Here is a 52,207-nt window from a genome sequence, read left to right as displayed (position 1 = left end):
CCGGGTGCTCCGGTTTCCCCCACAGTCCAAAGACATGCAGGTTAGGTTAACTGGTGACTCTAAATTGAGCGTAGGTGTGAATGTGAGTGTGAATGGTTGTCTGTGTCTATGTGTCAGCCCTGTGATGACCTGGCGACTTGTCCAGGGTGTACCCCGCCTTTTGCCCGTAGTCAGCTGGGATAGGCTCCAGCTTGCCTGCGACCCTGTAGAACAGGATAAAGCGGCTAGAGATAATGAGATGAGATGATAAATGTTATCATAGCATAAGTGATTATTTTTTGATCTAGGCTCACCTAAAGCAAAGAAAGAAAGCACAACTTTATTCATCACACACTTGTGAAATTTCCTCTCTGCATTTAACCTGTCTGAAGCAGTGAACACACACACAGACACACCCAGAGCAGTGGGCAGCCATGCTAACAGCACCCAGGAGTTCAGTGGCTCACTCAAGGGCACCTCAGCCCAAGGCCGTCCCATCTTTGGACTGTGGGGGAAACCGGAGCGAGAACACACAAACTCCACACAGAAAGGCCTTTCCTGGCCGCTGGGTTCAAACCCAGAACCTTCTTGCTGTCAGGCGACCGCGCTAACCGCTACACCACCATGCCACCAAGTGCAACATTTTAAGATGTTATGTGAGAAGAACCTTCCTTGAACCATCCATCCATTATCTGTAGCCGCTTCTCCTGTTCTACAGGGTCGCAGGCGAGCTGGATCCTATCCATAAGGTGTCTAAAGAAAAGGCTTTCTTGACTGCGTTCACTTCCCTCTTCAGTTTTTCTCTTTGTCTGTAGAATTTTAAGCACCTTAAAAGAACATGATCTACAGTATATCCTTTCTCACTCCACAAAGTTCACATTTTCCAGATGGATGTTGGTTTATAACGTATGAGCTGTTATTTAATCCAGTATGGCCTATTCTCAGTCTTGTAAACCAAACCTCCTCCTTGCTACTTGAGATATCTTTTTGTATATTATATAAGTGTCTACCTTTCTTCTCCTTATCCCATTCAGCTTGCCATATTATGTTAACTTTACAGTGCCTTGAAAAAGTATTCATACCCCTTGAACTTTTTCACATTTTTCCACCTTACAGCCACGAACTTAAAAGATTTTTATTGAGATTTTATGTGATAGACCAACACAGAGTAGCACATAATTGTGAAGTGAAACAAAAATAATAAATGGTCTTCAAAATTTTAAACAAATAAAAATCTGAAAAATGTGGTGTGCATTAGTATTCAGCCCCCTGTACTCTGATACCTCTAAATACAATCCAGTGCAATCAATTGCCTTCAGAAGTCATCACACACATGCAAACTCCTCACCTTTCGGCGAAATTCGCCGTTTTGGCCCCAAAATAGGTCACTTGTGTGAATCGTGTAGATCCGAAGAGTTTTTTTTTTTTTTTGGGGGGGGGGGGGGGGGGGGGGGTAGGCAGGCTACAACGCTATTGTTGCAAAACATTTCACTTACAAGGTTACAGCCAATCAAGATAAACAGTTACTAACACGCTTCTTTTCCATTGGAGTTCTGATCAGCTGGTGCACAACCCACTGCTGGTTGCCAGTCCTCGCTTACGAATATTCCACAGATTCAGACCGCAAAGCCACCTTTTTATAGAGAGATCTGGCAACCTCATCTCGCGACTGAATCTGAATACCAATGGAACAGTTTCCAGCGCGCTCGGGGGTGAATAACCATGGGCGGATCTACCGGGGTGGCATATGCCACTCTAAAAGAAAGCCTTGCCACCCCTGCTGCTACCCCAGTTGGCAGCGACGAATTCAAAGAAAAATTACGGCCAATTTGACATTTACGCGCGCGAATTTCCAATGTCCGACTGCGGCGAATGCAGCACGAGATACCGCCAGAGATTGGTTGTTTTGGAAAATTGAGAGGCGCGAAGCGAGGGAGCCAGGAGTCGCGAGGAAAGGAGACATGGGAGGAAAGGGGTAAAAGCTGATTAACTATCTATCAAAAAATGAAATTATAATGAATGAACAGTGCTAGTATAGTTGCGATGCTGATTTTGAGAGGATAAAAATCAGGTTGGAGAAGGTTATTTAGCTAACTATACATGTAAGGCAAAAAAAAAAGTGTGTTTCCGGTAACCCGACCGATCGAGAATTTCCGCGTCGAAATTGCCGACCGTAAAGTTTTTATTACAAATTTCCCTCGATATTTTAGTGTAAGCAGCGTTAGTTTGTCATAATTTTTTGTTTCAACGCATTCAAGTTGTGAAAGAAACGATAAAAAGTAAAATGTTTTGCCACTTCTATCAGCCTTCCTGGCTGTAATGCAAATTGCTTCCTCTTCAGTATACAAGTGCACTTCCATGGCAGGGAAAAACACTACATTTTGCCGCCTATGTAGTCCCCTATTTATACAAATAGGAGTCATTCAGGATTCAGCCATGTTTTTGCTCCGTGTTTTTGCTCGACCCAAGTTCTACAGTAGGCTCGGCGAGGCCGGCTGCTTTTAATGGAAGTAGCCGAGCCTAGGACGTTAAACCATATTTTCACGTTATTTCTTGATAAGGTGTTTTCACATTATCACATGAAAATATCATGAAATTACGTGTTATGTTATTACATGATAAATATATTGTAAAAACGTGATAACTCTGTTAACAATATCTTTTCACGTAATTTGAGTCTAAGCCATTTTTTTTTTTTTGAGTATGGCAGCAATACGCTTCCGCAGATCATAACTCGAACTCTTGCGATATTTTTTTTATTCGTTTAAAGATTTAAAACACTTATTTTATTATGATGTGTGGTATAAAGGATTCTGTGCCAAAATACTATTTTGTAAGATGTTTACTTGTGTTAATTTTTTCGAACAAAATAAAACAAATTAAGAAAAAAAATTTCCTACCTACCGACCTTATTTTAGTATTTCATGTTACCGGAAACACACTTTTTTTTTTTTTGGCCTAATGTTAGCTAGGTCTGACATTAGTTTTGTGTAAAGTCGGCCACAAAAGTTAATATTGATTCACCGTCTGTGAAGGAAAACATTGCTATTGGCTGAAGCTTATGATTCAAATATTGAGGATCTTAAACATGAGTTACATCAGACGAGGAGAGGACTAGACAGAAAAAAGGGGGAACAGGAGAGTCCTACCACTCTCATGGAGTTCACTGTTTTTGGACCCATACCAAGATGATGATGATGTTTTTTTTTAGTTGTTCAGGTTGTGTAAAATAGCGGTTGTCTTGCCTGTGAGCAGTGCATCCTGTGAACGAAGGTTTTCATCTCTCAGGCTCATAAAGACTTATTTGCGGTTGACTATGACAGAAAAGAGACTATCAAGTTTGGCTGTACTCAGCATTGAATCAAAGCGCACAAAAGCATTAGATCTTGATAAATTTGTGAAGCGTTTTGCTGAGCAACATGGAAATCGCCGCATTCAGCTGTTGTAGGCATGACAAGTTCATGTTATGCTCACTGGTGAGCCTTTACAAAGCGTGAGGAAAAAAACTATAAAATGTGACACTGGTGTAAATGGCTTAAATCATGCTGAACTTGAAGCAGTGTTGTTATTGTTGTTTTTTAGTGTCTGTTCTTTTGCATATACAGTATAAAACTGTCCAGAAACGGTATAGACCTCATCTGAGAATGTGTGTTCTTCGTGAACAATAAAGGCATGAGATTAAGTTTATCTGTATGAGTTTGTAAATGGCAGTCTGTGCCCTTTTGTAGTGTGTACATACTATTTGTTGTCAAACTGTGATTAAATTCAGTATATATACATGTCTGTAATACGTTGCCACCCCTCAAAAATTCCTGCCCCCCTCTTGCCACCCCATAAATATTTTTCTAGATCCGCCCCTGATTTCACATAGGTGATGTCTTTAAGAAAATTGACAGACAGGGATTGGCCAGGTGTGTCCTCTGGGGTAGGTCTGTTAGATAGCACAGGCAGTAATATATACCTTTTTGTAAATAGCCCACTGTGTTGTACACAGGGGTGAAAATTAACTTCACAAAATATCAAACTTTACCGGCCACTGACAAATAAATGGTACAATTTACCGGCCACTCAACAGTAACTTATTAAGACATGTTTATGGAAAGTTATTTTGTACTGTATTAAATTCAAGATGTCACTGGTTGCAATTTTTTTTGTAACGTAGACTACGAAATGTACTTTTGCGCGCGTGCCGTGTCCCCGTGCATCCTTCTCACCTTTTTCACCCCTGACCAGTTTGCATGCCTGCATCTAATTAGTTAATAGAGTCCTACTGTGTGTAATTTACTCTCAGCATAAATACACTTGTTCTGTGAAGGCCTCAGTGGTTTGTTAGAGAACACTGAAGAGCAAACAGCATCATGAAGACCAAAGAACTCACCAGACAGGTCAGGGATAAAGTTCTGGAGAAGTTTAAAGCAGGGTTAGGTTATAAACAAATATCCCAAGCTCTGAACATCTCAGGAAGCACTGTTCAATCCATCATTCAAAAATGGAAAAAGTATGGCACAACTGCAAACCTACCAAGACATGGCCGTCCACCTAAACTGACAGAGCGAGCAAGGAGAGCACTGGTCAGAGAAGCAGCCGAGAGGCCCATGATCACTCTGGAGGTGCTGCAGAAATCCACAGCTCAGGTGGGAGAATCTGTGCACAGGACAACCATAAGTCATACACTCCACAAATCTGGCCTTTTTGGAAGAGTGGCAAGAAGAAAGCCATTGTTGAAAGACAGGCATAAGAAGTCCCGTTTGCAGTTTGCCAGAAGCCATGTAGGGGACACAGCAAGCATGTGGAAGAAGGTGCTTTGGTCAGATGAGACCAAAGTTGAACTTTTTGGCCTAAATGCAAAGCGCTATGTGTGGCGGAAAACTAACACTGCTCATCACCCTGCACACACCATCCCCACTGTGAAACATGGTGGTGGCAGCATCATGCTATGGGGATGCTTCAGCAAGGCAAGGCAAGTTTATTTATATAGCATATTTCATACACAGTGGCAGTTCAATGTGCTTTACAGAAGTAAAAGCAAAACAGTAAGCAATAGAAAATAAAATTACATAAAATAAATGGGGAAGAAAAATAATAAGAATTAAACAATAGTAGAAGTAAAATAATAAAATGAAATAAAAGTTCAATTTAAAAAAAAACAAAAAAAAACCAGCAGAATAAAATAGAATAAAAGTTAAGTAAAATTTAAAACATGCAGAGACTGTAAAAGTAAAGAGTTTAAAACATGTAGAGATGGCAATGTTAATAATTTAGCAGAAAGCATCTGAAAACAGCTTGGTCTTTAACCTAGATTTGAAGCTGCCAACAGCAGGAGCATTTTTAATGTCCTCTGGCAGTTGGTTCCATAGCTGTACTGCATAGTAGCTAAAAGCTGCTTCACCACACTTTGTTTTAACAACAGGTTTTAACAGTAAATTTTGCTGCTGCGATCTGGTAGATCTGATTGGGTTAGGCCGCTGCAACATATCAGAGAGGTAATTGGGCCCTGTACCATTTAGAGATTTGTACACCAGCAGCAATGCTTTAAAGTCAATTCTGTAGCTTACTGGAAGCCAGTGAAGGGACCTTAGAATTGGAGTAATGTGCTCTGTTCTTTTTGTTCGTGTGAGAACCCTCGCTGCTGCATTTTGAACCAGCTGAAGTCGTTTGATGGTCTTTGTTGGCAGGCCTGTGAAAAGGCCATTGCAGTAATCAACCCTACTAGAGATGAAGGCATGGATAAGTTTTTCCAGATCATTTTTTGACATAAGTCCTCTTAGTTTGGAAATGTTTTTTCAGGTGATAAAATGCTGTTTTAGTGATTGCTTTCATGTGACTGTCAAAGTTTAGCTCTCTGTCAATGAAAACACCAAGATTTTTAACCATTTCTTTTGTTTTAATCCCCTTTGTGTCAAGAATAGTGGTAATCCTGAGTCTTTCATCTTTTTTTCCAAATAGAATTACTTCTGTTTTATCTGTGTTCAGCTGAAGAAAATTTTGTGACATCCAGTTGTTGGTTTGGTCGATACACTGGTAGAGACATTCAAGGGGGGCATAATCATTAGGTGATAGAGCAAAATAAATTTGGGTGTCATCTGCATAGCAGTGATACAAAATTTAATTGTTCTTGATAATTTGCCCAAGTGGGAGCATATAAAGGTTGAATAGTAATGGTCCAAGAATCGACCCCTGGGGGACACCACGGGTCAAGGACATTGATGTTGAGGAACAATTTCCCATGGTAACAAAGAAGCTTCTATCTTTTAAGTATGATTTTAACCAATTGATAACTTTCCAGTCAACCCAACCCAGTGTTCAAGTCGATATAGCAGTATGTTGTGATCAACAGTATCAAAAGCTGCACTGAGGTCCAGTAATACCAGGACCGATGTTTTGCCTGCATCAGTATTAAGACGTATGTCATTTATAACTTTAATCAGCGCTGTTTCAGTGCTATGATTGGCACGAAATCCTGACTGAAAGTTATCAAAACAGCTGTTTGATATCAAGAAGGCAGTTAATTGATTGAAGACAATTTTTTCAAGGATTTTCCCGATGAATGGTAGATTTGATATTGGCCTGTAGTTATTTAATACTGAAGCATCCAGATTATTCTTTTTAAGTAGGGGCTTTACAACGGCTTTTTTCAGGGACACAGGAACAATGCCAGTCTCTAGGGATGTATTTATGATTTGAAGCACATCTGTAATTATAAGATGAAGAACAGACTTAAAAAAGTTGGTGGGCAGAATGTCCAATTCAGATGTTGAGGAACTGAGATTTTGTACAGTTTTTTCAAGAGTCTCATAATCAATTAAACAAAATTCTGACATTGTGTTGAAGTTATCTGTCTGTGTCACTGGTGATTGCAGTTTTTCAATTATTTGCAACTGAGATATATTATGAGCAATATTCTGCCGTATTTTATCAATTTTACCTTTGAAGAAGGATGCAAACTCATTGCATTTATTAACTGAGAGAAGTTCAGGTGCTAATTGTGGTGGGGGATTAGTTAGCTTCTCTACTGTTGAAAATAGCACACGGGCATTGTTCATATTCCTGTTGATGATGTTGGAGAAGAAAGACTGTCTTGCTTTACGAATTTCATAATTATAATTACAAAGCATCTCTTTATGGATTTGATAATGGATGTGAAGTTTAGATTTGCGCCATTTTCTTTCAGTCTTTCTACATTCTCTCTTTAGCAGTTTAACAGCTGGGTATTGCTTCCATGGTGCTTTCTGCTTATCATTGACTCTTTTAATTTTGAATGGAGCAATATCATCCATAATTTGGGTCATATTTAAATAAAAAATTTCCAGTAAATCATCTACAGAGTCTGACATTTTGGTTGAGATCCGAGAGAGAGCTTGCTCAAAAAGAACACGTGTTGTCGTTTATGACTCTCCTACCCATAGTCGTTGAGCTGTTCTGAATGTGAGGAGACATACAAACATCAGAGAAAACACAAAAATGATCAGATAAGGCCAGGTCAACAACAGCAGTAGAAACAGTAAGACCCTTTGTGATAACGAGGTCAAGGGTATGACCCCGAGAGTGGGTCGGCCCCTGTACATGTTGTACTAGGTTGAAGTTGTCAATAAGTGCAAGTAGTTCTTTGGCATACGTGTTTTCAGGATTATCTACATGCAAGTTAAAATCCCCAGATATAATAAGACAGTCAAACTCTAAGCAAATGACTGACAACAGTTCACCAAACTCTTCCAGAAAAACTTTGGCTGAATGTCTCGGAGGCCTATAAATAGTTAATAATAATATGTTAGGAGAGCATGTAACAAGTGCACATAAGTGTTCAAAGGATGTAAAATCACCAAGTGAGGATTGTTTACATTGAAAAGAGACTTTGAATATATTTGCGATCCCTCCACCTTTCCCCTGTCGGGTAACATTCATAAAATTAAAATTTGGGGGAGTTGCTTCAATAAGGGTGGTAGCACTATTTGCTTGATCCAGCCAAGTTTCAGTTAGAAGCAAAAAATCAAGATTGTGTTTGCAGATAAGATCATTAATTAAAAATGACTTGTTTGAAAGTGATCTAACGTTCAGAAGAGCTAGCTTTACAGAAAGTCTAGAAATAATATCCGCTTGGGCATTCTGATATTGTTTTGAAACAGGAAGGAGACTAGACTAGTTTACCCCCTGGGTTAAATATGCTCTGTTTTCTATTTCTTATCAACACAGGAATAGAGAATGGCATAGACATACTGGGTCCCAGCTTGTTTTCAAAACTACACCCAATGCAGGGACCCCCAGCACATCATACAAGACTTTCTGTATGTTCCATTTGGTTTGACAGTGAAAGAATTGGAGATGTCATGTATCTTTTAGATGGTGAAAAAGATTGGTAGCCAGCTGAAAGTCCTGGGCGAACACAGTTCAGTCTGTTGGTTAATTTTTGATGAACTGGGTACACTGCTTGTCGCGACAGATTTGGGCTGGAAAAAGAGTGTAGCCATTGGCAGCAGTCTCTGCATACTATTAGGGAAATCCATGCAGGGGGGAGACGGAGATGGTACAATAAAATCAGAAGAGCGAGACTTTGGTGAGGTCTTTGTAAGTGTCTCCATGACTGTCTCTGAGGTGACTGTCTCCCTGATAGTCTCTGTGATACTTGCATGGGGTCGAGATGTGGATGATGCAGCCTTGACATGATTATCTTTAGTCAGGTCCTCAATCTGGATGGAATCGCATGATAAAATCGCATGCTCACATTCTCCGTGTGATTGTTGATGTCCTTGGCAGTCTGCCCCAGATGGTTCTTGGCAGTCTGCCCCAGATGGCTGTGTGTCCTTGGTGAAGACTTGCATAGATGATTGTTTTGGCTTTGCAGAGGTAACTAGGTCAGTCTGCGACATCTTATCAACTGTTTTCCTCAATGTTGGCTGAGAGAAAATTGCAAGTCTATAATGATCTGCTAAGACTTTGGTCCCAATCCAGCTGAGTTCAGTACTATTTGGCTTGAAGAATTCTCTGCGATTCCAGAAAAGGTTAAAATTGTCTATGAAGTTCATACCAGATGAAAAACAAGTTTTTCCAAGCCAGGTGTTAAGACTGAAGAGTCGAGTAAATGCAAAGCTTCCCCTTGCAGGGAGTGGGCCACTGATAAAAGATTGTATTCCAGTCTTATAGAGATCAGAAAAAAGTTTTCTGAAATCATCTTGGACAAACAGCTGTTCTCTGAAAACATCATTTGCTCCCACATGCACAACAATACGTTTGATAGTTTTACGCTCGGACATGAGCTTCAAAATGCTGTCTTTGGTGTCAGAGATGGATGCATTTGGAAGGCAGCAAATAATCATCCCATGTCCTTTTAAATGTCTTACAGTGGAATCACCAAGAACAAGAGTTGTGGGATCCAGTGGTGTTATGAGCTGCTTTTTGCCTCTTCCCACAGCCCTTCGGTTTTGGTGCGATCTCTTTTTACGATGTGTTTGTCCGCCTGAAAATTCCGCTTCCACATCCCTGAGGCATTCAAATTTGTTCTGAAGCCTTATGGGCTGTGGATTTTCCATAGGATTGTAAATCCTATTGTAATTTGTAGACCTAGCTCTATTTCTAATAGCATGGCTGTGGAGCATGGGTTGCATAGTATCAGAACGAGCTGGTGTTGAGGTAATTACTCTTCTGTTTTTATTTTTGGGCCTGCCACCCATCATGTGCCAGTTTTCTGTACTCACATTTTGCCCTGTTAGATCGATGAATTCATCCACTCGATCTGCAATGCCATCGGCCTGTCGGGGTGCATTCTCTGCATTCTCAGCCACTGTTTCTGTACTCCTTTCCTGAGATATCGCTCTTAATTCGTCCGTCTTTGGCAGAGCATCAATCTTTGATTCCAGGATAGAAATCCTCTGTTCTAGTTCTGTGCATTTTCTGCAGGATCTCCTGGATTTTTTGCCCCCTGGCATTTTGTTTTAAAAGCTAACTTATCTTATAAAGATGAAAAATAAAATGAAAAAAAAATAGTGGAAATTAAATTAAAATTAAAAGCTTATAAAGATGAAAAATAAAATGAAAAAATAGTGGAAATTAAATGAGAAAGTAAAGTAAAATAAAGATCAAGCAGGAGCAAAGCAAAGAAGCGTCCTACTCGCTTGAGTAGGAGGAGCAAAAAAAAAAAAAACAGGGAAGCTGGTCAGAGTTGATGGGAAGATGGATGGAGCTAAATATAGGGCAATCCTGGAAGAAAATCTGTTGGAGGCTGCAAAAGACTTGAGACTGGGAAGGAGATTCACCTTCCAGCAAGACAATGACCCTAAACATATAGCCAGAGCTACAATGGAATGGTTTAGATCAAAGAATATTCATGTGTTAGAATGGCCCAGTCAAAGTCCAGACCTAAATCCCATTGAGCATCTGTGGCAAGACTTGAAAATTGCTGTTCACAGACGCTCTCCATCCAATCTGGCTGAGCTTGAGCTATTTTGCAAAGAAGAATGGGCAAAAATTTCAGTGTCTAGATGTGCAAAGCTGGTAGAGACATACCACAAAAGACTTGCAGCTGTAATTGCAGCAAAAGGTGGCTCTACAAAGTATTGACGCAGGGGGTGTTAGGGTTTTGCTGGGATTCGAACCTGGTTCGTTGGTGGGATAATCCAGCAAACCCCCACTAGGCCACCAGGGGGATGACTCGAATGCAGAGGCGTGAGGCGGAAGTAGAAAAAGAATCAAAAGGTTTATTTAAACTATATACACTATATACAGGGCAAAACAAAAGACAAAAAAAAAACAAAGAGTATAATCCAAAAGAAAAGCAAAGTGCAAAAATTCAAAAGCTAAGAAGATCAAAAAACACAGTACAAAGGAAACTGGAGATAAACATAACAGCACAAAGACTCCGTGACAAGAGGACTGAACTCAGGGGTATAAATAGACAAACTAATTAAGGACACAGGTGAAGATAATTAGGCAATTAACACAAACACAAAACACAGGAACAGTGGCGGCCTCTAGAGGCCAAAATAAACACGACATGAAAAGGAAATAACAGCGGCCTCTAGAGGCCAAAACAGTCCTAGTCCTAACAGGACCCCCCCCTCTAGGAGCGTCTCCTGACGTTCCCAGGGCGATCCGGATGGGCCGAATGGAAGTCCCGACATAGTTCTTTATCAAGGACATCCCGAGCAGGAACCCAGCAGCGCTCCTCAGGACCATAGCCCTCCCAGTCCACCAGATATTGCAACCCGCCGCGGACCCGGCGGGAGTCAAGCAGGCGATTCACAGTGAACACAGTCTGCCCCTGGAAGATGCGGGGGGGTGGGGGGTTCCTAGGGGCAGGGGCATACGTAGACGTCAGTACGGGCCGTAACAGGGAAACATGGAAAGTGGGGTTGATCCTCAGAGTCCGGGGCAACTGGAGCCGGTAGGAGACAGGGTTCACCCTGCGCACCACCTTGAAGGGGCCAATGTAGCGAGGAGCAAGCTTGCGGTTCTCCACCCGCAGTGGAAGGTCCTTAGTGGACAGCCAAACACGCTGCCCAGGGCGGAAAGCGTGTGCAGGTCTTCTATGGCGGTTGGCCTGAGTCTGGTTGGTTCTGGAGGTCTGTATGAGGGTCTTCCTGACCTTGCTCCAGGTCTTGCGACACCGTCTCACATATTGGTTGACCGAGGGCACCCCCGCGTCCTCCTCCTGGTCCGGGAACAGAGGTGGCTGGAACCCGAATTGGCACTGGAATGGCGACAGCTTGGTGGCCGATGACTGCAGGGTGTTGTGGGCGTACTCCGCCCATGGCAGCCAGGTGCTCCACGATGTCGGGTTATCCATAGCCAGGCCTCGCAGGGTGGTTTCCAGGTCCTGGTTGAGCCTCTCCGTCTGACCATTGGACTGTGGGTGAAACCCAGAGGAGAGGCTGGCAGTGGCTCCGATGACCTTGCAGAACCCGTGCCACACTCGGGAGGAGAACTGGGGCCCTCGGTCTGAGACGATGTCCTGTGGAAGACCAAAGACTCGGAAGACATGATTAAACAAAAGTTTCGCAGTTTCAAGAGCAGAGGGGAGTTTGCACAGTGGTATGAAGCGGCAGGCCTTGGAGAATCTGTCAACTAAGACCAAAATGACCGTGTTACCTTGTGACTCAGGGAGACCCGTGATAAAGTCGACTGCCACGTGGGACCAGGGACGCCGGGGAATGGTCAGAGGATGCAGGAGACCCTGGGGACGCTGTCGTGGGTTCTTGGTTCTGGTGCAAACCTCACAGGACAGGACAAATGACCTTACTTCCTGCTCCATGTTAGGCCACCAGAAGCGTCTTTTCAGGAAGTCCAGGGTCCTCCGAGCTCCCGGGTGGGCGGTGAGAGGGGAAGAGTGACCCCACTGGAGAACCTTGGCCCGGGCTTGATGTGGGACGTACAAGAGGCCCGGTGGCCCCGTCCTAGGACCGGGGTCCTGGCGTTGGGCTCGTCGGACAGCCTCCTCAATACCCCAGCGGACAGGGGCCACAATCCGGGACACAGGGATAATAGGCCCGACTTCATTCTCCCTGTTAGTGGCAGAGAACAGTCTGGACAGTGCGTCAGGTTTGGTGTTCTTGGAGCCGGGGCGGTATGAGAGGGTGAAGTCAAATCGACTGAAAAACAGGGCCCACCTAGCCTGTCGAGGGTTCAGTCTCTTGGCTTGCTGGAGGTACTCCAGGTTCTTGTGGTCAGTCCAAACCAGGAATGGATGTTGTGCTCCCTCCAGCCAGTGCCTCCACTCCTCAAGGGCCAGTTTGACCGCTAGCAGTTCTCGATCCCCCACATCGTACCGGGACTCCGCAGGACTCAGGCGGTGGGAGAAGTAAGCGCAGGGGTGCAGCTTTCCTTCCGAACGTTGAGAGAGCACTGCGCCGACACCACTGTCCGAGGCGTCCACCTCCACGATGAATGGTTGGGAGGTGTCCGGGAGAACCAGAATGGGTGCCGTGCAGAAGCGGTCCTTGAGGTCTTTGAACGCCTTTTCTGCCTGAGGAGACCAGCCATAAGATCCACCTGTCCCTTTGGTGAGGTCTGACATGGGTGCTGCCACAGAACTGAAGTTCCTGATGAACTTGCGGTAGAAGTTAGCGAATCCTAAGAACCGCTGAACCTCCTTAACGGACTTGGGAGTAGGCCAATCCCGGACGGCCAGGGTCTTGGCAGGGTCCATTTGGAGTTGGCCTGTCCGTACAATAAATCCCAGAAAGGAGACCTCGGGAACATGAAATTCGCATTTCTGGGCCTTGGCGAACAGATTGTTCTGTAGCAGCCTCTGGAGAACCTGGCGGACATGGTGGCGGTGCTCCTGCACGGTCTTGGAAAAGATAAGGATGTCGTCGAGGTAGACAAAAACGTATAGGTTAATCATGTCCCTTAAGACGTCGTTGATTAGGGCCTGAAAAACAGCTGGTGCGTTGGTGAGTCCGAAGGGCATCACCTGGTATTCGTAGTGCCCAGACGGGGTGTTAAAGGCAGTCTTCCACTCGTCTCCCTGTCGGATACGGATGAGGTGGTATGCGTTCCGTAGGTCCAACTTGGTGAAGACGGTGGCGCCTTGGAGCAGGTCGAAAGCTGTGGACATCAGCGGAAGGGGATATCGGTTGCGCACAGTGATCTTATTCAGGCCCCTGTAATCAATACATGGTCGGAGCCCCCCATCCTTCTTGCCGACAAAGAAGAAGCCGGCTCCAGCAGGTGAAGTGGAGGGTCGAATAAACCCAGAGACCAGGGCATCTTTGAGGTATTCCTCCATGGCCTTGCGTTCTGGCTGAGAGAGTGAAAACAGTCTGCCACGAGGAGGGGTAGTCCCAGGGAGCAAGTCGATGGCACAGTCGTAGGCCCGGTGCGGAGGAAGAACGGCGGCCCTGCTCTTGCTGAATACCTCCTTGAGATCCCAGTACTCTGTGGGAACTTGAGATAACTCGGTGAGATCAGGGGGCTCGGCAGGAGACACAGGAGAGCTAGAGAGCAGACAAGAGGCATGGCATGCAGGGCCCCATTCCACAACCTGGCTTGTTACCCAGTCTATGCGAGGGTTGTGGCGAGTAAGCCAAGGAAGGCCTAGAATAACTGGGAACTCAGGTGAAGGAATCAGGTGCAGGGATATTTCTTCCTTGTGACCTTGAGACTGGAGGAAAACTGGAGAAGTAACTTGGGTGACTCTTCCATCACCTAACGCTTGGCCATCGAGGGCAGACACAGACAGTGGGACTTCAAGAGGTGCAGTCGGAATATTGATGCTTTGGGCGAAGTGAATATCCATAAAGTTCCCAGCCGCCCCTGAGTCTATCAAAGCTTGACAAGAGTGGACAGACTCACCCCAGGAGATGGAGACCGGGATGTAGATTCCTTGGCCAGGGAGTCCGGGAGAGAGGGTAGGCCCCGTCACAACCCTCCCTCGGCTGGACGGGGCGGTCCTTTTCCCAAGAGTTCGGGACATGATGCTCGGAAGTGACCAGGCTTGCCACAGTAGATGCAGCACTTGTCCCTCCTTCTGCGCTCCCTCTCAGATGCGGAGAGGCGAGTACGACCCACTTGCATGGGTTCTGGACAGTCACTGAAGGAGGTAGACGGTCTCCAGGTAGAGGTAGGGAGGCTGGGGGGGCTCAAGGCTTGGTGGCGTTCTCTCATCCTGTTGTCCAGACGAATAGCATGTGAGATGAGGGTTTCGAGGTCACTTGGGCATCCAATAGAGGCCAGACCGTCCTTGATGGGGTCAGACAGACCATGGTGGAAGGCTGACACCAGGGCAGTCTCGTTCCATCCACTTACTGCTGCGAGTGTTCGGAACGAGATGGCGTAATCTGCGACGCTTCCTCCTTGCCGGATGGACATGAGCTTTCGGGCTGCGTCGGTACTGATGTCTGCCTGATCGAAGACCCGAAGCATCTCTTCAGAAAACAGCTGGAAATCAAAGCACTCAGGTCCCTGTCTTTGCCAGATAGCAGTAGCCCAGGCTCGCGCCTTACCAGCTAATAAGGTGATCACAAAGGCAATCTTGCGGCGATCCGTAGTGTAGGTGGTAGGCTGAAGCTCAAAGGTGAGTTGACACTGGGTAAGGAACTCTCGGCACTCACTGTGCTTGCCGTCATACCTCTGTGGTGCAGGAAGGCTGGGTTCGCGAGGTGAAGAAGGCAGCATTGCAGGAGGCACTGGAGCAGGAGTGGGAGCTGGATCAGGAGCAGGAACTGGATCAGGAGCAGGAGATGCAGGCAGAGATGTCAGCTGTGCCAGGGTTTTCCCAATTTGCTGAAGCAGTTCCTCGTGGCGAGCGAGGGCCTCACGTTGGCTGGTGAGCGTACGTCCATGAGCGTCCATGGTCGCTCCGAAGCGTGTCAAAGCTGCCATAATTCCCTGAAGGTTGGCCGGGTAGACAGTTGAAGCAGCCTCTGCTGAGTCGGTCATGACGGAGTCTTTCTGTTAGGGTTTTGCTGGGATTCGAACCTGGTTCGTTGGTGGGATAATCCAGCAAACCCCCACTAGGCCACCAGGGGGATGACTCAAATGCAGAGGCGTGAGGCGGAAGTAGAAAAAGAATCAAAAGGTTTATTTAAACTATATACACTATATACAGGGCAAAACAAAAGACAAAAAAAAAACAAAGAGTATAATCCAAAAGAAAAGCAAAGTGCAAAAATTCAAAAGCTAAGAAGATCAAAAAACACAGTACAAAGGAAACTGGAGATAAACATAACAGCACAAAGACTCCGTGACAAGAGGACTGAACTCAGGGGTATAAATAGACAAACTAATTAAGGACACAGGTGAAGATAATTAGGCAATTAACACAAACACAAAACACAGGAACAGTGGCGGCCTCTAGAGGCCAAAATAAACACGACATGAAAAGGAAATAACAGCGGCCTCTAGAGGCCAAAACAGTCCTAGTCCTAACAGGGGGGCTGAATACTAATGCACATCACATTTTTCAGATTTTTATTTGTTTAAAATTTTGAAGACCATTTATCATTTTCGTTTCACTTCACAATTATGTGCTACTCTGTGTTGGTCTGTCACATAAAATCTCAATAAAAAACTTTTCGTGGTTGTAAGGTGGAAAAATGTGAAAAAGTTCAAGGGGTATGAATACTTTTTCAAGGCACTGTATGTTTAATGAGTACCTTAACTTCTGATCTACTGAGTGGAATATTTAACTGAACCTCCTTTTCTTTGGTTGCCTCTTTTGCCAGCTTGTCTGCTTCCTCGTTACCACCAACTCCTTTATGGGCTGGAACCCATACAAACTGGATTGATATTCCCTGCTGACTGATTGCAAATAAGATATTATTAATTTCATTCAAAAGTCCTGTCGACATGATGATTCTCCACTTTGAATGGATGTGAGAGATGACATAGAATCAGAACAAATAACTGCTTTAGGGGGCCCATAAGCTCACTCTCAGTCTCCTGAGAGAAAAGTCAAGAAAGAAAGAAAGCACAACTTTATTCATCACACACTTGTAAAATTCCTCTCTGTATTTAACCCATCTGAAGCAGTGAACACACACGAGCAATGAGCACACACACACACATACCCAGAGCAGTGGGCAGCCATGCTGACAGTGCCTGGGGAGCAGTTGGGAGTTCGGTGCCTCGCTCAAGGCCACCTCAGCCCAAGGCCGTGCCATATTAACCTAACCGCATGTCTTTGGACTGTGGGGGAAACCGGAGCACCCGGAGGAAACCCACGCAGACACGGGGAGAACATGCAAACTCCACATAGAAAGGCCCTCGCCAGCCGCGAACCCAGAACCTTCTTGCTGTGAGGTGACAGTGCTAACCACTACACCACCGTGGCACCCAAACAGATCTCAGGTTTAGTTTTAACTCAATCCTCACTCAGTTGTCTGTGGATTTATGAGTTTATGTAATGGGTGTAGCTTTATATATTCCTCCAAAACTACACTGTTTATTAACTTCACTTTTTATAGCCGAGTCAAATCACAGTTGACCGTTTTAGCAGTCGAGCTTTAGATTCAGTCAAAGGTATCCTAATAACCAGGAGAATTATTGCAAAGCCATACTTTTTAGTGATCAAACAAACTCATCTCATCTCATTATCTGTAGCCGCTTTATCCTGTTCTACAGGGTTGCAGGCAAGCTGGAGCCCATCCCAGCTGACTGATAAAGCGGCTACAGATAATGAGATGAGATGAGATTATACATACACATTCCTTTCGGGTGTTCAGAGCATCCTTCTCTTTCAAAATTCTCTCAAAATCTTCCATACTTAACGAAGCAAACCTGGTGGCCATGTTTGTTTACAAATTGTAAACCATATTCAACACTCATTCTCCACTGGGTAGAGTGGCATAATACACTCAGGATCGACAATATGCTAAAAATATTGCATGCGATCAAACCAACTGAATGAAGCCCGCCAGAAGAGAATAGAACATGTTTTTATTCCATTGCAAAAAATGTCCTGTATGTATAATAATTTTGCATATTTATTTCTAGCTCAGCAAACTTGCCAATTCCACTGGTTCACACGGTAGTCTACCAGTTTTGACAGGTGAATAACTCCCTACTGAAAAAATACCGCATTACAAAATAATCAGTGAACACTGTTGGATTCGCTTTTTCGATTCTAATCTTGCTTTAGCTGTTTTCAGCACATGGGATACAAGAATATAGCATTAAATAGTCATCGTAATTGAAGCCAGGAGCCAATGGAATGGTGTGATGATGTTGAATTTAAATTCTCGCTCTATCGCGCCATTCCACCGATTCTCGTTATGGTTCCAGCCAATCAGCAATGAGGTTACATATTCCAACAAATCGTGCCAGTATTTGTAAAAACTAAACACGCTTTCTCCTGCACAGAGCCCTGACTGAACTCAACCCCACTGAACACCTCTGGGATGAACTGAAGCCTCCTCAACATCACAACATCTCACTAATGCACTTGGAGCTGACTGAGCACAAATCCCCACAGCCACACCCCAAAATCTAGTGGAAAGGCTTCCAGGAAGAGTGGAGCTTATTATAACAGCAAAGAGGGAATAAATCTGGAATGGGATGTTCAACAAGGACATCTGATTGTGATGGTCAAGGGAATGCATACTTTTGGCTGTATAGTGTATAATAATAATAATAATAATAATAATACCAGTACAACAATCACTGTTGATGGTTATCTCCACTTCACCTGTATGGATTAAAAGAACAGATTGTAGTTATTATACCGGTATTACAATGTTCGTTATTGTCCTTTTGTTTTTTATTACTGTCATATTACAACCCCAATTCCATAAATCTGGGACACTTTGTAAAATATAAATAAAAAAAAACAGAATATGAGTATTTGTAAATCTTTGAAACCCAATATTTCATTGAAAATAGTACAAAGACAACATATCAAATGTTGAAACTGAGAAATTTTATTTTGAAAACTATATGCTAATTTTGAATTTGATGTCTGCAACACATTTCAAAAAAGTTGGAACGGGCGTGTTTACTGCTGTGTTGCATCACCTCTACTTTTAACAACACTCTGCAAACATATGGGAACTGAGGAGACCAATTATTGTTGTTTTGAAAGAGAAATGTTGTCCCATTCTTGCCTGAGACAACTTCAGTTGCTCAACAATTCAATGTCTCCTTTGTCATATTTTACACTTCATAATGTGCCAAATGGTGGCGTCACGGTGGTGTAGTGGTTAGCACTGTTGCCTCACAGCAAGAAGGTTCTGGGTTCGAGCCCCGTGGCCGGTGAGAGCCTTTCTGTGTGGAGTTTGCATGTTCTCCCCGTGTCCGCGTGGGTTTCCTCTGGGTGCTCCGGTTTCCCCCACAGTCCAAAGACATGCAGGTTAGGTTAACTGGTGACTCTAAATTGAGCGTAGGTGTGAATGTGAGTGTGAATGGTTGTCTGTGTCTATGTGTCAGCCCTGTGATGACCTGGTGACTTGTCCAGGGTGTACCCTGCCTTTCGCCCATAGTCAGCTGGGATAGGCTCCAGCTCGCCTGCGACCCTGTAGAACAGGATAAGCGGCTAGAGATGATGGATGAATTCACCAAATGTTTTAAATGGGAGACAGGTCTGGACTGCAGCAAGCCAGTTTAGCACCCGGACTCTTTTACTACGGAGCTATGCAGTTTTAATCTGTGCAGAAAGCGGTTTGGCGTTGTCTTGCTGAAAGAAGGATGGCCTTCCCTGAAAAATATTTTGTCTGGATGGCAGCATATCGCTCTGAAATGTGTTTATATCATTCAGCATTAATGATGCCTTCCCAGATGTACAAGCTACCCATGTCATGTGCACTAATGCACCCTCATACCATCACAGATGCTGAATGCTTTTGAGCTGTGAACTGATAACACGTCGGATGGTTCCTCTCCTCTTTAGCCTGGAGGACATGATGTCTATGATTTCTAAAAAGAATTTCTACTTCTGATTCATCAGACCTCGGGACAGTTTTCCACTTCGCCTCAGTCCATCGTAAAAGAGCTCAGGCTCAGAGAAGGGGGCGGGGTTTCTGGATATTGTTTATATCTGGTTTTAACTTGCGTTTGTGGATGCAGTAATGAAGTGTTTTCACAGACGATGGTTTTCTGAAGTGTTCCTGAGCCAATACAGTGATTTCCACTACAGACACATGTCTGCTTTTAATGCAGTGTCTCCTGAGGGCCCGAAGATCACAGGCATCCAATGTCAGTTTTCAGCCTTGTCTCTTGCATACAGAGATTTCTCCAGATTCTCTGAATCTCTTAATATTATGGACCATAGATGATGTGATCCACAAATTCTGTGCAATTTTACATTGAGAATGTTTCATTATTCTTAAAATTGTTAGCTTGCTCACGCACTCTTTCACAGAGCGGTGAACCCCGCCCCATCTTTACTTCTGAGAGACTCCGCCTCTCTGGGATGCTCTTTTTATACCCAATCATCTTACTGACCTGTTGACAATTAACTAGTTTTTTTTTAAGCATTACACAACTTTTTCAGTCTTTTGTTGCCCCATCCCAACTTTTTTTTGAAACTTTTTACTGGCACTAAATTCAAAATGAGCATTTTTTTTAAATAAATGAAAAAGTAAAATTTCTCTGTTTCAACATTTGATATGTTGTCTTTATGCTATTTTCAATTAGAGTTTCCAAATCTTGACATTCTGTTTTTATTTATGTTTTACACACTGCCCCACTTTTTTGTAATTGGGGTTGAACAACCTGGCAAAATTCAGTCCTGACAGAGACATACCGATAAAGCAACTTTTATTTCACTTAGTGTTTTAATAATGTTCAGCTCTTTTCTATTTACAGGCAACAATCTACATCTGACAGGATGAACTGTACACAGACTGTACACTGTACACACACAAAGTAAGTGTTGGTAGGAAATAAATAACTCCATCATGACTTCACACACAGGGTGGAACTACACTGAATTAGCGTAAAGTGCATTAAACAGGTTGAAGCAGGCTGTTTAAACAAAGCGAGAGTTAAAGGGATGTCATGAAAAGTTTTTTTTTTTTTAAACATGCGCGCGCACACAAAAAAAAAAAGCATCGCAAAACTTCACCGTGTGTCATAGCCAAACGATGATCAACACGTTCAGATTATCAGAAATTCAACAAGGTCCTAACATGCTAGTGTGCGTTTCTGCAAACGCCGAGGTGTCGGCGCGTCCCGAAGCAGGCGGCTCAAACACTCGCCACAGGTTTAGCTCATGAAATTTTTCAACATCATGAACTGAACAGAATGTGTTCAATTTTCCTCCCCAATGTATTTAATCAGATCCCTAAATTCTGTAAAAGCGCAAACAAAATTGACATCATTACCGTGAAGCAAAATAATGAATTTTTTTAAATAAGCAATTTCAGCTAAAGCGCCAACAACTGTCTGTATTTACATGGTTTTTACTACAGATTTGAAACCTGGTCCTTGAGAGGGGCGTGAAATCAAAGGGAGAGGAGAAAAAAAAAAAAGTGCTCTTGGTTCCAGGTCTGGTGTTATGCTGCAGTATCTGACTCATTTATACTGAAAGTCTCAGAGGTGAACTGGCTGTGTTTTCACACCATTTTCTCTTCTTCACCTCCTCCCATCTGTCCCTTTCACACTTCATCTCTGTCTCGCGCACACACACACGTCAACCTGACAATGTCATCAACAACTTTTTTTTTTTAAACATGACACTACAGTTGAACTGATTCATCTGTTCTACATGTCAGAAAAACTAAACATTTGAAAGTATTGTCATTTTTAATCACAATTTTTGTTTTGCCCCCATTGCGTTAGTCGAGTGTGTTGAGGAAGTGGAGCAGTGCCTGGTGGAACTCTCGCGGTTTGTCCATGTAGCAGGCATGTCGTGCTCCCGGCAGCTTCACCACCGAGTGATGAGGGAGATGCTGCATGTTCTTCAGAGACTGAGAGCCCAGATTAGTGTCCAATTCTCCAACCACAATCAGAGTCGGAGTCTGAGAACATGAACACACACACACACACACACACAATTATAATGCTGCAGTTACAGCTGACACTGGAGACTCAAACACCTCCTTTCAGAAAACTTCACCATATCAACGATTTAAAAAAAAAATTTTTTTTACATGGCAAGTCCCTGTGAATGAGCCGTTACTACAGAAACCATAACATATGAGAACACACACACACACACACACACACACACACCTGGATGTCATGGTACTGCTGTGGCGTTAGTGTTCGGGTGGCGACAGGTGCGATGGGGATGAAGGCTCGCAGTTGATCACTGAACCTCTGCAGGAAGGGAAGAGCATAGTGACCACTCATCGACGGAGTGATGAGAACCGGAGCGTGAACTCCCAGAGCCTCGAGGAAATGTTTCAACAGATCCACACGGCTCTGTTCCGACTTCACCGACTCTGATGCTGGAGACTTCCCAAACCCTGGAGACAGACAGAGAGAGAGAGACACAGATGGAGTGAGAAAGTGAAAGACAGACAGATAACCATCTGGAAACCTGCTTGATGTTTGTTGTAGTGATTAAATATATCCTCAGTGTGTAATCCGATTCTCCCCGGTTGTGTCTCAAACACATCATCGTCCATGCACCAAGGGAAAGCTCTGCCTGTGTGCGCGTGTGCGTGTATACCCGGCAGGTCCAGTGCCAGTGCTTGGTAGCGGTTAGCGGCGAGCAGACTGAGCGTGCCCAGCTCCTCCCACGTCCTGGAGGTGAAGGCCTGACCGTGCAGCAGCACCACCTGCAGCCTGACACAGGAATTACACCACCGTCACCTCACACCACCTCAACAAACATTATTCTTTATTCATCAGACCTGTTTGTGTTTATAAAAAGATAATTATACAGATTATTCATAATACAGTACATTATACAAGCATTTGGTAGAGACAGCTATACTGGAAATACACTGTTCTCTTGTGAAAATATTTGTTGTACTGTTGCACCATGCACGGAGGTTGCATGACCAGACCAGACCTGGGTAGGACCTGTCTTCCAGAAGAGTCTACAGGCAGGGCCTCTCTGAAGAAGAGCGGTGGGTCGCTGGGGATCTGTCCCGTGCGGACGGTGATGTTGATGGGTGACGGAGAAGCAGAGATGAGCCTCTGTGTCCTCTGCACGGCCAGAGACGGCTCGGTGTTGCTCTGTCTGATGGAGGACGGCAGCAGCAAGTACAGCAGCACGGTGAAGAGCAGCACCAGGCCGAGCACCACCGCACGGTTACGCAAGAAGCTCATCGTCTCGCTCAAGTGTCTGGTCTGTAAGCAGGAAAAAGGCTTTATGTTTCATTTACACTCATCAGGATCCATAACTGACCAGTCGTGATTGATAGCTGGACCTTCATATGAAAGGCAACACAAATCTTTAAAAAAAAAAAAAAAGTGTTCTGGAGCTAAAAGTTCTGTGAACGTGATGCGGATTAGGTTAGATCCTCCCAGATCTTGTACAGACAATTTAGTCATACTGATGACCTCTACCTGTCCTGCACAGAGACATCAGGATTTTCAAACAGATTTCAAATGTTTGACCACTGGCGACAAAGGAGTCCAAAAATGGAGGACTTGATTCACTGAAAAGAACTGTTTTGCACATTACAGACTCCATGTGACAATAGAAATACTCCAATCATTTGAACTGAACAGAACGACTGGATTGATACTCTTCCACCATCTTACCTGTCCTCAGACCCAGGTGTTCACAGATGGCATATGTGTACATATGCCACAAATAAAAAGATATTAAAAATTCTGAAATGGCAGAAATGTTTCAACAATTCCTCATACATCTGCACACAACAACAACCACCAGCTTCCCTTTGGACAGCCATCTTCTCTCCATTTTTCCCCAGGGAAATTCTTCAATTATTCAGAGACTCCAGCTGAATTATGGGATAGCGTGGTGTTCTGTACTGTGGTATACTATAGGTGTAGTAGATCATCTGGGTTCTGTTCGACTCCTGTTAAGTGCCTACTCAGTATTTGGACACCATACATCAGAGCATTTTTGAAGGATTTTCCACTAGGAGACCAACTGGTCTGGGCAATACAATCACAGGCCCCAGAGTCCATGCGGCTGCACCGCTGCGGCATATTCTGTGATGCAAAGTGGTTCACCAATCACCATACAGACAAACACACGACAGTGACTACACAGCTATCAAGAGCAATTACCAAGCACAAATGTTATGTCAAAGACGCTCAAAGTTACACAGTAATGACATCGGATTCTGACATCAGCCATCTCAGTAACCAAATTTTAGTTTTGTTTCTCTTAACCAACATGATCTTGTGTGTATATCTTATAACATACATCTACGTTTTCCTTGTTAAATGTATACTTACATGGTACTTGGTTAATTAATTGGAACTGATTGAACCAAATGATAAGACATAACTTGGTTTAAAATTTAGTCTCCCAGTGAAGCTGGTTTGGCATTGACTAGGAGACCAAATCTGGCCACTGGGAGACCATTTGGTCTCCCAGTAACTATGTTAAAAAATGCTCTGCCATACATACTGCTTTTTGGGTATTTAATAGTATGGATGTCCTGCCTGAGTTTTCAGATGCAGCCTCTGTGTAGGGGCGGCACGGTGGTGTAGTGGTTAGCACTGTCGCCTCACAGCAAGACGGTCTGGGTTCGAGCCCCGTGGCCGGCGAGGGCCTTTCTGTGTGGAGTTTGCATGTTCTCCCCGTGTCCGTGTGGGTTTCCTCCGGGTGCTCCGGTTTCCCCCACAGTCCAAAGACATGCAGGTTAGGTTAACTGGTGACTCTAAATTGACCGTAGGTGTGAATGTGAATGGTTGTCTGTGTCTATGTGTCAGCCCTGTGATGACCTGGCGACTTGTCCAGGGTGTACCCCGCCTTTCGCCCGTAGTCAGCTGGGATAGGATCCAGCTTGCCTGCGACCCTGTAGAACAGGATAAAGCGGCTACAGATAATGAGATGAGATGAGCCTCTGTGTAGCAGTAAAACGATTCGAACGACTCGACTCGAATCACTCAAGGAATCGTTCACACTGCAGACTACACATGGCAATAAAAAAAAAAAAAAGTCAAATCGCGCTTTTAACAATAGACCTTATCGCAAAGCAGCTTTACAGAAAAAATATAGATGTTAAAATATATGAATGAATGAATAATTTTTTCCCTAACGAGCAATACTGAGGCGACGGATTGGAAAAAGATTCGATTCATTTAAACAGAATCGAATGACTAGATTCACTCAAGGAATCGTTTTGACATGAAAGAGAACATGTGGCAATAAAATGATTCGAGTCATTTCAACCGAACAAAACAAATCGACTCGTTCAGAAGAATCGTTTGGGACATCAGGAGAACCGACCAGCATCTTCGGCCGGCAGGTGGAGGTCACGTGACCTGTCGGCGAGAACAGGCTGCTGCAGGGTGTGCACTACAGAGTGCGCAAGTATTCCATTTGGAACGAACACACGCACAATAGGTGAAACTCCTTCCGCCTGCTGGTCTGAAATCGCGGCTTTTGCTCCGTCCGGAGAGAAAATGGCATTCAGCATCCGCCTCGGGAGGGAAGTGCGCACTTCAGGGAGCTCGGCTGAGGTCAGCGCGCGACACGAGCCGGCTCACACCTGAGCTCAACACAGGAGAAGCAGAAGAACATGGAGCGGAACTCACCTACAGAGAAACACACCGAGCAGAACACAACTCTGTACGGACCGGTTCTGTCAGGACGGACATCTTGACAGAGCGCTGCAGGATTTCCTCACACGTGATGCACCAAAACAGTTCCGGGTGGAAACACGCTCCCTGATACCGATGGTTCCGCTGTGTGGCTCACTGCAATACACGATAATTATACACAACAGTGTGCAAAATGAACTGTACTCACCTGTTCCTGACTCTTATAAACCCTCGTTTAACAAGAACATGCAACACACATTCATAAAATACACATACACAGGGATGTTTTGTGAATTAAACACAATTTCTGGGTTCTGGATTGTGATTGGTCAGAAGGTGTTGATTCATTTTCCATCACGAGAGAAAGAGCTGCTAGAACAGTGAGACCAGGAACGAACTTGGTTCTTGGACGTTCTACAATGTTTACTATAACTATACATGGATAAAAAATAAGAAAGCATAACTCTATTCATCACACACTTGTGAAATTTCCTCTCTGCATTTAACCCATCTGAAGCAGTGAACACACACACACACACACACACACATACCCAGAGCAGTGGGCGGCCATGCTAACAGCGCCCGGGGAGCAGTTGGGAGTTCGGTGCCTCGCTCAAGGGCACTTCAGCCCAAGGCCGTCCCATATTATCCTAACCTGCATGTCTTTGGACTGTGGGGGAAACCCACACGGACACGGGGAGAACATGCAAACTCCACACAGAAAGGCCCTCGCCGGCCGCTGGGTTTGAACCCAGAACTTTCTTGCTGTGAGGTGACCGTGCTAACCACTACACCACCGTGCCGCCAAGTATGACATTTTGAGATGTCATGTGAGAAGAACCCTCCTTGAACCATCCATCCATTATATGTAGCTGCCTATCCTGTTCTACAGGGTCACAGGCGAGCTGGATCCTATCCCAGCTGACTATGGGTGAGAGGTGGGGTTCACCTTGGACAAGTCGCCAGGTTATCGCAGGGCTGACACAGAGACAAACAACCATTCACACCTACGGTCAATTTAGAGCCACCAATTATCCTAACCTGCATGTCTTTGGACTGTGGGGGAAACCGGAGCACCCAGAGGAAACCCACACAGACACGGGGAGAACATGCAAACTCCACACAGAAAGGCGCCCGTCAGCTGCTGGGCTCGAACCCGGACCTTCTTGCTGTGAGGCGGCGGTGCTAACCACTACACCACTGTGCCACCCCTCCTTGAACTATTTCCCTCCAAATGTTTTATTCCCTACTTATCATTTCTGAAACAACCTACATCACCTGCTCAGTGACTGGAGATGCATGGGTGAACGTTATTGTAGCTTGTCGTCCTTTTCTGCACAATGAAAGACTGCAGTTTCAGCTCAAACAATGTGCTTCAGAGTGAATGAGAAGGAAGCAGGGAATTATTCAGGATCGCTTCAGAATGAAACTGCACCGATTGTCTCACTGTCAAGATGCCAACACACTCATTCCTGCATGATTCATGGGACATATTTTCATGAATGATGTTATATCAATGCCATATTGGCGAACACACTGAACCCATTTACGCAGCGCTGCGGTTCACCAGGGTGCCTTGAGTAAGCACATTCCCAATGCTTCGGTAACGTGCTGGAAAATCATCAGTGCTTTGGGAAGCTTTCTCTCTCTCAGAGGTCACAGATTGAGGGGGAGTGAGCAAGTGGGCGTGGACTGGGAGATCTCTGACAGAGCAAGGAGACCCCGAGTCTGGTTTGAGTTAATGAACAAGGATTTCTCTGTCTTTCCAGACCAGTAATGTTGCCTTTGGCAGCTTCCAACATCCAACCCCCCTGCTAAGATTTGGGACAGATCCCAAATAAGTAAGGGAGGGGGAAACTGGTGCAAAAGTGAAGCTAGTCAGCATGTGTAGGAAATCACCAGGAGCTTAACAGAGAAGGTAAGAAGCAAAGCGTGAAGAAACGGCTAAATAAGAACAGTAGCATCAGGCTTTTAAAATAAATAAATAAATAAAGCCCTTTGCATGAAGGCTGAGGTGGAGGAGTTTATTTCTGACAGAAGGCAAAAGCATAATGTTGCATAAACAGCCACAAAATGTTGACTTTAAAAAAAAATAGTAAAATATTAAAATTGAAAAATCCTGTTTCATTATTGATACGGGGAGGTTTTGTGTCATACTAATGGAAGGAGTCGCCATTGTCAGTGCTTTGGAACAGTCAGAGAAAGAGCTGGAACTTTCTCACTAACATGAGATGGATGGCACTTTTTTTTTTTAATCTTATTAACTTCAAGACAACAGGAACTACTTTTTCATAAATGGGGCAGGATAGAAATGTAATTATAAGCAGATTTTTATAAAAGTATAACATCTCAGTGATTATTAATGCATATAAAATTGTAAAGTGGTGGACGAGAGATCAGTCAGTTGGGAACGTGCTGCGATCGGAAAATCAATACCACCGGGGTGGGAATACTAACTCTCAGCACCTGTCTTTGGGTTGTATCACACCAAACAGTCATGGATTATTTTCCTATAACTGTATACCACCCCAGTACTTTATGCTATCATTGTCACACAGCTGGTATAAACAGGACAGTCCACACAACCCTCTCATCAAATCCCAGCCCTGAAATCACTGATTTATTAGAAAATAAGAAATGTCACACTACAAACATTTGAATTTGCACCAACGTATATTTATAAAAATAAGTTTATCAGTGATATAAAGAATGCACTTTAACACACTCAAACTAAACCGCTTCCAGTGGGGGAGGGGGAAAAACAAACAACAACAAAAAACCAACAGCATGCAGGATTTGGTCTTTATATCAAGTGTAAAGCGAAGGCCCTTAGTGAGATTACCGTGTTTTCCGGACAACACGTCAGATGCTCAGATTTAAGATGCACTTACTTTCAGTGTGACAGTAGCACCATGTGAATGGTAGAATATCTCCTCAAACTCAAGACACACACACAGGCACGGTGCAACATGGCAGTGAACGGTAAACGTCACAGTATGTGATAAAAGGCAAAGAACGAGTCATGTAGTCTAGAAAACACGGTAACGCTGGAAACTATTGCATAATACAGAGTTTAGTTCTTAGATTAAACACAGATTTAAAGAAAAAAAAAACCCCACACTTTCAAAACAAATGGCACTTAAAACTTCCAGTTTGCTCCACATGATAAACGAGACGGTGGCTGACGACTCCACCTTCGTGCTTTGGTACATGAGGACTGTGTGAAATGTTCACGTCACACCATCCAGCAGTGGTTCCACATCAGACCGAGGCTTTGGGTGAATTTTATCTTGCGTCTGCTTGTTTTGTCTTTGTTCAAAAGGACGTCGTGTGTCATTTCATCTTTAAATCTGCAATGCCACCACCACAGATTAAAGCTGAAAAAGTGCAGACAGGCATCATACGCAACACAGAGATCAACACGTGTGACGTGCACAGCGCGTTCACAGTACAGGAAGCGTTCCGCACTTTACCAAAAAGTTCTAAAGGTTTAATAGTTAAAGGATGCACATGGGTTTCAGGGGGAAGAAGAAAAAAAAGTCTCCAGTTCACTCACGACAAGTCACAACTACATTCGAGCTGGGCGAGGATTATAAAATACTGCAATATGAACCATGTGATGATCATGATGAATAATTCTTTTACACAGGTGAGGTGTGGAGTCAGTCACTCCATTACAGAGATCCAGCTCTCGAACTGAAGATCACGGAACTTTCAGTCATCACCCAGCTCTAATTTATTCTGCGTTTCTTATCCTCAGCATGGAGGTCCTCTCTCTCCTGACACGACTCCTCTCCTCATCTCTCCTCATGCCGTTTTCCTGCCAGTGCAGCGAGCCGAATCTGGAACCACTGCCCACTTTTCCACCGCTGAAGACAGCCAATAAAACCAGTTTGGTTCTGGGATCAGACAACTGCTGAAATGGAAAATGTTTTTTATATATATATATATATATATATATATATATATATATATATATATAAAACGCCCCAGTGCAAGAAGAATTTGGAGATTAGTGACTAAAAGGTAAGATTAATATTCTGAAGAAGGTTTATTGGGATTTCCCCCCAAATGAATCCGTCAGATTTTAATTTCATTGTGCCCTCTCTAACGCTCCTGAACATCTGATGTACTTTAAACGAACATGACGACATTCTAAAGTCTGGAGATACAGAAATGTTTGAGTGGATGGGAAGATGCATAACGAATTCTCATGCAAACAAAGCTTTCTCTGAGCAGCGACATGATTCAAATAAAGACCTCGAGTTGCTGTGCTGTGTGATGTTCAATAGGACCAGATGTGCATCAGGGCCGTCTCAGACTGGTGGAAAAGTGGGTTTAGGTTTCCTGAACCAGCTTGGTCTCTGTGCAAGTGGAAAAGATGCATCAGAATGGAAACCATCACTGCAGATCATAAACCTCTCACTTCTGTCCTTGTGTAGTTCATGGTGCTGTGCAGCAGGGGGCAGCACTAAACTAATGCTCACTGTAAAGCAGCAGACAAGGCGTCTCTTCTGTTCAGCTTCTGTTTTGTCCACCCCGTTCCTCTATTCGCATTAGCACAGCAGGTTGATTTTTGGTCACTCCAGAAAGGTCAGCATCAGCATCACCACTAGCGCCCCCTGCAGGCTGAGACCTGCTCTGTTTCCGGATGCCCTCTCCGAGCACGTCGCACCCTTGTAGCCGGTGTAGCACTGACACTGGAAGTCCTCCTTTAGCTTGGACAGCTCCTTCTGGTCCATCTTTCCGCGCACGGTGAGCTGACCCCCCCGCAGCTCCAGTGTGTGCGTGCGAGCACTCAGGTGCAGGTAGGTGTCTGTGTCCGGGTGTCTGCGCAGGCAACGTCCATGCCATCCACACAGCTGCGCGCTGCACTGCTTGGCTGCCGAGGAAACGTTGAGGAGGTAGTGGCCGAGGGCGCCGGAGCGGAGGTACTCCCTCAGGTTGGAGCAGCTTTCCTGCACGTTACAACAAAACACAAGCGTCAGACAAGTCAAACTCGACACCAAGGGAGAGGACGTAGACGCCGCCACTGCCAACTCGACGACTTCTTGTTAATAATGTGCCTCAGATACGTCTTGTACACTGTGTTCCAAATTATTATACAAATCATATTCTCAGATTTTCCTAAATTATCTATATTAATGGCAGTCATCATGATTTTCCAGTCATCAACCATTAGAGTACAATTCAAATGTTTTTGAACGAACCTCCCAATGAGAACAGTAAATTTTTAAGAAATAAACACAAATGCACCCAAAATGCATGTTCCAAATTATTACGCACAATTGAGTTTCCAAACATTTTATTGTCATAAAGAACAAAAAATGGTCATGTGTGAAATTAGAAACATTAGCAGGTCATGACTAACTGAAATGTAACTGAAATCAAACACTATTTAAATCAAAACATTATCACAAGTGAAGTCACATCTGAACATAGGACCCCTTGTTGAAAGGACCTTCTCAAGTCTTCCATCCATTGAATTTGTCAGTTTTTGGATAGTATCTGCTGGAACTGCCTTGCATGAGGACAGAATAGCCTCCCAGAGCTGTTGTTGAGATGTGAACTGCCTCCCACCATCATAAACACTTCTCTTGATGATGCTCCAAAGGTTCTCAATAGGGTTGAGGTCAGGGGAGGATGGGGGCCACACCATAAGTTTGTCTCCTTTGATGCCCATTGCAGCCAGAGATGCAGATGTATTCTTTGCAGCATGACATGGTGCATTGTCATCTCTCATCTCATCTCATTATCTCTAGCCGCTTTATCCTTCTACAGGGTCGCAGGCAAGCTGGAGCCTATCCCAGCTGACTACGGGCGAAAGGCGGGGTTCACCCTGGACAAGTCGCCAGGTCATCACAGGGCTGACACATAGACACAGACAACCATTCACACTCACATTCACACCTACGGTCAATTTAGAGTCACCAGTTAACCTAACCTGCATGTCTTTGGACTGTGGGGGAAACCGGAGCACCCGGAGGAAACCCACGCGGACACGGGGAGAACATGCAAACTCCGCACAGAAAGGCCCTCGCCGGCCACGGGGCTCGAACCCGGACCTTCTTGCTGTGAGGCGACAGCGCTAACCACTACACCACCGTGCCGCCCTGGTGCATTGTCATGCATGAAAATGATCTTGTTTCGAAAAGCACGATTCTTCCTTTTGAACCATGGCAGGAAGTGTTCTTTGAGGAACTCCACATACGTTATGGATGTCATCTTCACACCGTCAGGGATCCCAAAAGGGCCGACAGTCTCTCTCCCCATGATTCCAGCCCAAAACATCACTCCACCACCTCCTTGTTGGCGCCGTAGCCTTGTTTGCATGGGGTGGCTGTCAACCAACCATCCACCACTCCATCCATCTGGACCATCGAGGGTTGCACGACATTCATCGGTGAACAGAACAGTTTTGAAGTCAGTCTTCATGTATTGTCTGGCCCACTGGAGCCATTTCTGCTTGTGTCCAATGGATAGGGGAGGTCGAAACGATGGCTTACGCACCGCTGCAAACCCCTGGAGGACCCTGCATCTTGTTGTTCGGGGCACGTTGGAGGCACCAGCAGCTTCAAAAACTTGTCTGCTGCTATGACAGGGCGTTTTTACAGCTGCTCTTTTGATCCAACGTATTTGCCTGTAGGAAAGAGTCCTGGATTTTCCATTATCAGCACACACACACACGCGTGTGTGCTCTGAATCAGCTACATACTTCTTGATAGTGCGATGATCGCGATGAAGTCTCTTGGCAATTTTGATTGTTGCCATGCCTTGACCCAAACATTGAACTATTTGTTGCTTTTCAGCAGCCGACAGGTCCTTTTTCTTGCCCATTTTGGTTGAAAATGGTAGCCTGCTTAATAATGTGGGACAACCTTCTTTAGTAGTTTCCCCTTTAATTGGACTCACCTGCCAAACTAATTAGCACAGGTGTCTTCAATTGGTTTCAGTGATATACAGAGCCCTGATACACATTACCATTCATGAGTTTAACTGACAAACAAAAAATATCTTACCTTACCACTCTTAAACACTTGTTGCATAATAATTTGGAACACAGTGTATACTTCAAACAACAAGGGAGAAAAAATAATTCCTTCATGTGACCTTGACCCTGTCTGGATCAACGACAAAATTTAATCTGTTCACCTGCCAGTTACAATGATGATTCCGTATAAACCCTACAAACTTTAAACCACTCATTCTTCAGATATCACGCTAATGAAAATCTCTGAACTAATCCTGTATTTTTATGAAGACACACCTCTGTTTTAGTTAAACTCCACCTCCCCGGGGTTTGTGTGTAACCTCAGCCCTGAATCCAGCCAGAGCATTTTACAGTTATAGAAACTGCATGATGCTAAACTGGTGGAGCTACAGGAACATTCCATTCGTCCCGTAAACCTGAAGAAGCCAATTACAGGCAGATGGAATAAATCTGATAGAAAGTGGGCGTGGTGGAGTTTTGGTTTATGGACTAACTGGTGCTTTAATGTGAAATCGCACTACTTCACACACTGCGCTCCACTATAGTGTTGGAGGAAAGAACAGGAGCACTACAGGAGTTGATGTGCTCAGACCCAGGGGTGTGGTCATCTGTGAGGGTGCATTGTGGGATTGCAGGATGGAGACTTACACTACTGCTGGCGTAGGAGGCGTCGCCCCACAGGATCACACCGGCGGCTCCCAGAGACACACTTTCACCTATAGTGGAGATCAGATCCATCTACACACACACACACACACACACACACACACACACCACTGTGACCACTGTATGGGTGCAGATTTCTCTACTTTTCTCTCTCTCACACACACCTCCCTCTCACTCAATCATACATAAACACACCTTCTGCTGACACTCCATTCATGTCTGTACCACATAACCAGCATGGACAAGTTTGTGTCTTTCCACCCAACAGTGGAAAAGTACAAGCGCACACAGAGCGTATGACCTTAAGGCTGTGCTTGTGAGAACTTGCTGCTTCTGATTCTAACAACCACACTGACAAATCCCACGCTTAAGCTTCTGAAACCTGATTCAGGTAATTTGTGTACATACAAATTTTTAAAAAAAATAAATAAATACTGCTGATTATGGAGCGGCACGGTGGCACAGCGGTGAGCTCCAGGGCTCGAGATGCTGTCTGTGGGGAAGTTTTACATGTTCTCTCTGTGTCTCCCAGGGTTCTCTTGTTTCCTCCCAAAAACATGTGCGTGCGCTGTCCTGTGTCCCATCCAGGGTGTTTTTCCACTTCATGTGCACCATTTGTCACTGGGACAGACTCCAGATTAGGGTTGGGCGGTATTACGGTAAGAAGGTATCCCGAGGTATCCAAAAGTACCAACGGTATCGGTCTCATTACCGTCATTTTAAAAAAATATATAATATCTAAATAAATATGGAGTACATGAGGTCATAATATAAAATAATAAATTGAAGATCAGCCCGAATAACTGTGTGATCGTATTTTCACTAATTCTATCAATTTCCTAAAGAAGTTCTCATCGCGTGCAGGGTTGTTTATGTCGTTACCATGGCAACCCTGCGTGACATTTGGAGTCTGACAGAAAGCTTCGCAAGAGACTGAGACCGCGGTTGAAAGATGGCAAGTCAAGATAACGAGTTAGTGGCAAAAAAAAAAAATAATACAACATCGGCAGTGTGGCAGTATTTTGGTTTCAAACCAAACGAAAAGGAAGAGCCAGCAATAATGTAAATGACCGCGCAAAATCGAAAAAAATCTAATATGTCCCCTAAGGCACACCATAGCCTGGGGTACTCCACTTCCACGAGATCTCTCCAATGAGTTGTGTTTTGAGTAGGTTACGTGAGTAACAACAAGGTAAAATAATATAACATATGACATTTGGGATGTGGGTAATAAACGTTTGAAATGTCCTCTACTGAAGAAACGGAAGAAAACATCGTAGCGTAAACTGTTCGGTTTCTGGTGGGAATTAGCAATGCGCTTGCTATCTTTGTTGGGTGTGTTAAACCGTATGGATTTACGTAAGTGGAATAATTGTAAGGAGTTATGTGATCAAGACAACGTTAAGCAAGGTAAGGCCATTTGATTATTAATTTCCCCGCCATGGCATGACGTGGGCCCATATGATTTTGCCTTGTGCAGCTATCACGCATTTGAATTGCCTCATTTGCGCTGAAGAATATGGTTTATCGCGCAGTCTAAACGGACTTGGGTGTTGGTTGATTCTTTTTCTTTTCTTTTTTTATTTCCCATGCTTGAAAGGGTATGATCCTGCTCATCGTGTCCTTTTTTTGATGGAGTAGGTGAAATAGTGCTGCAAATGGCGTTTCAACGCACACGTGTAAACGACAGTTGAATGCTATTTTCAAGATGAAGGAAGAGTTGCATGATGCTTTGAAATATCTCTTAATCCATTCATCAATGCACAAAATTCGCTTTGCTGCTTAATCCATACCACAATGCACATAATTCGCTATGCTGCTTTTAAATAGTACATTTGAGGCATAGGCGCAGGTCTGGACAAGGTCCGCCGGTATAGGCGCACGTTACACAGTAGGCCGAAACAAAAATATTTTTTTCTCGGTAATACCGTATACCCCGGGAAAACACAGAGACAGTTTAAAGGTATCAAAATTTGGATACCGCCCAACCCTACTCCAGATCACAACTTTAAAATTCTGAGGAAATTAAACCTTAACGAGAGCGAGATGTGACAAAAGACAATGCGCTTCGATCTTGGTGGAAAAGGTCTCTCTGGGACAAATTTGGAAAAAACGATAACACGGAATACAGGGCAGTTTTTCAGGAGCTGGTAAACATTAGTGTTTTGCAAACACTCTCGGGGGAGCCTCAGGAACGTACATGGGCCTTGTTCTCCAGAAAAGAAAGCCAAGAGGAATGTAACGGTGTGTGTGTGTCATACATTTATCACCAGTTCAAGTTGAAAATGCCTCATGGCTCTTGTGTTTCTCATTGAGCACGTCGTCTCTGCCAGGAAAAACCCACTGCTTCTGAGCCGTGAATAATTCCCGAACCCTTGTCAGCTTGCTCACATACAGCAGGGAAAGTGCAAGAGAGCACAGACATGTGGATACTAAGAGTAAAGACACATGACCCCACTGACAACGCTCTGCCTGCAGCACAAACGTAGTGGTGTTTATTTTATCTCCAACTGAACTTGAGATAATCATCAACCTGAAGGACTCATCTAAAGAAAATCCTGCATTCTTTCCATCATGGAAAGCAGAGAGATTTCCTGAGGAGCTGGTGTGTGTGTGTCTCTGTCTCTCTCACACACCACTTTGCTTTTAAAGAGAAAATACATCCATCCTTCTCCTCATCTGTAAATCCATCCCAGTCTGTCTGTTTATAAAAACATCCATCTGACCATTAGGCAGTTGGTCTCTCCAACTATACTTCTATCCCTGTCTTTCTCTCAACACACCATCCTATGTGTCTGTCGATACAGCTGCATACATCAAGCCATCCATTTACATCTGCCTGTCTCTCCTAGTGGTTCTCAGAGTGGTCCTGCACTGTTACCCCTTTTCCACCAAATCAGTTCCAGGGCTGGTTCGGGGCCGGTGCTGGTGCTGGTTCACAACTCGTTCAACTTGCGAGCCAGCTGAGAACCAGTTTGCTTTTCCATCGCTCGCGGTGCTAAGGGAAGCCACGTCATTATGTCGCTGTATACGTCAGTTACGTCGTTGTATACGTCAGTTAGGTCGCTGTATACGTCAGTTAGGTCGCTACGTTTGCATAAACCTTGGCGCGAATATCGAAGCAAAAACAACACGGAAGAAGCAGCAGCAGCAACAACAACAATAATAATAATGGATGACTTCACGTTTGTACAGCTGCTGCTTCTTGTCGCTTAAAAATGGCGATCTTTCGCGGTCTTGTTATTGTTGGTCTTAACAACTCCGCCCCCCCGCTGACATAAGCGGTTCTTTCCTCTGGCCCAGCAAAGAGTTGGTGCTAGCCTGGAACCGGTTTTTCTGGCCCCAGAGCCAGTTCTTTGTCAGTGGAAACAGAAAACCTGGTTCCAAACTAAGCACCGGCCCCGAACCAGCCCTGGAACTGCTTTGGTGGAAAAGGGGCATGAGAGAGCTGAAATGGAGCCGAAATGGAGCCAAGGTGTGGATGAGTCTGGAGGGCCGTGATGACTGGTTTGAGAACCACTGGTCAGTTTACCCACAAACCTCTCTCATCTCTACAGAGGAACTGCACTGTACTGTACTTCAAGAATCAAGAGGAAAAGAGGTGTGGCCTCTGCACCTGTCAGTACCAGAAAAGAAGGTGTGGCCTCTGTACCCATCAGTATGAGGACAGATGTGTGACGTCCCACTGAACAAAACACTTTAAAATTAAAACTGAATTGTTTGCCTGAATCACAGTGTTGCACTGAAACGGCTGTAAATCTCATCATACTAAACGACTGTCTCTTTACAGTCACGATATAATATGATCTATAATTAAACAATCAATCTGTGTGTCTCACCTCAGTGAGCAGCGTGAGCTCGTTATTGTAGGTGGGTCGAGTGTAGACGAACACAGGCCGTGCAGTGCCGTTCCCCGTCGATGCCAGCCTCATTCCCTCTCGGACACGGTTCCTGACGAACTGCCGGCCAACGGACTGGTCCTTCAGTGCGCGGCCCAAATACACAGACGGGAAGAGTGCCGTGCTCTCGGTCCATAGCCACTGCAGCTGGTCGTTACGTTGCACCTCCACTTCCGGGCAGCGACCCGTGTAGCTCTTCAGGTCGCTGCTGGTGACGTAGTCATGATTATAGCAGTCAGGGAACAGGTAAAAACCCCAGAGCTGCTGGGGGCGGAGGCTTTTTGCTGTGCGCAGCGTCTCCAGCATGAACTTTCGCGCAGAAAGCTCAAAGTCCTGCTGAGCCACTTTGGTCACATGTTCAGCTGTCCAATCAGGATGTTTCTCTTGTATGAGCTTCTTGGATTGTTCACGGTAGATATCTTTGGCGTTCCAGTTACGGATCCAGAGCGGCCTCCATTCTTCCCAGTCGAACACGGCCAGCCCTTTAGCCGAGGGTTCGTTGATGTATTTCTGGAGTTCTCTGGGAATTTTCTCTAAATGCTGTGCGAGGCTAGCGAGCTGCGGCAGGCCGCCATTCACGGGAATGCCGTTATTGTCGTAATAAGGATACAGCCCCAAACGATCTTTGTAGAAGATGGTGAGGTTTTGGCGCACAAAGCCCTCGGTGGGGTACGCCACGATATCAAAGAGCTCAAACGGGAGACTGACGCGGTGCCGCGGGGTGCAGTCCTCCGTCGGCGCGTTCCACACCAGCAAGAGAGGCTTCTGGGAGTAGAGCGGCCATCTTGTGGTTTTGAGTTCCTGCGCACACAGGAAGGGCAACAGAGCTGACAGACAAAGCAGACGTGGGAAGAGAGAGCGCGACATCACTCCTGTTTTCTCACACAGCCACCTCTACACCCTGTAAAAAAAAAAAACCACACACACACACACAGAAAGCAATGCAGATCAGATTGAAGAACTCCAAAACCTGTGATATGGCATCTATTTGTAACTGAGGATGTGATTTCCATCCTTGACTTGCCGACGTTTAACACTTGTGCTCAGAGAACTCGGTTTTTCAGCCTTCTGCGGAACCACAAACATGCGCTTCAGTCACGAGAAAGTGCCGTTTTTACAGCTTTGCTCACTATGGCCTGGTTTAGCCAGAGGTGATTAAATCTCCTGCAATCAGTCTGAAATAAATCAGTGATGTTTTTTCAGTTCAATTACAATCTGGTTAAATTACATAACAAGACAGTAAAACTTTTACTCGGAGGCCCAATTTTGGGTTGTGAACCGCTGGTTGAGGACGGAATCAGATTTATAAGTTAATGCAAGACTTAATACACACACACACAACCAAAAAAAAAAAACCCACCACCACCACTTTCACTATAAAAGGCTTTGGATTGAGGCTGATGAAGCATTTCTGGGTAATATTTCTGTGTAGAGGTTTAAGCTTTGTACTGATCTTGCAAATGGTGGTTGTAGGCATTCTTGTAGGCTTCACAGACAAATTTAACAAAAAAAAAAAAAAAAACAATACACACAAGACATCCACACAGGTGTTGGACATAGCCACAGCTCAGAAATTCCTCCTGTCGGGATGCGTTAGGAGTGCAGGGGCATCGGAGGGGGTTTTAAAGGAATCAGATGACACGGCATGGTCTGTCAGAGCACTGTGGAGACTAAGATCCCATTTTATCCCTGTGTGCGCGCGCGCTGGATTTGCCACCTGGAATAAATTCTAAAGCATGATCTTCTAAAGAACAAAAACAAAATAAATAAAAGCGTCTGAGGGAAATTACTTCACAGATACATTTACAGGGCCTGCGTTCTTCTGTTCTGAACAGATCAGCACCAGAGCTCTTCAGATGTCAAAAGACATGATTCAGATGTAATGCCACAGCTTTAACTCAGTGCAATATGTATACTGTTCCTACTTATTCAGGTGACATTGGGCATACCTAACAACCTGTGCCCCCCCCCCAAATCTGTCCCTCTGAGTTACAGGTCAGTCCTGGGATCGAGATGCTGAACCTCTTCTGCTCCTCGGACCTGCCTGGTCCATCCTGGTGCCCTGTGTCTGGTTGGAGTCTCATCGCATTGCTCCTGTGGAGGACGGCCCCATGTGGACAGTTGGGGGTCACGCCTGGAGGACGCTCTGGACTCTTGCAGTGGTGCTTTTGTGGCTGGGGACTGCGGTTGTCATGAACGGTTTTGCGCTCGGGTTCCCATCGGTGGGGGGTTTATAGCGTCAATGAAACTGACTTTATGTTAGGACTGTTAATGTTATAGTCATGTTGTCCATTGTTGCCCAAATGAGGATGGGTTCCCTTTTGAGTCTGGTTCCTCTCGAGGTTTCTTCCTCATGTCATCTGAGGGAGTTTTTCCTTGCCACCGTCGCCACAGGCTTCATCATTGGGGATAGATTAGGGATAAAATTAGCTCATATTTTAAGTCGTTCAAATTCTGTAAAGCTGCTTTGCGACAACGTTTATTGTTAAAAGCGCGATACAAATAAACTTCACTTGCGTCCTCAGTTCTATCCTGAGCTCGTGTTATCACCTGGGTGGAGTTTCTCCATGCGTCCGTGTAGGTTTCCTCCAGGTTCTCAGGTGGGTTATTTCTGAGTTAACGTCTCAAAAGCAGGACTAATGATGTTAAATCATCCCTCAGTGTTAACGTGTGTGTGAATGGATTGGCATCCTATCCAGGGCATATTCCCTCCTCACGCCCATCATTCACTGGATCCACCGCCACCCTGACTGAAGATGAATAAATGAAAAGAAAAAAAAAACTTGACTTACCATTCAGTGCACTTTTCCTTCTCTAACACACCGGTTTCAACTCCTCAGGTTTGAAAGAAAAAAACAAAAACAAACAAACACCCCAGCAAAACCCAGTGCAGTGCAGTCGGAGTTCTGTGAACTGAACTTCATCCGTCCTGATCTGATCTGATCACAGCTTGTCACTTATGTTTGAGAGACTTCACACACACACACACACACACACTCTCTCTCTCTCTCTCTCACACACACACACACACTCTCTCTCTCTCTCTGTCTGTCTCTCTCTCACATACTCACACACACTCTCTGTCTGTCTCTCTCTCACATACACACTCTGTCTGTCTCTCTCTCACATACTCACACTCTGTCTGTCTCTCTCTCACACTCTCTCACATACACTCTCTCGCTGTCTGTCCCTCTCTCACACACACACTTTCACATACTCTCACACACTCTCTCTGTCTGTCTCTCACACACTCTCTCTCTCTCACACACACACACACACACACTCATACTCACACACTCTGTCTCTCTCTCTCTCTCTCACACACACACACACACACACACACTGTCTCTCACACACACACACTCTCTCTCACACACACACACACACACACACACACTCTGTCTCTCACACACACACTCTCTCTCTCTCTCTCACACACACACACTCATACTCACACACTGTCTCTCTCTCTCTCTCACACACACACACACACACACACACACTCTCTCTCTCTGTCACACACACACACACACTCTCTCTCTCTCTGTCACACACACACACACACACACACACACACACTCTGTCTCTCACACACACACACACTCATACACACTCTCTCTCTGTCTGTCTCTCTCTCACACACACACTCTCACATACTCACACACACTCACATACACACTCTCTGTCTGTCTGTCTGTCTGTCTCTCCGGTTTCCTCACTTCTGGGGTTAAGTAATTAAAATTGCGCGCGCACACAAACAAACCCCAGCACGCTGTTACAGCCACAAAGCAAAACAACAAGTCCAGCAGTTCCTGTTTAAAACCGATAACGTCCTCGGTTTTTTTAACATATCAATAAAAATCGCCGCTTTTACATGACGTAATCAGGCGTTGTGGTTAATTCAGAGTCAGCGGTGTGCGCATGCGCTCGGCCAAGAAAGTTCACGCGCAAAGTTTGCTCTCTCTTTTAGAACTCCCAGCTGCGCCTCAGCGATCAGCCGCTACAGAGCGAGCGCACGCGACCACCAGGCGGGGTTTATTCAGACCGAATAATCGATAGAGATCCGCGATCAGCTCCGGTAAACTCCACACAGTGCTGAATGAAAGCCACACGGAGCTGGAGCGCAGCGTTTCGGCTCAGGACGCCGGTTTAGTCCGCTCTCCCAGCTCACTCTGCCCATCACTGGGCACACCGAGTGTTCATTCATCAACTAAACCCTAACGCAGTGTGAGTTTCTCCCTGCAGTTATTTACCTCAAAGCTCCTCATTGTCGCTCCGTCAGCGCCTTCGCTTCATTCTTTACGGTCATTAACTGCTTTGTGGGTTCAGCCTCGGGCCGTGCCATTATTTGTCAAGAATAGGGGTGTGATGAGAAATTCACTCCACTCTTCTCATTTAGCCTGGACCTAGATATAATCTACGTGCTTTCATAACACATCAAAAACAAATTTTAATAATTTCTGTCGTTGTTTACGCTCTTTATTTACAATAATATCCGACGGGACCATCGGGAACAGCCCCCGCTCCCCCGCCCCAATGGTCCAGTCAGATGAGTTCTCAGTTGGGGAGGAGATGGAATGGACTCCACGGAAGCGCTCTGCTTCATCACAGTTGGTTTGTAGGGTCGAGTTTCAGTCCTAGAATTAAACTTTTTATTGTTTTTTTAACGTATATCTTCTCCATACAGTTGCACAAATACTCATAATATCGTGCGAATGGAAATACTTGTTAAAAAACTAAACAAAACCATAAAAGAAGAAGAAGAAACTTTTATTTGTCACATGCACACTTCGTCCTCTGCATTTAACCCATCTGAAGCAGTGAACATGCGCTCACACACCCAGAGCAGCGGGCAGCCACACTACAGCGCCCGGGGAGCAGTCAGGGGTCGGTACCTCACTCAACAGCACCTCAGCCCAAGGCCGCCCCACGTTACCCTAACTGCATGGCTTTGGACTGTGGGGGAAACCGGAGCACCCGGAGGAAACCCACACAGACACGGGGAGAACATGCAAACTCCGCACAGAAAGGCCCTCGCCGGCTGCTGGGCTCAAACCTTCTTGCTGTGAGGCGACCGTGCTAACCACTACACAACCGTGCTGCCCACCGGCAAACTGAAAACTGTTCCTTGAGGAACTGTTGTGTTGTTTCTTGTCACTGTATTAACCAATAAGCACTCAGTTTCACAAACCAGTACATCAGGTTATAATCATGTTGTAATGCATTATAAGGGATTTGTGTTACTTCAACTGTGATTCATCCTGCTGTCTGATCCGGTATGCATCACAATACTGACAATACTGTCACACTATGAGTATCGTGATATACACATCAAGGTACACATCACGGTACTGATACTGAGACTTGTTGGAACATTGTGACACTTTTCAATGTACTAAAATTATTCTGTAAACCATACCGCTGTGTCAACATTTTGAGCCCAGGTCTACTATAATAAAAAAAAAACCCTGAAATTATACACGATAGTGTCCTTACACAGTTCCTTACAAAGCTCCAGTACTAAATGAACACATACAACGGGGCGTAGCCGGGGGGGTCCTGGGGTGCCCGTGACACCCCCCCCCCGCTTGTCAGACCATACATTTTTTCAATAGCCGCATAAGAATATTAGAAAAGCACCCACTGTAATTTTTCTAACATTTTTTAAAAACTAGATTGTCACCTCAGCCTCATTAGGGTTTCTATAACCTTGTATGGACTTCCTGTGGTTTGGGTGTGAAAACCCAGTTCTGCGCAAGCGCAATATGATCGCACGAGAAAGCATGGTCAAGCTGTCAGTGTAGGTGTAGTCTTTTTAGTTGCGAATTACGAGTATTTTCTCTTGTGTTAATAATTCGCCAAGAGAAACTTTCCTCCTTCTTTCGACGTGAAGAGAGGTAAGCAATTTATTATATATATTTTTTCCATAAAAGTTGCATTTTGTGGCTTCAAAGCTAAGTTTCTAGAACACAGCATCAAGAAAACGTGGAAGAAACAGCAATAATGAAAGAGCTGGTTTCTAAGCTACCTAAAACTAGCAATGGTAATTATTTTTTATTAAATCTTTTTCATAGTCGGGACTGGCGATGATGAACACACACTATGGCAGAGTGATCAACACTGACAAAGTCGTTGACATCTTTGCTATTCCCAGAAACTGCTGATCTCCTGGGTTTTTCACACAACAGTCTCTAGAGTTTACACAGAATGGTGCGAAAAACAAAAAACGCTGAGTGAGCGACAGTTCTGTGGGTGGAAACAAACGCCTTGTTGATAAGAGAGGGTCAGAGGGAAATGGACAGATTGGTTTGAGCTGCCAGGAAGGACATAGTAACTCATAAAATCACTCTTGACAACCGTGCTGAGCAGAAAAGCATCTCAGCATGCAACCGCAGAACAGAAGAACACATTGGGTTCCACTCCTGCAGCCAAGAACAGGGATCCGAGAATCAAGAACAAGTTCCTACTAAAGTGGCTGCTGAGTGTATTTCCTGAAGGACACACCTGAAAGCACAATGATCGAAACTTTGACATGTTTCACCCTCAGGCTTCACACATACTCAGTACATGATGATATCAATCAATTGGAGTGGCATCAAAACTCATGTTACATGACAAATCAGACCAACAAATAATTTTGTAACCCAAATGACTTCCTCTTTCTGGAGAAAAACATATTGGATGAAGGACAATAAGATAGGCTGATTGCTCATACTGTGGGACCCTGTTGCAAAATATTTCGAGATGAGACAGGTTCCATAGAAAAAACACAAATCATTATTTTGCCTCAGGACTCTTGTAATAGCAGACCATATATGTATACTTTAGAACATATCTCAAGCTACAAAACTGGAGTACTGATGAGAACACTGCTGTTCACCGTCACTGAACTGTTTAAAACCACACATCTACAGCTTTAGGTTTTATGGTCATTAACTGGGGGTGTCTGGGAGTAATCTTCAGCTGTAGGTCAAAAGGTCAGCTTTGAAGCGTTGATCTTCCAGCTCCCAATCTGCACACACTAGACATTCACAATTAAATGCTGACTTCAAAGCCTTCATGCGCTTCCCAGAATATAATCACTGAAGTAATTATGAACATGTGTTTGTACGGACAGAGAACAGCTGCTGAAGGTGGACGTTAATCTGCTTTACACACTTCTCTTTACTCTGTTAGATATAAACATCATGATATGAAATTCATAAAAATGAAGACTGATTTGTCTTTTGGTTTAAAAAAATTATTTAAAAAGCAGACGCCCCTGTTTTACAAACTTTGTTCAGCTGACATGCTTCATCTGGCTGTAACGTTTCCTTACACCAGGGCTATTCAATTACAAATTTAGTTGGGCCAAATTTTCAAACCAAGATATTGAGCTGGGCCAGATATTCTCGGCAGCCAGTAAGCAGCAGGTAATAACACAAATGAATGTATTGAAAACCAAGTAATATTTATTCATTGTTTCCTTCTTAAATGTGGTCACATCTAACACAGGCACATCAAAAGTACATACAAAAATAAAAAAAAGCTATAACTAAGCAAAATCTTTGGCAGTAGCAACCCTTTTTTCCACTTTTGAAATAAAAAAATAAACATTTTGGTCATACCTGACCGAGGAACATCTCAAAGTGCATAAAAGCAAACTAGTGCACATTAACAGTAACGTTTGTTTCCCTTTTGGAATAAAATAAAAAATGTGCTCACATCTTACCCAGGAACATGTCAAGGTACATATAATTAAATAGTGCAAAGTATTACAAATAACACCAGTATCAGTGGCGGCTGGTAGTCTTTCAAACAGGGGAGGCTGGTCAGTTACGATATTTCCAGATTTTAAAAGAAAAAACACATCAATTTTGCCCATACTCTTGCCTCTGATCTGGCTGATTGTTGGCAGGGTCACAAACTGTGAAATAACAGGTTCTTTTGGCCCATTAGCCTACTGTCCAATATACATGATGGTGGTGTTGGGGGGGAGGGGTATATTTTAACATTTTATATTTTAAAATTGTGGCATGTTGTTTAAAAATTGATCATTATTGAAAGCAGCTCTTTGTCAGGAACCTCAGCAGTAACAGCAGAGTGTTCTGGAATAGGCACAAGCACTGACCTTGGGGAGCCAAACATAGAGCTGGGGGCCACACATTTCATTCAATGACACTTTCCCTATATTTTACTTATTTTGACTGAGAAATGTTTTATTGACAATTTTGATAACCCTTCACTTTTAATCCAGGTCTGTAGTGTGAAATGTTCTTGGCTGTGTTTTTGTTTAAAAATGTTTTCCAAATTGTAGCTGTGTTTAATTCATATCCAGAGAAATATATATTCCAATATAATATACTCAGCATAAACATTTTAAATAGATTCTATATTTTTGGTCCATCCATGACATATTACTAAAGTAGCCTATTTACTGTTGTTGATGTGGGTCACTTGCTGTTAGCCAATTCACTTTCTCGTACCAGGAGAGCTGAAAGGAACGAGTATTATTCCCTACCTTTTTCACCAAGTCAATTTGAGGCGTTGGTCTACCCTGCTCTTTAATTTTAATTTTTTCCTCGAAAGGAAGACTGGCAAATGGCTTCGCCAAAATTAAATCAGCAATGCTTGGCATCCATGCGCAGCTTTCTTGCTAGCTGACTAGCCCCCTCAAGTTCAAGTTCAGTCACTCAAATAAACGAAATTTCTGGAACTAAGATAGCAAACTTGACAACACTATATTTACACTTTATTTACAATGAAAATATATACAAACTAAAAAAGCTGGTAGAAACCGTATGTAATGAATGAAATCGAAATGTAAGCTGATCTCTTACAATACACCACACCGCTTGCGAATCCGCATGGGACTGAACTGAGATTCACCGCTGCCTGTCTATATTTGAAACGAGCTGTCAATCAAAGAAAATATCCGGCCGCTTTCACCAATCACCAGTCTCCTCGCGGAAACTGCCATGTCCCTCCCACTGTGAGGCTGGGAGTCCGTGGGCGGGCGTTTTCGCAGTATTTGTCCAATAACCGTCTTGCATTTTGAGATTGAAAAGCGCAGAGCTCCCAAATGCCATTGAAGTGCACTGAGGCTGGGCTGCATCGCGCTGTCACGAGGGGGAAAAACTCACGCACACATTAGGCGAACTGGGGAAAGTTATAACGGAATGATTTCGCGCTGTAGTTGGGTTGAGCACATATATTTCTATGATTCTGGATCTGAAATAGCAATGTTATAAGGTCGGCTATAACATAAGCCTAGCGCAATTCATCCTACACAATGTTCGTCATTTTTAGAGGAGGCTGAGCCTCCCTCGCTGTCTTAGAGCAATCGCCCGTGACCAGTATCCATTTTTAAACAAAATAAATATTTTGGTCATATATGACCCAGGCACATCACAAAGTGCATGTAACAGAATTAAAAGGAACCATCAATTCTATCAAAGCTATCAGTGCATAAACCACAACAAGTGATAACAGTAACTAACAGTAAATAACACATGAATACAACATCTACTACTGCACACTGAGGGAACACGTGTGATTAGGCATGGCTTTGTTACACATCCTACATACACCGATCAGCCATAACATTATGACCAAATTAAATTAAATTAATTTCGTGATTACTATTGTCTCTATATGTAATCTATATCTATAATCTGATTACCTTCTTAGTGGGAGAAGTGACATTTTTTGTTCTGAACAAGAGCATTGACTTTTGGCTCATATGATGTTAATGCAATCCGAAGGCATTGGTGAAGAGTGCTGTCAGTCAGACAGCAGCGAGAGCTGCTTTTTATTGAGTTCATGTGTGAAAAACTTGATTCACAGGTGTATGTTGATCCAAACATACTGAGCATGATAACTGCTACTCTCCTAACATTAGGGAACTGATGGACGTTGACATCAGTCCAAAACTTTGCAGGCCCGTGAGTGCGAAGCTCCCGTGCCATGGTTATGGAGGACTGAATGTCAACTAGCTCGAGAATGAATTTCCCCTCATCAATGGAAGGGACCACTTCCTTTGCTCTGGTGGATAAGTCCCCTCCTGTTGCAGCGGTGAACAGGTCCATCACCTCTGTGGGCAGAGGAAGTCCATCAAATCGACCGACAAAGTTCTCTTTCAACCTCGCAATAAATTCTTTCATCATATCCGCGATCTGTGCCGGGGATGAGATGCAGTTGCGGAGTGTCGGAAAATGCAGCATTCGGCCTGTGGTCAAGTCAGTCGCGAAAAGGTCCAGTTTGACTTGGAATGCGCGCGTCTGTTCCACAAGTTCAGTGACAGTTTTGTCTTTGCCTTGTAGTCCCAGATTTAGGTCGTTGAGGTGTTTGAATTAGTGCTGTCAAAGTTAACGCGATAATAACGCGTTAACGTGATCTCAATTTAACGCGATTAAAAAAATAGTGCCGTTAACGCAAATTCTAATTTGGCCCTGCGAGTCACCCGTAGTCCCTGTTGAGGCTTGTCGCGCGCTGCTTCAATAAGAGTACGTGTGAGTGATGGAGAAAGGCATAGACATATAAACATCCTCGCCGCCATATTGGATGGGGCAAAATGGAGCTGCGTTTAACTGTACCAACAGGTTTACCATCCAAACGAGATCACATGGGATTACCTTTCACAGGTGAGACTGGAAAAATACTTTTCAATACTGTTCCTTCAGTCTTCAGTTTCCCAGCTCATCTCCACCGGGGAGGTGTAGAGTTATAAGCAGTGAGAATTAGAGAATACAGTGCCACACTATGATGAACATTTTTGAACGTATGATTAATGTTTTTATTTTTGTTATCTGTTTTTTTCTTCTTTTATGGCAAATACTTCTCTTCAAAAGAAACTAATGGAGAGTAAAATAAAAAAAATTGTTATTTTCACAGTGATATGCACTTTATTTTTCATCCCTTGGTTTTCTCATCTAATATGGAAGTTATGGATGTCAGTGGCTGTGACAAGACGTGTTATGCTCTGCAATAAAAAAAAATTGGTACAAAGCAAGCCCATTCACTTTTTTATGCTGATAAGAGAATTACAATGGTTTTTCATGTGACAAAAATGTGCGATTAAATTGCGATTAATCACGAGTTAACTATGACAGTCGCGACATTAATCGCGATTAAATATTTTAATCGCTTGACAGCACTAGTTTGAATATGTCGCTCAGAAAGCAGACATGGGCCATGAAGTTGTCATCCAGTATGCGATTTAAGTGTGTTTCTGCCTTTTTCTGCTTGCTGCTGCGGAGAAAAGTTGTGATCTCCTCTCTGAGATTGCAGAAACGCTCCAGTGCTCTGCCTTTGGACAGCCACCTGATGTCATTGTGGAGAAGCAGATCGTGGTGCTCAGCGGACATTTCTGACAGCAGCATGCGGAATAAGCGGTGTTGGAGGCTTGATGTGGAGCGGATAAAATTAATTATTGCCATCACGCTGTCCATTGTCGTTTTAAGCCCCCTGCTTAGTTTTGCGCGCAATGCTGTCTGATGCACAATGCAGTGCAAGGATATCATCCTTGGTGTAACAGTAGACCAACGTGCTGCCAAACCATTCACTTTTCCTGCCATAGATGGTGCCCCATCAGTCACAAGCATACACACACACTTCATATCCAGACCATTGTCTTTGAAAAAAGCTTAAATTTTCTCAAACAGTATCTCGCCAGTTGTGCGCCCTTCTAGCAGCAGTAGACCAAGCAGTTCCTCTTGGAAGCAATTCCCATAAAAAAAAAACGGACATATATGCACAACTGTGCGGTATCCGTTTTGTCTGTGGACTCATCTACAGCTATAGACATTACCTCAGCTTTCCTCAGGTCTCCCAACAGTGTTTCAAACACATCTGTGGCAAGAATTTCCACCCTTTGAATGTTTGAGGTGTCTGACATGGGTACATTTTTAATAGCTGATGTCACACTCATTTTAATTTTGTCGTCATTTATTACTTCATCCACTATGGCCAGCATGCAGTCTTTGACAGCTTCTGAGTCTGTAAATGGTCTTTTCTTTTTGGCCAAGATCCAGGAGACTCGAAGGAAAGCTGGTGTAGCTCTCTCTTGGGCTGTGCATGACCGGACGATGGTAGTACAGCTCCGGTTGTACGATGCCACCAAACTCTGCACTTTTGTCGTGTTAGGGTTTTGCTGGGATTCGAACCTGGTTCGTTGGTGTGATGATCCAGCAAACCCCCACTAGGCCACCAGGGGAATGACTCAAATGCAGAGGCGTGAGGCGGAAGTAGAAAAAGTAACAAAAGGTTTATTTATACTATGTACACTATATACAGGGCAAAACAAAAGACAAAAAAAAAAAAAAAAAAAAAAAAAACCAAAGAGTATAATCCAAAAGAAAAGCAAAGTGCAAAAATTCAAAAGCTAAGAAGATCAAAAAACACAGTACAAAGGAAACTGGAGATAAACATAACAGCACAAAGACTCCGTGACAAGAGGACTGAACTCAGGGGTATAAATAGACAAACTAATTAAGGACACAGGTGAAGATAATTAGGCAATTAACACAAACACAAAACACAGGAACAGTGGCGGCCTCTAGAGGCCAAAATAAACACGACATGAAAAGGAAATAACAGCGGCCTCTAGAGGCCAAAACAGTCCTAGTCCTAACAGGACCCCCCCCTCTAGGAGCGTCTCCTGACGTTCCCAGGGCGATCCGGATGGGCCGAATGGAAGTCCCGACATAGTTCTTTATCAAGGACATCCCGAGCAGGAACCCAGCAGCGCTCCTCAGGACCATAGCCCTCCCAGTCCACCAGATATTGCAACCCGCCGCGGACCCGGCGGGAGTCAAGCAGGCGATTCACAGTGAACACAGTCTGCCCCTGGAAGATGCGGGGGGGTGGGGGGTTCCTAGGGGCAGGGGCATACATAGACGTCAGTACGGGCCGTAACAGGGAAACATGGAAAGTGGGGTTGATCCTCAGAGTCCGGGGCAACTGGAGCCGGTAGGAGACAGGGTTCACCCTGCGCACCACCTTGAAGGGGCCAATGTAGCGAGGAGCAAGCTTGCGGTTCTCCACCCGCAGTGGAAGGTCCTTAGTGGACAGCCAAACACGCTGCCCAGGGCGGAAAGCGTGTGCAGGTCTTCTATGGCGGTTGGCCTGAGTCTGGTTGGTTCTGGAGGTCTGTATGAGGGTCTTCCTGACCTTGCTCCAGGTCTTGCGACACCGTCTCACATATTGGTTGACCGAGGGCACCCCCGCGTCCTCCTCCTGGTCCGGGAACAGAGGTGGCTGGAACCCGAATTGGCACTGGAATGGCGACAGCTTGGTGGCCGATGACTGCAGGGTGTTGTGGGCGTACTCCGCCCATGGCAGCCAGGTGCTCCACGATGTCGGGTTATCCATAGCCAGGCCTCGCAGGGTGGTTTCCAGGTCCTGGTTGAGCCTCTCCGTCTGACCATTGGACTGTGGGTGAAACCCAGAGGAGAGGCTGGCAGTGGCTCCGATGACCTTGCAGAACCCGTGCCACACTCGGGAGGAGAACTGGGGCCCTCGGTCTGAGACGATGTCCTGTGGAAGACCAAAGACTCGGAAGACATGATTAAACAAAAGTTTCGCAGTTTCAAGAGCAGAGGGGAGTTTGCACAGTGGTATGAAGCGGCAGGCCTTGGAGAATCTGTCAACTAAGACCAAAATGACCGTGTTACCTTGTGACTCAGGGAGACCCGTGATAAAGTCGACTGCCACGTGGGACCAGGGACGCCGGGGAATGGTCAGAGGATGCAGGAGACCCTGGGGACGCTGTCGTGGGTTCTTGGTTCTGGTGCAAACCTCACAGGACAGGACAAATGACCTTACTTCCTTCTCCATGTTAGGCCACCAGAAGCGTCTTTTCAGGAAGTCCAGGGTCCTCCGAGCTCCCGGGTGGGCGGTGAGAGGGGAAGAGTGACCCCACTGGAGAACCTTGGCCCGGGCTTGATGTGGGACGTACAAGAGGCCTGGTGGCCCCGTCCCAGGACCGGGGTCCTGGCGTTGGGCTCGTCGGACAGCCTCCTCAATACCCCAGCGGACAGGGGCCACAATCCGGGACACAGGGATAATAGGCCCGACTTCATTCTCCCTGTTAGTGGCAGAGAACAGTCTGGACAGTGCGTCAGGTTTGGTGTTCTTGGAGCCGGGGCGGTATGAGAGGGTGAAGTCAAACCGACTGAAAAACAGGGCCCACCTAGCCTGTCGAGGGTTCAGTCTCTTGGCTTGCTGGAGGTACTCCAGGTTCTTGTGGTCAGTCCAAACCAGGAATGGATGTTGTGCTCCCTCCAGCCAGTGCCTCCACTCCTCAAGGGCCAGTTTGACCGCTAGCAGTTCTCGATCCCCCACATCGTACCGGGACTCAGCAGGACTCAGGCGGTGGGAGAAGTAAGCGCAGGGGTGCAGCTTTCCTTCCGAACGTTGAGAGAGCACCGCGCCGACACCACTGTCCGAGGCGTCCACCTCCACGATGAATGGTTGGGAGGTGTCCGGGAGAACCAGAATGGGTGCCGTGCAGAAGCGGTCCTTGAGGTCTTTGAACGCCTTTTCTGCCTGAGGAGACCAGCCATAAGATCCACCTGTCCCTTTGGTGAGGTCTGACATGGGTGCTGCCACAGAACTGAAGTTCCTGATGAACTTGCGGTAGAAGTTAGCGAATCCTAAGAACCGCTGAACCTCCTTAACGGACTTGGGAGTAGGCCAATCCCGGACGGCCAGGGTCTTGGCAGGGTCCATTTGGAGTTGGCCTGTCCGTACAATAAATCCCAGAAAGGAGACCTCGGGAACATGAAATTCGCATTTCTGGGCCTTGGCGAACAGATTGTTCTGTAGCAGCCTCTGGAGAACCTGGCGGACATGGTGGCGGTGCTCCTGCACGGTCTTGGAAAAGATAAGGATGTCGTCGAGGTAGACAAAAACGTATAGGTTAATCATGTCCCTTAAGACGTCGTTGATTAGGGCCTGAAAAACAGCTGGTGCGTTGGTGAGTCCGAAGGGCATCACCTGGTATTCGTAGTGCCCAGACGGGGTGTTAAAGGCAGTCTTCCACTCGTCTCCCTGTCGGATACGGATGAGGTGGTATGCGTTCCGTAGGTCCAACTTGGTGAAGACGGTGGCGCCTTGGAGCAGGTCGAAAGCTGTGGACATCAGCGGAAGGGGATATCGGTTGCGCACAGTGATCTTATTCAGGCCCCTGTAATCAATACATGGTCGGAGCCCCCCATCCTTCTTGCCGACAAAGAAGAAGCCGGCTCCAGCAGGTGAAGTGGAGGGTCGAATAAACCCAGAGACCAGGGCATCTTTGAGGTATTCCTCCATGGCCTTGCGTTCTGGCTGAGAGAGTGAAAACAGTCTGCCACGAGGAGGGGTAGTCCCAGGGAGCAAGTCGATGGCACAGTCGTAGGCCCGGTGTGGAGGAAGAACGGCGGCCCTGCTCTTGCTGAATACCTCCTTGAGATCCCAGTACTCTGTGGGAACTTGAGATAACTCGGTGAGATCAGGGGGCTCGGCAGGAGACACAGGAGAGCTAGAGAGCAGACAAGAGGCATGGCATGCAGGGCCCCATTCCACAACCTGGCTTGTTACCCAGTCTATGCGAGGGTTGTGGCGAGTAAGCCAAGGAAGGCCTAGAATAACT

At 45.0% G+C, this 52,207-nt stretch overlaps 2 protein-coding genes across 3 annotated transcripts; both read right to left on the bottom strand.

The window, feature by feature from the left end:
- Window positions 1-20,158: 20,158 nt before the first annotated feature.
- On the bottom strand, window positions 20,159-25,158 carry abhd14a (abhydrolase domain containing 14A). Its single transcript, XM_060910103.1, has 5 exons — window positions 25,036-25,158; window positions 22,364-22,644; window positions 22,019-22,134; window positions 21,577-21,812; window positions 20,159-21,362 (listed from the first exon to the last, which is right to left on the bottom strand). Exons 2-5 carry the CDS (start codon window positions 22,621-22,623, stop codon window positions 21,180-21,182), a joined length of 795 nt encoding a protein of 264 aa, XP_060766086.1. The 5' UTR covers window positions 22,624-22,644; window positions 25,036-25,158; the 3' UTR covers window positions 20,159-21,179.
- Window positions 25,159-27,629: 2,471 nt separating this feature from the next.
- hyal2b (hyaluronidase 2b) lies at window positions 27,630-40,929 on the bottom strand. 2 transcript variants are annotated; one of them, XM_060910101.1, is made up of 4 exons: window positions 40,851-40,929; window positions 36,538-37,498; window positions 32,681-32,770; window positions 27,630-29,999 (listed from the first exon to the last, which is right to left on the bottom strand). In XM_060910101.1, the coding sequence occupies exons 2-4, from the start codon at window positions 37,462-37,464 to the stop codon at window positions 29,622-29,624; spliced, it is 1,395 nt and encodes a 464-aa protein (XP_060766084.1). In that variant the 5' UTR covers window positions 37,465-37,498; window positions 40,851-40,929; the 3' UTR covers window positions 27,630-29,621. The 2 variants fall into 2 exon arrangements, with proteins under 2 accessions (XP_060766084.1, XP_060766085.1); XM_060910102.1 differs by lacking the exon at window positions 40,851-40,929 and adding an exon at window positions 39,390-40,844.
- Window positions 40,930-52,207: the final 11,278 nt, after the last annotated feature.

This window comes from Neoarius graeffei, chromosome 26 (assembly GCF_027579695.1).
Source record: "Neoarius graeffei isolate fNeoGra1 chromosome 26, fNeoGra1.pri, whole genome shotgun sequence".
Lineage (NCBI taxonomy): Eukaryota > Metazoa > Chordata > Actinopteri > Siluriformes > Ariidae > Neoarius > Neoarius graeffei.
Note: the sequence above shows the minus strand (reverse complement) of the source record. Positions and strands in the feature narration are given on the sequence as shown.

Bases quoted from the DNA above. Each gene is read 5' to 3' on its own strand.
- abhd14a (XM_060910103.1), bottom strand. From the start codon at position 22,623: ATGAGCTTCTTGCGTAACCGTGCGGTGGTGCTCGGCCTGGTGCTGCTC. The intron at 21,813-22,018 runs GTATACACGCAC...GTCTGTCTCCAG, and splicing joins ACTGGCACTGGACCTGCCGG to GGTTTGGGAAGTCTCCAGCA. The intron at 21,363-21,576 runs GTGTGTGTGTGT...TCATGTTCTCAG, and splicing joins AGCAGTACCATGACATCCAG to ACTCCGACTCTGATTGTGGT.
- hyal2b (XM_060910101.1), bottom strand. From the start codon at position 37,464: ATGTCGCGCTCTCTCTTCCCACGTCTGCTTTGTCTGTCAGCTCTGTTG. The intron at 32,771-36,537 runs GTGAGACACACA...GTGTGTGTGTAG, and splicing joins AGCTCACGCTGCTCACTGAG to ATGGATCTGATCTCCACTAT. The intron at 30,000-32,680 runs GTAAGTCTCCAT...TGTAACGTGCAG, and splicing joins CCTCCTACGCCAGCAGTAGT to GAAAGCTGCTCCAACCTGAG.